This window comes from Wolffia australiana, chromosome 10, assembly GCF_029677425.1.
Source record: "Wolffia australiana isolate 7733 chromosome 10, ASM2967742v1".
NCBI lineage: Eukaryota > Viridiplantae > Streptophyta > Magnoliopsida > Alismatales > Araceae > Wolffia > Wolffia australiana.
In genome coordinates, this window is record NC_135844.1 from 11357693 (window position 1) to 11429781 (window position 72089).

At 36.9% G+C, this 72089-nt stretch overlaps 3 protein-coding genes across 3 annotated transcripts; 1 reads left to right on the forward strand and 2 right to left on the reverse strand.

Annotated features, from left to right (window-relative positions):
* Positions 1–18011: 18011 nt before the first annotated feature.
* Positions 18012–37289, reverse strand: LOC144708437 (regulator of nonsense transcripts UPF2). Its single transcript, XM_078581759.1, has 17 exons — positions 37173–37289; positions 33456–33523; positions 27054–27141; positions 25793–25995; positions 25294–25638; positions 24794–24898; positions 24545–24663; positions 23913–24086; positions 23741–23822; positions 22770–23039; positions 22486–22683; positions 21880–21981; positions 21078–21329; positions 20052–20270; positions 19316–19486; positions 19037–19222; positions 18012–18940 (listed from the first exon to the last, which is right to left on the reverse strand). The coding sequence occupies exons 2-17, from the start codon at positions 33516–33518 to the stop codon at positions 18179–18181; spliced, it is 3339 nt and encodes a 1112-aa protein (XP_078437885.1). The 5' UTR covers positions 33519–33523; positions 37173–37289; the 3' UTR covers positions 18012–18178.
* A 5183-nt stretch (positions 37290–42472) lies between these two features.
* LOC144708283 (uncharacterized) lies at positions 42473–46937 on the forward strand. Its single transcript, XM_078581533.1, has 5 exons — positions 42473–42574; positions 42989–43015; positions 44806–44902; positions 45827–45937; positions 46639–46937. The coding sequence occupies exons 1-5, from the start codon at positions 42473–42475 to the stop codon at positions 46809–46811; spliced, it is 510 nt and encodes a 169-aa protein (XP_078437659.1). The 3' UTR covers positions 46812–46937.
* Positions 46593–51302, reverse strand: LOC144708755 (cytochrome C oxidase assembly factor). Its single transcript, XM_078582196.1, has 4 exons — positions 51108–51302; positions 48813–48882; positions 47100–47204; positions 46593–46997 (listed from the first exon to the last, which is right to left on the reverse strand). The coding sequence occupies exons 2-4, from the start codon at positions 48879–48881 to the stop codon at positions 46956–46958; spliced, it is 216 nt and encodes a 71-aa protein (XP_078438322.1). The 5' UTR covers position 48882; positions 51108–51302; the 3' UTR covers positions 46593–46955.
* Between the last annotated feature and the right edge of the window lie 20787 nt (positions 51303–72089).

A 72089-nucleotide genomic window follows, 5' to 3' on the forward strand; every position in this document is an offset into this window, starting at 1 on the left:
TAATTGATGCGCCAACCGCACCTCACTCTGCCGTGAGCCCTCAGCTTCAGGCCGGCGTTTGTCCTCTTTCTCCGGCGACCATCTTTCTTGCTTGACTTTTCCTGCAGATTGTTCTGAGAATAGGCCCCCTATTCGACGCACATGATGTGCAAGAATAGAGCTGTTTGAATCAAAATCTGCTTAGCTCTGTGCCAGGTGGTGTGAAGAAGATTTTCTTTCTTGAACGTCCTCTGAGTCCAGTAAAGCAGGAAAGTTTTTTGGGAATTTGATATCCGCAGGATCTAGTGAGCCTCTCTGAAGAATCCAAAATGTGGCAGTATAAGACTGAACTTTCTATTTCAAGATTGTGTCATGTTATGAGGTTTTGAGCCCAATGTCTCTACCTCGCAGAACAAATCTAATTAAAGTGCAGTGTGACAAATGGTATGAAATTCTATCTGAACTTGAAGGAAATGAATTCTTCATAGCCCATTATAGCAGGAACTTTTCAGTGGTAGTTGTGGGTAGGATGAAATAATGGGACTCTTTGAGGAAAGCCCAAAATGATCAAACGATCTTGGACTTTCTGTTCGTACTTCCAAGTTACTACCGAGTTAAGATATGAGAGCTTTGTCATCAACATATGAATCTTCTTTTATCTATACAATTAAAACGTATCATATGGAATGTCCATAGACAATATTTCGTCGAGATATATGTCAGCTGATATTGGTTTTAACGAAATGAGAATCGAAGTTGCTTAAAAGTCATTCATTCAAAAATGAAGTAAATGAATATAACTGGATAGTAGTGTTTACCCATCCCAAGCCCGATATTCGACGACAATATCGAGACGGATGTGGAATCAGATTTCGGAAATGGGCTTTCAGATATCCGTCCATACCGATATTCAGATACTGGATGACCATATCGGATTTCGATTGCTTCAGTATTGATATCTGATACTGCTATCCGTCCTGATATCGTCATCCGTCGTCGTCGTAAAGGTTGGATGACGATATCGGTTATCAACGTCAGATATCTGTTTTTTGATATCTGATAAACGAATTTGAAATATATTTTAAATAATTTTTAATATGTAACTAAGCTATTGTGAGTCACATGCTGATTCTTTGAGTATTTTATAATTTTCTTAATCGATTCAATTTATACACTTTTAAAATCTTACTTATTCTGGCCTAGTACAAAATGGGCTTGGATACTCTCACCTCAGAGCACATTAGTAGCCCATCTAACTATTACGCTTGGTATTTGGTAAAGCACATATTTTTTTAACAAACAATTGACCAACAGGTATTTATACTGTCGTATATTTTATATTTTTTCCAAATGGGACACTATTCTTCTATTTCAGACTGATATACGGATATCAGATTTCCTTATCCAGATACCTTTTTGGTACGAATTTTGATATCTGATATCCAGATATCGGATTTCGATATCAGATATTGGATTTGATATCTGGTAGCGGCATCCGCCATGTCCAGAGCCCTGCGATATCCGTCCTTATATCCATTGTCGGATGGATTCGATATCCATCCAATATCCTATATCCTAGATCAGAAACCGTCCTGATTTCAACGGGATATTGAATATCAGACTGATATCGGACGGACACTCACTACTGGATAGGCTAAAAAATGATTTGATCCCAGAATGAAATCTGGAATGGGCATGTTCTCAATAGGTGATTAATTTTGGCAAAAGAGATTGAAGCTGCATTAGTTCAGTCATTGTATTTGTGATGGCATTGTAATTGAATCTCTCAGATAAACTCTCTTGTTTATATTATGTGAGTTCTCATAAACTCATGGTATGTGTTATTAGCACCAGTGGGAATTTGGAGATCTAGAATGGCCTGGACATGACGGTATTCAGTTTATTGTGTTCAAATAATTTCAGCCCCCAAATACAATATCCTTATAAATCCAGTACACACAAATTTCCCTACTACTAAAAAGAATATACAAGTTTTGAGATACATCTAGTCTTACTATTTCTTTTTAATTTTCTTAATTATATAAGAGATAGAATTAGACAAAACTTGGAGAAAAAACACAACGGGCCCAGATCGCTTTGACAGCGAGTTTATTTTGAGTTCGATGTTAAAGAAAATAATTTTAAGCCTCAACTCTGTAGAAATTTGTAATTTTCTAAAATTGTTGTAATATTCTATGCTATATAAGTAAATTGAAATTTAGAAGAAAATTAGGAAGTTAAGTTAAAAAATAAATGTTCAATCAGCCATTTTAAATTTGGGATGGGATACCGTGTATTCGTTGTCAAGTTAAATTCAGTTTCCTTTTTAACGTTACTAGTATGACCTTTCAAGGGGTTCTACTCATTAAAAAGATCCATTCTTGATGCCAAAAGTTTGACACAATTTGAATATGATGATTTCAATTTTTGTATGGAGTTATGTAAAACTATTTACTTATTCATAAAATAATTAAAATTTTCCAAATATTATTTGAAATTTTATGTAGACCTTTTATTCATAGTATTTCGTCATTTTACACAGCTGCAAGGCGTTGACCCTAGACGTTTGGTGTTTATTTCCTGATAGTATCAGGGATTATAAATGGCGAGATGGGACCAGAGAGATATAATTGAAAAAGAGAAGATGTTAAATTCCACCTTACATTTTAGACAAACTATAAAGCATGATAATTATGATTTATAGGAAAATATCACCTAATAAATTTTATGAATATTAGGGCTGACCAAGATTATATTGATTTTATCAAAGGAGATGGTTTGGACTAGGGTTTTGCTTATTTTATTGTGAAGAGGAGGATCTTTTTGGGTATTTTTTATTGAATATGATATGTTGAAATAAGGCATTTCTGATATAGAAATCCTGCCTTGGGTATGTTAATATCCCCTAACCAGGTAGTTTCCATTAGCAAGATGGCATTTTATGAGTCAAGGCAATCTTCTGAAGCAATCATCTCCAGTCCTATTTATAAAAATGCATCCTATATATCTTTATTGTATCTTTATACCTCTTCATTTCATTTTTTTTAGTACTAGAGAGTGAAACCAAGAAATATCAAAATATCAAAGGCCTATCTTAGGTTAATAGTTAAAATTTATCTGGTATATTTTAGTGGTAATAGTGTGATTTTTCCTACAAACCAACATAGTACTATTGTTTTCACATCATTGTAAAAACATACTATTTTTTCTCAAAATATTTATCCCATTTTGGGATTAGGTAATACATTGTAGACAGATTATTTAGGATTAGTTTTAAATGTTAAATTGAATATGTTTAAGTCATAGAAGGAGTGAAATATATTTGAAATATATTTCAGTCAATATGTATTTAATCAAACATTTTAAATGTGTGCATAATTTTGGGTAAGATCTTTCTATTGGGTTTGGTGCCTTGGTTCATCCTTGGAAAACACGATTCTAGGGATGCAAAAGCATGGTAATCAATTCATAATTGATCTTTAAAATCAAACATCGAATGTACCTTGTGGGGAACTTCTTTCACTTTACTTTGCCGATCTGAGATCGTTCGGAAGACGTTCACGCGTCCGGCCTTTAGAAGTATCCACGCAATCACTCAGCGCCTGGATCTTCACATCTTCTTCTTAAAATATTCTTGAAAATATTGAAGATCTTATCACCATGAAGACACTCTCCTTGGTTAAGTGGAGAAAGGGGGGATCTCAAATCTGGCTGGTTTGGGTGCTTGAAATGAGTGCCCCTTCCCAACTTATATTTTACTTACTTTTTCTCAAAAATCCTAGAAAGTAAAATATATCCACCAATGCCCTTATGGCCTTATGTGTGTGACCCTCTAGGCCCATGTATCATTCTAGTTAAGAACTTTAGTGGCCTAATAACAATTATTGGCCAAATTTATTAATTAACTATATCAACATATAGATTAATTAACTAAGGATCGATTTAACCCAAATGATAGGTTAAGTTTCCAGCCTGTGGGGTGTCAACCTACACCTCGTGCTCTAGAAGATACCGAGTAGTATTTAAACTCTCTCATGGAACCTTTATGGTCATCGGTTACCGTATATGTATAATCCATCATCCGCGCGAGACTCTCAAAAAACTTAAGGTATGGTTTATCGTCAAACCCTAATCCATCATTTGATTAATAATGATGTGTAACGGGGATCATTGGAGAATGCCTTCTCCAATATCCTCACTACCCTGGCTAGTGATTTTCTGCATCATCTTCCTTGAGTCAAGCTCCTCTTATACCGAGGGCAAATGATCCTGTCTTGACCACTTAATCATCTCTGTGAGCTTCTTACTACATTTGAGCTATGACTTGTTTGAATCCCATGATTAGAGGCCCGTAAGTCATAGTCAAAATGTAGTCGTCCATTCAGGAGATGTCTTTGGTGTTTCAGGTCAGTGGATCACTTATACAACCATGGCGTGAATCAACCTGATTGATGTTTAGGTATAGTATGATTCAGGGATTTGTATGTATCAATTCAATGAAGTCTTTCTCAAAAGAGCACCCACTATCTGTCCTTAGTGTCTCCACACTAATAGCCAAAGGATCAGCTATAATTATCGTATAAATAGGATCAACTAGTGCTATTCTATCCAAATAATTTCATGTCTATCTTGACTATGCATCGAATATGTATATTTAGAATACATGTTTAAAGACTAGTGGTCAGTGTATTATGATCTCATCATAATTTACTATGTCATTGCACGTACGCATGGACTTCATTATAAACATCACACATGAATAATGATGAATGTAAATATTTTATTTAATGAACTTTAATAAACATGGTGGTGTGATTGGCTTGACGGCTGCATAATATCCATCACTTTCAGTCTTAGAAGTAGTTATTTGGGATAACTTATCCTGTGAAATAAATATAAAAAAATTTACACAATTAATAAACACGAGTTGGATATGAAAAATTGATTTCCCATCAAAGTCCAAAATAATAAGACTCAAAACCACACGAAATAAATTATGAAATAAAGCATCATCATAGTATCAACCATATTTTTTTTAATTGAAAACTCAAAAAGCCTTTAAAATCATAAACATTATCAATATGTTCATTATGTTATCAGCCTCTCTATCGTGAAGTTCATGGTTAAATTGATCAATATATTAGTATATTGAAGGGTTATATCACTTTGATTGAGTATACGAAATCATACTCCATTCCGTGAAATTGGAAATTCAAATCATAATTGAACAAATAAACCCTAGGTATACTTCTCATCTCGTGTGAAGTTGATTACATTCTCAATTTTCTCACTAGAAGAGTCCCTTGATGCTATTCATGTGACTGGCTTCTTCATATATCCATGTGAACAATGTGATACTAGAGCTCCTATTCAACTTCTTCAATCCTCTCAAATCATTGCATAGATCTTCTCACCCTTTATTTACACTTAGGGGATTGATATTTTTGAAGGGAAAAAAATGGGGCCCGCCTAGATCTGGCTTGCTTTTACACTTAATATGGGTGACCCTTCTATTTATGTTATTTTCTAAACTTTCATAAAAAAACTCTTATAGTTTAAGTATATTCTTCAAGGGCGATACATCTTTTGTGTGTCAAATTGAATATAGTCCCATGTGTTAGTCTTGTTCATAACTTTAGTGTCCAAATAACATTTATCTCCACCCTTATTAATTAAGTATATCAATATACACAATCTGGGTGGCCCTTCTATTTATGTTATTTTCTAAAATTTCATAAAAAAGCTCTTATAGTTAAAGTATATCCTTCAAGGGCGATACATCTTTTGTGTGTCAAATTGAGTATAGTCCCATGTGTTAGTCTTGTTCATAAATTTAATGTCCAAATAACAGTTATCGCCACCCCAATTAATTAACTATATCAGTATACATATTATTTAATCAATGATCGATTAAACCCAAATGATAGGTAAATTATCCAGCATATGGGGTGCTAACCTACGCCTCATGATCTAGAAGTTACAGAGTAATGATTGAACTCTCCCATGTAACCTTTAACATCATCAGTTACCATTCATGTAAAATCACTCATCCACATGATAATGACAAATGATTTCGGGTATGGTTAATTGAGAAATCCTAATATATCATTCATCCTTCGATGACTTATTCTCCAATATCTACACCACCCTTGCCAAGGTTTTAGTGTATCTTCTTCCACAATTCAATATCCTCTTATACCAATGCGGAGGATCCTATCTTGATCACTCAATCACCTTTGTGTACTTAATTGATGTGTCCAAGCTAATAATGGTATGCAACCTGTGATAATGAACTCATAAGTCTTAGTCAAAATACAATCCTTTCATCCACAAGATATATTTTGTGTCTCAGGTCTAAGGACCACTTATACAACCATGAAATAAATCAACCTGATTGACATTCAAGTATGATACCATTCACAGATAAATGCTATGAACCCCTTCCCTATAAATCACCCATCCTCTGTCCTTGTCTATCTACACTGGACAAGCCATACTTATCATATAAGTAGGATCTGATACTACTTTTCTTTGGATAGTTTGATGGCTGTCTCTAATATCATTAGAATAAGAATATTTACTATATGTTTAGATGACATTTATCACTGTTTTGATTCACTAATTCATCGCATATATTCATGAACTTCAACATAAACATCAAAGAAGAGTTAAAATGAATATTATTCGAATGAACTTAAGCATGATGTGAATCTGTACTTGGCTTGATGACCACACACTAACCCTCATATGTAGCCATTAAATTACTACATGAAGACATATATTCAATTTATGCAATTATATTAATAATTATTTTTTATGGTTCCATACACCATTCAAATGAGTATGTGATGGTATCGACTTATTTACTTTCTGATTCTATACATGTGGGTGTGAGCACACACGTTTCAGTATTTTTAAGGAGCTATCTTTGAAAAAAATGAATCAAGTAACTATATGTAAATTTTAATTTTTATTTGAATTAGTTTCTAAAATATATTCAGGTGAAATATTGTGTATACTGATATTGCAAAAATTCTCCCAAGACATAATTATTCATAATTTTCCTTATAGTGATCAGTGAGTCATATTTTGTTTTAGGTTTTTTGACTGAATGAATTCATCTAAATTTTACTTCATTTTTGAGATAAATATTTTACCATGATCTAAAATAAAATGCATAGCACACTAAATTTATTGGATAATATACTCCAAGAATACACACCAAACCTTGATGAGCTGAAAAATTAAAAGCTTCCCTTATTACCCAAAACATATGTTGACAGAGAAAGGAAGAGCTCTCAACTAATCACTTAAATAAATAAAATAAATTTGAATTATGATAAAATGGCATAGATTGAGCAGAAAAATATTAAGCCAAATTTATGCCAATACTATCACCTTTATTATCTTTATCACAAATACCATCCCTTCAAACCTGTTAAAAATTTGAATAATTTTGTTCTCTTTACTCACAGTGCATTGTGGTAGAGTTTTCAAGAACACCAATGAAAGTGAGAATTTCCTTTAAGGCCATATTAGGGACTCGTCCAAACCAGAATAAAAGATATTTTTAATGTGTTATCTCTTACATCACTCTTATGCTATTAAAACTTACTGTAGTTATTACTTTAGTACAACATTTTTATTTAAGAATTGATATTACTGCATGATAGCCCGTCCATATGATAATTTGACTAGTAGCTAAAATATCACTATTCAAAGTACAAATGTGATCAGACACTATTTTGGTACAATTATATTTTAATGAAATTTGCTTATTTTAGTCGGAATTTGAGAACATGTGTCAAAATAATAATAGATACACTAAATCAACCAAAAACTGCTGCACTCCACTAGCTCTACACATAGATAATTATTTTAATACGTAATGTCATTATATCTTTAAGGCCAACCCCTATAGTCAACAACTGATCCACCAAACCAGTCTGACAAGCAAACATGGAACGAACATCTATTTCATTTACTAAAAAATCCTCATATGAATTTTACCTTTGCTAACATGATAAAGAAGATAATTTATCTGATTTCAAATATTTTTATCCTTTAAGTTATCAATTATGATGCTATTAATATTCATCATGAATATGTGCAAAATATAGATGTTTATGATTTTTTTATCGAAAATATGTTTTCTTATATTGTGGATACCCCCAACCATGAAGTATCATGCGAAAATTCCATAGGGCATGCAAATATTTTATATCACTTTCATTTGTAACCTCCTAGACTTATTTTTAAATCAATAAATTTTATGAATGATAAAAATATATCAGTATTATGAGCTGTTCATATATTTAGAGTGAATATTACAGCGTCCAATAAATCCCTAAATGGTATTATATCACAACATCAATCAGTTTTATTTGCGTCACATTTTTTTAAGCGGTCCATAGAAATGAGACACCAAATACATATTGTAAATGGAAAATGATGTGTTGACTATGACCTACAAGTTTTTACTCATGGAATTCCAAACTATCTTTTCTCAGGGACAAGAATAAATTCACAAAGATGATTGATTGGGAAAAATGGGATTGTTTGCCCTCAATTTAAGAGGAGGAAAGTCATGGAAAATGGTACAATAAAGTCACAGGATATATGTAATAGAATATTGGGAAACAGTTATCTGATGATTTATGAATGTATCAATACTAACATGGATAACCAATTAGTGTTTGAAAGTTGACCATAGCCTAAGTCATTCATATAACGTATGGTTATACATACACAACAACAGATGATAGAAGTAGCTTAAGGAGTGAGTTAATACACTCTTTTGTATCGTCTAGAGCTTACGGACTAGCTTGGCATCCCACAGGGGGTAAATCTACCTATTGATTGGGTCAAATTAATCCGTGATTAAATAATTGATATGATGATATAGATAATAAATTTGGAAGGCAAAAAAAGGTAATTGGGCCCCTAGAGATTTTAACTATACTGATATATGGGCCTAAAAGGCCACACACAAATGGTATTTATGACATCACAAGACATATTAAATGTTAACGGTTTTTTATGAAAAATTATCACTAAGTATAAATATGGGAAGGCTCTAAATTACATTTACTCATGATAGAGTATTTCAGCGTTAGCTCCTCTCCATTCTTGATGTAGTTGTAATTAGCATAACAATGACAGTAGAGCAGTAAAAAGGATCATTAACATGAAGGGGAAGATTCAGCGTTCCTGAGATCATGTGGATATGTAGAGAAGATGGTCACATGAACAAATCAACACATCTCATATGAGTAATTGAGAAATTGCATATTCAATCTTTGCCAAGGTGATTCAATGATAGGTTTAGAAAGGTGTGTTATCTTCTTCAGCTGCATGAATCATTACAATTTCATCTCAATCAAGGCCCCAGAACCCAACAAGTTGAGCATTGAATGTGTGAAGATTGTTTCTTGACTTTCCAGAGTCTCCTTTATGGTAAAAAAATGTCTTTGTCTGCACATCCTATAGCAACTCAACATTGGGTTCACGAGCCTTAAAATTTCAGAAAACTTTAATGTAAAATATAAATAGGATTTTCCATTACACCCATAAATCATTTTATTTGTTCAAATGCATTTCTCAAACTTTATGTAAGATATCATATAATACTTTATGTTCCTCCGACAATATTTTTCATACTGTTTCTATTATGCTTTCTTATTGAATCTAATAAAACCATTTAACAATATACTCATCTCCATCCTTTCATTCCATTTATTGAATCTCACATCTATTGTATTTTAAAAGATCAACTAATCAATAGCTAATTTCATGTGGTTCAACTCCTTGAAATTTTATGATAAAAAGTAAAGAGATGAAAAGTTTTAATTATTTTACATAGAAAACCATAAGAATGCATAATTTGGGTTTATAATCTCGCAGAAGTCTAATATCCATATTCACAGACTACATCATGATGATCAAATATCATTTTATATTGAATGGATGTAGTTTATTCTATGAATACTATTGACAATATACATCATAGAAGGAATAGACAATGTCCCCTCCAAATTGTATATAATCTTTTGAATGTAGGATGTCTCTCAATGTATATTCGTATATTTAAACATCATAGTTATATTGTTAAATTTACCTATCCCTTGAATTCTAAACTTGAAATATAGCTTTAATTTCTCGGTGAATAATCTTATTATTAAAAATAACTCACCAAAACTAAAAGTTTTTACTTCTAAATGTAATTTACAAATATTCTTCATATCATAATTCTAGGATGGGTATGCTTGATAATTTTTTATCACAATTATTTGAAATTGACTTATTGTAAACAAGAAGTTGTATATAACCATTTAATGATATATATATAAATTAAAAAATTTTACCCAAAATTTGTGAATAAATAAAATGAATTATAAACACAACATTTAACATTTTTTCACTAATATTGTATTTCATGCGGTTACCCAAGGATTCGACAAGAATAATCGATAGATAATTCTCTATATAATTCAGACTAGGTATTAGTATTTCTTTAAACATACTAATTTAAAGAAAACATGGATGATTGCAATGTGAACACACTAATTTCATGATTTTTTATTCGTTATTACTCATTTGATCTCAGTATATGCATCTATCATCAACATCACATTTTGCATATTATATCTCATATTAATTCCTAATTTCATCTATCATGAACTTATTCTACTGTCTCCTCACAACCTTTTGCCCATTGCTAAGAAAATCATTCATACCTTGGGGCCTTTTCATTATGCCACCTACATGATTATCCAGTAGAGGGATTTGAAAATGAATGGTGGCATCCTCCTATGAGCATTGATGGAGCACACAGACAAGGTGGTGTTGAAGGCGACCTATTTGATGATATTTGTAGTAGTGAGAAGGGTGTCACATGAAGATAAAAATTCAATAGTGTGTGTATGTGGTGTCATGCATGTTGGATTATGAGGTTCTATTAAGTCAATGAAAACATTTTTCAATGTAGCAGAATATTGGAGATCAATTCACAATGGATCTATAAAGCAAAGTAAATAATTACATTCTGGGGAACTTGTGCCACCCTTCACTTGTTATGTGGGAGAGTTTCTTCAAGTCATTCACGTGCATGGCTTCTATATGTATCCACACGATCAATGTGTAGTTGGATCTCCTCTTCTTCTTCCTCAACTCTTCTTGAATATCTAGTTGATCTTTCCACCATCAAGATCTTCTAGTGGAGTGAATGCAGTGAAAGAGAAAAAGGAGGGCGCACTGAATGGGATGTCCCTCCTCTATTTACACTTATTCAAGGCCCTTTTCATTAAATCCCTTATAACTTTTCATAAAAGTATATCCACCGACGTCCATTAATCTTATGCATATGATCCTCTTGGCCCATGGATCATTCTATTTTATAGATTTAATGGCCAAATAATAATTATCAACTAGCTTTATTAATTAGCTATATTGACATATATATTAATTAAACAAAGACCAACGTAACCAAATCAATAGGTTAAGTTTTCAACCTGTGTAGTGTCAAGCCACACCTCATGATCTAGAAGATACATGGTGGTAATTGTACTCACTGAAATTTTTCCATCATCAGCTATCGTATAATAATACTTCATATATGTGAGAGTTTTGAATGACTTAAGGTATGGATAGTCATCAACCCCCAGTTCATCATTTAGTAAGTACTGATGCATAACATGAATCATTCGAAACATCTTTTCCAATGTCCACACTAATGTGGATATGGATTAATTACATCTTCTTGCTCAAGGAAATCTTCTCATATACTTAGGGCGAACAATCCCATCTTGACCACTCAATCACTTTTGTGTACTTCTAATGATATCCAAGTAAGATGTGTTTAAATCCCATGATTAGATATTGTGTACGTCTCAGTCAAAACATGTTCATTCATGCAAAACATGTCCTTGCTTTCTCGTGTCAATGAACCAATTATACATGTTGGATTTTGGTCCCTTAGTTGAATGATAGAAAACTATTTTCGATGCAACTGAAGTATTGATCCATTCCAAATCAATCTCTAAACCATAATACATCACATGTACCTAGTGAGGAACTTGTTCCACCCTTGACTTGCTCACTTTGAGATTTGTTTGAAGTCGTTCATGTGCCCTATCTCTAGAAGTATCCACAGAGTCAAGTTTCTCTTGGATGTCCACTTTTTCTTCTCCAACTCTTCTTGAAAACTTTTTTTACAATCTTCTCGCCATGAAGACTCTCTTGTTTGATAGATCTGCTCAATTTGACTTAAGTTTTTCCTCAAAAATCCATCAAGTACAATATATTCACCAATGCCCCTATGGTCTTATGCGTGTGACCTTCTACACCCATATATCATTTTAGTTAATAACTTTAGTGGTCTAATAACAATGGTTACTCAACTTTTTTAATTAACTATATCACATGTAGGTTAATTAACTAAAGAGTGATTTAACCCAATTGATAGGTTAAATTTCCAGCTTGTGGGGTGCCAACATACACCTCGTGCTCTAGAAGGTACTGAGTAGTATTTGATTTCTCTCATAAAAATCTTACCGTAATCGATTACCATATATGTATAATCATTCATCCGCACAAAAATCTTGAATGACTTAGGGTATGTTGATCGTCAAAACCTAATCCAGCATTTGTTTAGTACTGATGCGTAATGCGGATCATTGGAAAATGACTTCTCTAATATACTTTCTACCTTGGCCAGGGATTTTGCTACATCATCTTCTTTGAGTCAATCTCCTCTTATAGCGAGGATGGATGATCTAATCTTGATCACTCTATCATCTCCGTGGACTTGTTCGAATCCCATGGTTAGGGACTTCTAAGTCGTAGTCAAAACAATGATGTCCATCCATGAGATGTCCTTGAAATCTCAGGTCAATGGATCACTTATACAACCGTGACATGAATCAACCTGATCCCCATTTAGGTACAATAACATACTGGGATTTGTCTGATCAATTTAGTGAACTCTTTCTCCGAAGAGCACCATCTATCATTAGTGTTGCCAGACTTACAACGATAGGATCAATCATACCTATCATATAAGTAACAGTGACGGTGACCTTCTGGCCCTTGTCGGAGTGACAATGATGACTATGGCTTCGAACAGAAGACTATCTGTTGGCACTCGCACGTAACGGACGGGCTCAACCCGTACCAAAGAATTCACTCAACTCGTAATTTTCTCAATAAATTCTCTCACCTAAACTAACCCGAGCGCGGTGGAATGCAGTCGAGAATATACTGAAGAAAGTAATATAACGGGAAAGCAAGGGGAAACGGTGTACCTCAACGGTGGTGGCGCTCATTGTCAATATCTTCGTCGGTTCAGCAACTAGCAACTAGCACGTGGTGGAGTGTCGCACACGGCTAGGCGTTGATTGAAATGATGGCATGTTGCAGCGCCAGAGAGGTTGCGGTCTAAGGAGAAAAAAAAGATGTTGTGGTGCGATTGCCCGACGCAGGAAGGCGGCGCGCTTCAATGCAAGTGGCGTGTTCCATCAATAGAAGCGCTGAAGATACGTCCACAACAAGCGTCCTTTCAACCAGTACGGTGGCTGAGGTACGGCACGACATCTCAGCAAATCATGTAGTGGTTGGTTGATGGTGCTCCAGTTGTCTGGTGGAGATGCAGAGTGGTTGGCGACAAAGTCGCAGTCAACCTGAGGATAATTTCAAATGACGCTCTATATTTCAAGCAGAGCAAACAGGTTGGTAAAAGAGAAGCCCAGCGATGCGGTCAATTTGGGGTATCTCAACACTGGTCTTCGATGCAAGCGGAGGAGTAGGGAAGAGGCAATAACATCGGGCAATGCAACCATGCAAATGCCGATCCAACCATTTGCGGCAGGGAGGGTACCAGACGACTCTTCCCGTGACTAAGTAGTGTGGCGGAGGGGCTTGGTCGTCATAGCGTGGCGCACCCGAAGGAATGAGGGCACGAGAATGCAAGCGCCGAGTTGAGGTCGCGATGATGCATCAGTGTACGCTGGCGAATGGACGTAGAACGCGTGGAGGGATGGATTCGTCGCAAGACAGTCACCTCTAGTACAGCACATGTTGACTCGTGGTGGAATGACTGTGTGGTCGAGTCCACAAAGAAAAACTCCTTGGCTGTGCAATGGAACGCGTAGGATCGGACGTGTGCTCGGGATGCACAAAGTGGTGTCACGACCGTATGGGGTGTCATTGGTGTTGTAGGGTAGTGATCGACGGTGGTCAAGCCCACGCAGTCATAGAGAGAACAGGACTGCACCGTGACATCCAACGACAAACTTTTGATCTAAGCCAGCATTGTGAGAGCGTTTTTCCTTTCCTTACTTTTTTCTTCCTCTTCTTCTTCTTCCTCCTCTCTTCTTCTTTGTGAGACCTGGATGAAAATAACAGCCACATACAAATTCCTGATCTGCAACGTGGTGGTGCCCATCATGACCTTATATAGGGCCATGATGGGCCCATTACAAAGAGTTCACATAATCGGCCCAACATGGGACCCCTTTTACAACACTTAAAGTAAAACAAAAGGGGAAATTTTTAAGCGACTCGGAATATAACGACACATAAAACACGACGATAGGGACGCGTCACAACAAGTACGGTCAACTCGCCATGACGAACACGAAACATGAATTTGGATGGGTATTTAAACCCGGGCGTCTTCACGGACGCTTTGGCGTGCCGGTCGGGCTGGACACAGACCGGCAATGATGCTGATGAAACCGAGGGTGGCTCCGACGATGTATCCTCGGTGTCGTCTGGGCGCACTCCATCACAAGTGATCACTGTATTATGATATCATCATAATTCACTAGGTCATTGCATGTATTCATGGACTTCATTATAAACATTATAAACCAATATTTCATTCAATGAACTTAAATAAAAATATGGTGATTTAGTATCATTTTGAATATGATTCAAACCATAACAAAAAAGTTTTTTGCTGCTTTTGCATCTGATTCAAAGTAGAGAATATAATTTTTTTCCAGTTGACTTATATTCAAACAGAATTTTTTTTCCATTACCGACTAAGAATTTAAAATTTAGGGTCTATTATAAATCCTACAAAGAAAAAGAGGAAATTGCTTTGATATGTTCATAATTAGAATCAAAACCAGATGAAAAATTTTAGTTAGTCTGTATTTGATTCAAAATACTCTATTGGTACATTGTGAATAAATTCAATAATTTTTTTTAGTCTGATTTTGAATCAAAATAAAAACAGAAATGTTATCATTCTATATTGAGTCAGATTGACACATATATTTCTCTCTTTATTCTGATAAAAAAATAAACTATTCTTTTACTATGTTTTATTTAGATTCATTAAATAATTTTTTTGGTACATGGTGAACCAGAGTCAAAATAGCCCTGATTCAAAACGGACCTAAAGCATTATTCTGCTTAATTGACGAAGGTGAATGCTATTTTCCATCTAAATTGATGAAGCGCATTATTATACAAAAATATTTCATTTTATTCCTATCAGGTTTTTTTCTGCGTTGAAGCATAATCGAAATTCAAACATAATTTATCTCATCATTCCTGCATATGATTCAAAACATAGAAGATAGTGTCTACTTTTTATTGAACCAGAGTCAAAACACAACGAAAAAACATTTTACTGTTTTGAGTCTGATTCATCATATAACAAACCTTTTGGCTATGTTTTCAACTAGATTTTAAATGAAGAACATATCCAAACAAACATTTAAATGCCCCAATTTCCTTCTTTCACAGCTCAATATTTAACACACGCCCACATTTGAACCAAATGACAGCTATATAAAATCAGTGATACAACTTTCTAGCTATAGGTTTAAATATTTGTGCATTAAACTCAAAGTGGTATCCTAAGTAATTAGGATGCGGAATTCTGATAGGATGATCTAGAAAATATAGATTGAAAGATATTTCGTTAGGTAATAAAAATGTCCTTCATCAATCACAATGAACATCTATAATTATATTTGACTTCTCTCAACCAAACTTTGATGAGTCTATGAAACTTGTTTGGCATAATGAGTCAACCCCAAACTGACAATTTAACACGCTGATAAGCCTAAAAATGATGTGTAAATACGTCATTGATTGGGGCGTTTAGACTTATACAATAAAATTTACAAATACCCTTATTCACTAAATACAAAGTATAGAGCAAGCAAGGGGTAGAACCACAGGGAGGCGGGAAGCAATAATGTTTATCCAATTTTTAATAAATTTATTCAAGAATGAATTAGTTTTGCAATTAATAAACCTTAATTATACTTAATTATGATTTTAATTAATCAAAGTATAAAGACTTAATTTTGATTTTAAATATTTTCGGCCAAAACACTCAAGATAGGATAATTTTAATTATAAGATCATATCAATTCGAATTATTAATTTTTCAATTAGTATAAAAATGTAAGACAATTTTTATGAATTAAAATTGGGAATTACTAATCAAAAAGGGGGTTTTGAAATTGGACTTCAAGATGGACGAATTTTTGGATGAAATTTTATATTTAAGTTTTTTATATATTGAATTAAACTTCCAGAAAATAAATTTTGAAATCTAGAGAGAGAAAATAGACGAATTAACCTAGAGAGACAAAGTGAAGAAATTGGGGGAAAATTGAAATCCGACCCAAATTTAAAAATCTAAAAATGTAGAATTGTTCCAAATCTATTTAAAACTGAAGATTAAAAATCAGATCTCGAATCAGACTCAGATTGCAATGCTAATTTCATTCAAAACAACTTCTAGGGCATGTACATTTCGCCCATGCCATGGCATTTTAGAGTCTCTCAAGAAGAAGTTCAAAATACAAATCAGAAACTTACAACTTTGAATGCAGAATCAAGATCTATCAACTTCCAAAGCAACTCATTTGTCCTGGCCAAATCCTTGGGGTGAGCTTCAAAAAGTGAATTTCACACTTTTCCAGATGTTTGAATATCCAACCGTCTTGATTGTAGAGGGGGAAAAGAAAAACATGCCCTCAAAATTTCAGCTCAATCGGACGACTAGATCTCAAGATATCGTTGTTTTATTGAGGATTAATCCTAGCCGTTGGATTAATTTTCTCTCTCCTCCAAGAAGGTAAAAAATGGCAATTTCTGATTGGCTGGCGCATTATTTTCTCATTTTCCCCCTTCTCGAATCGTGTGCTGACACGTCGTTGTCCGCGTCCGCAGCGCACAATCATTGGAGAATGGATGCTCTCTTTGAATGGTTAAAAAAAAGCCACATCGCCCTCGTCAGCATCCCTTTAAAATAAAAAATAATAGAGAGGTGAGCTTACCGTCGTTTTATTTAATATACGCAGCATTGATTTCCGCGTGCATTTAATGCACGTGATGAATCGACGACGCATTTATTAAATAAATGACTTTCTTTAATAGCTATAAAGGCGCATGTCGTTTGCCGCATGCAATCAATGCACGCGCCGAATCGACGAGCTACAAATCATTTGAGCCAATGATTTGTTCGTGGACGCCATAAATAATAAAAAACATATTTTAAATACTATATAAATAAAATATATTCTTTAAATTCGTAAAAATCATTTCTTGGCTATAGAATGGTCAAAAAATTATATAAAAAAATGGAAAAATTCCATAAAAAATAAGAGAACACTTACCAACCTTTAGCCAAGTATTTTAAGCCCTGTAAAAAGTATTTCTTCAATGAAATGAGGTTAAATACCATGTAAAAAATACTATAAATTTAGAAATGGCAATAAAATCAAAATGTATGTCATTTATCTCCATTTGTATATGATATGTATTTGTATATCAAAATGTATATCATTTGTATTTATATATAACATGCAAATATGGTCATTAAAACAAATAAATATAATGTAATATTCATCAATTAAACATGATAATTTGCAAGTTATCACACGCAGATGAGAATAAGTTGTAACATTTTCTCAAAAATTAGAAATGTACAGAACATGAACTTGTGTACAGTTGTGGACCATCTAGGACAACTTAAAAACACGTGAATTTGCCTATAGAGCAGAGCATGACTATTAACAGTACTCATTAATAGAAAATCCAGAAAAGATGAATACAATACAGAGAAAGAAGGATTTATATTTATATAAATTTATATAGAAAGAGAGAGAAAGATAGATGATACAGTCACGCAAAAAAGAGAAGGACCAGAAGCTGCATGGCAGACCACTGCACTTCATCTCTTCCTCGAGTGCCCATATACGACACCGGCAGGATGGCCTTGCTGTCGCTGCCGCTGCCCAACCCACCCGCCACGGCCGGCAGCAGCCCTCCCGGCGGCACCGCCAGCCATTCCCCATCCCCCCGCCGGACCCCCATTCGCCTCCTCTTCCTCTCTCTCGTTATACTCCAAGATCCTCCGCTTGATGCTCAGCTTCTCTTCCAGCTCCTCGGCCTCCTTCTGCTTCGCACTCTGCAGCAAAGCCCAGTCCCCCGGCACGTACATCTCCCTCGCCTGCTGCTTGTGCCCCTTCTTCACCAGCACCTTCACTCTCACCCTGCCCCCGTCTTCGTCCGCCGTCTCCTCCCCGCTCTCCCCGTCCCTAACGTTGACCGGCATCATCATCATGCTCAGGGCCGGTCTCGCTCTCAGCTCCAGCTTCCTCGCCTCTAAGCTCTCCTGCATAAGCGCCTTCAGTTCCCGGTCAAATTCCGCCTCCTCCGCTGGGTCAACCGGTGGGGCCGCCTTCTGCCGCAGTTGCACCCGCTCCTCTTCCTCCCATTCCTCGTCCCCGTCATCGCTCCCCAGGCTGCTCCCCTCGGAGCTGCCCTCCTCGCCTTCCCGGTCAACGCTCCCGCTTTCCGAGCAGCTCTCACTCTCCTCCCCATCGTCGACGATGGCGGCACTGCTGGGCTCCTCCAACTCGACGAGAGCTGCATTGACCTCCTCCATGGAAGAGTATCTCTTCATCTGGGGCCGGAGATCGGCAAACAGGTCCTGATCAAATAGCCCATCATGAGATGACAATGGCAACTCTGAAGAGCTCAGGAGATGATCATCACCTGAATGTCAATTAATTAAAAAAAAAATCACCTGAATGTCAAACTCTACGTCAAGGGGGATGGAGCCCTTGCTGAGGACGTAACGCTGGAAGTAAGTGAGGAAGCGGTCGAGCTTGCGCCTAGAAGAACCACGGCCGAAGTAGTGTCCGCATGTTTGGAGAAGGGTTATGATCATTCTCGCCCGGAAGCAGTCTTCTGGGGGGTCCAATGCAGCTTGCTTCGGTAGGAACAAAATTATTAAAAAATAAGAAAATAAATTGGTTGTTTATTACGGGAGTTGAAGCCAGGTTTTTCTTTGATGTAGTCGTACCTCCGGGGTGCCATAGCCGAAGGTGAGGATAAGATAGAGAGTCTCGAAGATGACGGATGAATCAACGTGCTCGTAGTTGTAGAGCTCCCCGAGGAAGCGCATGTGGGCAATGCGTTTCTGCTGTTGACCATAGTCGTTTGATTCTAATCCCAGCCTAATCTCCTCCAAGACCTGAAAATTAAATGTTAAAGAAATGTTTTTTTTGTTTTGAAATAATGTTAAAGAAATGTTAACGACCTAAGTTATACTGTCTAGAGAGAGAGAGATGAAGAAAGAGATAATAGAGAGAGGGAGAAAGAGGGAAGAAAGAGAGGGAGAGAGAGAAAGGGCTATAAAAAGAGGGAAGAGTAGAAGAGAAATGGGGACGGACAGAAAGAAAAGGAGAGGAGAGGAGAGAAAGGGAGACAGACCCAACTTGTGTCAAGAGAGGGTATGGGGGAGAGAGAGAGAGAGAGAAAAAAAGAGAAAGAGAGGGAGAGAAAATATAACGACCAAATTTCTTCTGTTGCGAGCAAGAGAGAAAGGGAATATAATGACCAAATTTCATCTGCTGCGAGCGAGAGAGAGATTGAGTGAGAGAGAGAGAGAATATAACAACCAAATTTCTTCTGATGCGAGAGAGAGAGAATATAACGACCGAATTTCTTCTGTTGCGAGTGAGCGAGAGAGAGAGAGAGAGAGAGAGAGAGAGAGAGAGGATGTCAGAAGAAAGAGGTATAAGAACAGATGGACAAACCTCATCCACCACGGCCATGGCAAATTCATCATGATACCGGCTGAGGCCGGCGGTCAGTAATGCTATCAGATGAACCTGGCTGTACTTCCCCTTGTGAACTTTGAGGAAGCACTTGCGGAGATAAGGCTCACACTCATTCCACGGTAATTTCCGGAGCTGCCTCAGCACGCGGTCCGCAGATGATTTATCAAGGTCCGAGAACAGCAATTTCCTAATATACTACATAATAAAAAAACCTAATTAGATGAAGGGCACTAAAACACAGTAATAGGAGATAAATTTGAGTTAAGTATAATTAATTTTTTTTTTGGAAAGAAGAGTTCAGTATAATTAATCTGAAGAGCAATTTCCTAATCTACAACAGCGTTTTATAATAAAACACATAAACGAAGAAAATTAGATGAACGGCACTAAAACACAATAAAAGAGGATAAATTAGAGTCTTAGGTACAATTAATCTGAACAGCAGATACACTCATCTTGGAGATCGTATCTAGAATTCAAGAAATAGGATGGGGAGAGTGAGGGAGAGAAAGGGGAGAGGTGGGAGGGGGAAGAGAGAAAGATAGATGAGTGAACCCTCAAGAATACCGGATCAGTAATTGTTTACTTCAGGATGACGGAATCCAGCTAACATGCCTAATCTTCACTCAATTATTTTTATTTCTTTTCCATAGTATATGTACATTAGGGGCATTTATTTATTCCCAGTTATTACAATAGGCGGTTATTTCCTTCCATAGGTTCAGTCAATAATGGAGCGTTCTTTGACCTCAATGATTTGGTCCTTATCCAGGGCTGTATCAATTGCAATTGCAATGTCCTAAGATACTGCATTTTAAAAAACCACCTAAACGAAGATAAAAATGCCACAAAAACCAGTAACAGATGATGGATAGTTAATCTGAACAACAATTTCCTCAAATGTTACAGTTTTTTAAACGCACATAACGAAGATGATTTGATCAAGGAACTAAAATTAGGGAAATAAAGGATGTATTTGAGTTGAAGTATAGTAAATCTGACCTGGTGCAAAGGCGGCCGGACCTTTGAAACTCGGTGTGACCGTTCGGGGGGTTTGCATGAGTAGTAAGCGTTCTCGACAAGAGTGCTGTGGCGAGGATCCAGATTTTTGACATTTTTCAGGCGCATCAGAATCTCCAACATGTTGGTCGCTCGGACTGTTGTCTCCGGGGATCGATACAAGAACCGTCCACAGGTTTCCAGAAGATTACATGCAACATCTATGTTGTGATGATTAAAATCGTCCAAACATGCCTGCATCATAATAAAGGCATCATCATTATAACAACACTGGCAAGTAAAGTCACAAAAACAAATCTATGCCAAAGTAGGGTCCATTTAAAAAGGGAGAAGGGTCTTTGTAAAATATTTTTAAAAAATAAAAATAACATTATTAATATTTCCAGAAATGGACAGTTGCCTAGGTTCCCAAGAGAGAGAGAAAAGATAGAGAGATGCAGAGGAAGGGAAGAAGACAATTCTTTTAGGGCAAAAATGACTGTAAATCTGTTAACGTGAAATGTGACTTATATAAAGATACATTGTCCAACGGCTAGTTTTAGCTGAAGGAGGTATCACCTGTCAGGCACATGATACGTCATAACAAATATAAACAAAAAATAATTGCATTCCCAAACAATGAAGTTTACTTCCAGTCATTAAGGCAAAAAATGGGGACAGATGATTGAATAAGGAAAACTTGAAAAGAAAATTGATAGAGGCAAATCGAGGACAAATTAAGGCAAAGGTGAAGTAGCTGGTCAAGTTAGTCCTACCTTCTAGTATATTAGACGAGTTTCATTACCTTCAAACAAGTGAAAACAAGACCGGGAGGCGCCACCTTAAATTTGCATAGCTCTCCGATGAATCGTATATTCTTTATCTTTGTCTCGATGTTTGTTTGGTCCTGCATATATGACTTGCATTAAGGGGTTGACGAGAGATGGAGGGTGGGATAGGTGAGAGGAAAACTGAAAATTACAGACAAATTTATGAAGTGAGACTAGGGTAAACAGATGACGATGAAGTCATCATTGTGATCATCATCCATGTGTGGCTTGGACACATGGATGATGACAACGAAGACAACAATACGATTTAATACTTTATCTTAGCTTGGAAACGGATGAATGATGATGGCGATAAAGTCACTGGGAAACCGGAAAGACAATGAAGATATGTCATCAACTGTCGGTAATGACGAAGAAAAATGGCGAAGACTTGACGTATCATAGTCCGGAACTGACGGTAATGACAAGAGGCTCTAAGAAAAATGACTAAGACTTGATGAATCATAGTCATCATCATTGTCCACTGTTCATCATCAACGTCATCACCATCATTGATGCCAAACTCTAAGGGTGACTGATAGTTTCTGAGGTGTATAGATCAGAGACAAACCCAAACCAACCTTCTTGTTGATCAAGAAATTAAACTCTTCCTCTAGCATTGAGAGCAGCGCAGAGGCGACATCCTTCATGCAGGTAGACAACGTCGCAACCATGCGAGAATAGTACGGAAGCAATTCTAACGAAGTTCTAGGGACATTGAAAAGAGCCCTCGTGAGCTTCTTTCTGTTTGCTTTTGAATTTACATAGCAAAATTCAACCTGAAAGATAAGTCACTTCCATGAACATACTAAAAAATAAATATTTTCAGTTACTTAAATAAATTAACTATAGGTTAAAATTTTACGGTTAATTGATCAATAAGGTCGCGGCTGACACAACCAGGAAGCCTCTGCAAAAGACCGTCAAGACTCGTGCCATCAACTCCTTTAAGCTTGTCCTTATCATTTTCCTTTTCTTTAACTTTTTCTCTGTCTGTATCTTTTATCTTCCCTTCATCCTTTTCAACTAAGTCCTTCGCCTTTTCATCCATTTTCTTCTCTGGCAAGGAGTCAGAATCAACAGGCGTCTGAACATTATCTTGGGAATCCACACTTTCCCCTTCTACAACCAGATCCTGAGAAAAAACACATTAATCGCTGAGCAGAAAACATATTTAAATTACTTGCATCATTAACTGAAAAAAATATGAATAGACAAAAAAGAAGATGAGAACTACCGAAACGGAAAAATATAAACTTTTAGATCATTTCTTGCAAGGTAAAAGCAATAATTTCAATGCAGTATATCACATGAAATGGACCACCCAAAGAAAATAAGAACACTTTATTATGAAACAATGAAACTCCCAAAAATGGGTCATGACATTGAAGTTATAATAAATATAATTCTGAACATCTTAGCGACTTTCCTCAAAGATGGAAAGATGAAATTCCTATTATCAGGTATGCCCGTCACCTATGACGATGATCCGAAATTAATAAAATTAGTAAAATTAATTAATAAAATTAGTTTATCAACGGACTACTCAGATAACCCTTAGTAGTTCACGGACATGGACATAACTGCAAAAAATAGGGTCACTGCCTACTGCATCAATGTTCATGTTATCCGAATCCCAGAACTGTTTGAGTTAATTTTACATGCCTTTGTCTATCCTGATGATGTTATCCGTAATCATTATTGGTTTCATTGTCACTATTGTTCTTACTTTTTCAGACGATAGATACTTATATCCATAGGCAATGACAAGAACATATATCCATAGGCAAACCACTGCCCGTCATAACACATTTCACCCAAGTTTCGAAGTCTTACAGTTTGCTCTTCAGAAATTTTTGATGGCTGGTCATTGACCTTGGACTCTGCTTCCCCAAGAAATACTGCTGGAACAAATGCCCTTGAAGAAAACATGAAGTGGAACCTTCATTAATTGCCTAAGACAAGTTACCATTAGACAGGCAGACAGAGGAAAAACAATCTACCGAACCTCAAATCAGGAAGGGACTCATAAAAAGTCCTCGTGTCATCATCATCCCATATAGCCTCTGGAACAACAGGCTCTTTCCCAGGCGTAGTTGTGGCATCTGTCCCACTAGAAACTCTAGTTGTATGGCTGTCATCGGGCATTACTGGTGGTTGCATATCAAGTGCTTCAGCTAATCTGTGAGAAAAATGAAAACAAGATGATAGTTGTAAAATAGTCGGTCACAAAGGAGATGAGAATTCAACCAAAAGATTTTTTTTCCTGGGAGAAATGAAAAGAAAACCTGTAATGATGAAGAACTAGACAAACAACAATACCCCAGCTTCCCGTTTTATAACTTTTTTTGTGAAGAATCAAGGGAAATCTTAGAAGATTTATCAGTGCCGAACACAATAAATGACGACCAAAAATAATAATCCAAGAAAAATAAGATGTGAATACTGAAAGTGATAGTCTTTTAATCCAGTCAACACCCACGAATCATAAAAGAGAAAGGCGTGTGATTCATCAATACGAATTTCAGTCTGTTGAAAATTGCAAGAAAGACAAAATGCTAACGTCAACGGAGATGATTAGCTGAATTAATTGTTCAGCAGTCAAAAGCAGGAAACAATTTAGTTGAATCAGGAACTTACGAAGACACACTACGGAATAAGCTGTCATAGGATTTTCGTAGCTTCTCGTATGATGCTGCATTTTCATCATTGAGCTCTTTAAATTGTTTAGCATTTTCGGTCTCCATTTGGCGAAGCATCTGCAAATTGTGGAAATATAAACCCAAATAAGGTCAGGTCGTCATTAAAAAGATGGTTCGACCATACATTGAACCTAATGGACAACATCTGCAGCATAAGAAACAATCAAATGAAGCGTGATTAACTTACTGAGTGTTCTGATCGTAGTACTTCTGCAATTGAATCATAAAAAGCAAAAATATATTTCCTCAAAATCTTTCTCTGATCAGCGGTGACATTCAGTCCCTTGAAAAACTGCAAAGATGAACCCAGTGAATATTATGAAGAGAGAAAATATTCATTTGGCAATCACTAACCAGCAAAACATAAATCATGACATCAACAAGACACTGTGACAGAAGCTTTCGGTTTTTTCTTATCCCAAAATCAACTAGCACATTGACATTGATGTAGCTTCTTTGGTCCTTTGGAGGCCATATCAACTTTAAAAGAAAGAAAAACATCCTAAAAGTTCGGCAAAAAGAATGAATAAGAAAACTCATTAAAAACCTAACATATTTCAAAATTAAGAAGCAATCTAAAACCAAATGTAATTAGACGTTAACCACCAGGAGCTCAAAAGGAATTAACGACAATTTTTAAAGAAAATTAATGGAAGCTTCCAAGACAAGAATACAGTTAATATATACCTTCTCATTAACTTCTTGTTCAGGTTGCTGAAGCCCTAAGAAATATCTTCCTTGTTTAGCAAAACTGGTGAGAAGAGATAAATTAGTCTGGGTTGCATCTCGATCCTTAAGATGATCTGAACTTGTAAGATCCTTTACGATGCTTGTGAAAATACTTGCATCATCTATGATGCCAACAAAATACAGCTCCAAGAGTAGTCTGAGTGTGCCACGTTTCTTCATAGCCTTCAAATTCTTATCGACATCCGATTCTTCGGCAGCTTTTCCAGGGAAGAACACCTTCAAGAGACCCTGCACGAGACTTGGCGCAAAGTCCTTGTACCTTTGATGCAGTAAAGAGCAGACCTGAAATAAAATAGTAAATGAATAGTTGAATAAGCAAAACGGAATTATATGAACGATCTTACCTGAAAATCAAAAAAATCAGTCGGCCATTGCCAAAACAAACGATTAGAGCTAATCTAACAAGGCTATGATTCGATTTTCAATTAAATTTTACCTGGACGGCAGCTTGAATATCAGACGAACGGAGCTTCGCATCACAAATGGCTGCAGCTGCTTCAGTAACAAACTTACTCAAGTTGACACTCTTCAGCTCATCAATTAATCCGTCTTTCTGATCATCGTTGATCTGCTTCAACTTCTTAATTACAGCTGTATTGCGCTTAATGCTGGAGTCTAGAGTTCTAAGAAACACTGAATCTGTACGGATAAAAGAAACATCAGGTATCCATAGGAATTCCTATTTGAATGGACGACAATGAAACATATTGTAAATATTCAAGGATAAAACCTTTGGGAAAAGCTCAGCTGATAAGATTTTTTTGTTGGGAGAAAAGATTAAAAGTTTAAAAAAGGAAATATCACAATATCGTTCCAGGAGAGGATCAATTAGAGCCCTGACAAGGACAACCAAACCTGGTCAACAAGGCTCAGTCAGTGACTGCGCCTTAGGTGAGAAAATAATCGATCCTTGAAAATCTAAGGTTATAAATACCCCCCGGTAAGGTCATTAGATATATCTTTTGACAAATGATCATTTTGTGGTTTCTTGGCGTACATCCGACTTCTGTGAGGGAAGAACTCAAGATTCTGAAATTCTTGAGGGTTTGTTCACCTAACGCTCTTCTTCTTCTCTCATACCCCTTCCATATCTCCCATTCTCCTCTCTCTCCCTTGTTCCATTTCGTGATTTTTTTAAATCTACATGGGCATCCTACCATGATCTTACTCATTTACGGTTTCATTTTCCTCTTATTAAAAATAAAGTAGGCCCACCTCAACTGTTTCAGTGACTTATTCACTCATGGGTGAATAAGAAACCTAAAACTGCTCCAGGGCCCATACTTGCTCCAAAGGGTATTTAAACCACAGTATCTTAGTAAAAATGAAGTTTAATTTCTCTAAACCCTAACGCATGGAGGTTGGCTGCTGGCGTATTCCGCTCCAGCAGATATGACAATAAAGCTTCTGGAGACTCAGTTACATGAAAATTTAAGATCCAAATCACACGAAAGGAACAAAACACCCCTGGATACGATGGTAAAAATCATCCCATAGTTCAAACGTGTTTTGAGGCATATCTTTGTTCCATTAGTAACCCAACTAATGTCAAGATCTAGAGTTGGCCATCAAACTCAAGAGCTCCATATTTGAAATATAATCAACGGAATATGGACAGATACTCTATAAATATGATTGTTCATATGTCTATGTCAGTTCTGTATTGAAGAAATGACAAGCTATTGACAAAATCTGACCTGGTCTTTCAGGCTCTAAATTAATCTGACGAAGGTTGATTTTTGAATCGATATTTCTTTTTATTTCTTCAAGCCGAGCAATTGTTTCCTGCAACAGAAAGAGAAGATATTAATTCAGAATACTCAAATAAGCCGACAAAATCGCAGGAATGTAGAGTAGGATAGATAAATCCATCAAGCGGAAACCGTAATTTAATTACTGCATTCTTAATTAATCATCTCTTATACAACCTCTATTTCTAAGTCGTACAAAAATTTTGGAAAACAGATCAGCAGAAGCTTCTCGAACTAATTTATAAATGCAACTGGGTAGAAAAAGTTTCTCGTTTGAAGTACATCTAATAAATTATATTCCAATATAACGTATAATGAATAACTAAATACCATTATAAGAGAATATAATTTTACATCATGATGGAAAGCGTAATAAACATTAACAGGGTGCATTAAACAAGAAAACATAAAAGCGCATTCCAAAATCCTGGAAAACTACAGTTTTGGGGAAATTTTTATGAGATTACAAGTTAAGAAATCACAAGAGGAGGATAATTTGGGGGGCTGCCCAAGATTTTAGTGCATTTTAGAAATATTTTGATACAATCCCCACCGGGAATGTATCGAAATGAAAGGGAAAGAGGTGACCCTGACGGGATGAACAATGCCACGGGGGACGAGGGCGGAGGATTAGGGACAGAGAGGATGTCGCCAGAGGGAATGATACCTGACAGGGTGGATGTCTTTGAGTGAGAGAGTAGCTACCAAGGGGAAACACTATCTTGTAACTTCATGCCCTGCCCTCCAATGAGGAGGGTGTTAGATCATAAGGCCCAAATAACCCATGTATTACCGGGCCCATGTCTTATAAATGGGCCCGAGCAGAGAGGAATATGACCGTTGAGTCCAACGGTCATATACCTCCAACGGTCGATTGGCAGTCTCCAAAAAGGGGGGAACATCGTGTAGTATTAGTTGTTGTGAAAAATAATATACATATATTTTCTTCTTTCCACAAAATTTACCCTCTTGATAGTGAAGAAATCTCATGGTATCAGAGCAGCAATCAAAGGTACACCAAAGACGACAAGTTTCTTCTTCGAAATAGTTTCTATTTTTCTTCTCGATTCGGCGGCGAGCTCCTCTAGCATTTGTTGGTGGCATCGTCCTGCAACGACTCCTGATTCGGCGACGATTTCGGCGCCCTTCGGCGACGATCTTGGCGGCATCTGTTTACAAATTCGGCGGAGTCTTCCAGCGACGATTTCTGCGACGACTCTTGCTTCGGCGACGATTTCGGCATTTTTCGGCGACGATCTCAGCGGCATCTGCTTGCAGATTCGGGGACGTCATCTTGCAGTATTCGGCGACGATTTCTGCTTTGGCGACGTTTCTCGACATTCGACCAGAAATTGGCGATTTTTGACAATATCGGTGATTCCAGACATTGGGATTTCGCGATATCTTGATTTCGCGAGCTGTCACAATTTACTTCCGGAGTTTTTTTCTTGATTCGCGATCCACGCGTCTCAGAAAAAACTCTACGCTTGGGGCAAGCTACTACTGGTGCAGAAGAAGAGAGGAGTTGGCCTTTGTTTGGGTTCTTTCCTCTTTGAATCTGCACACGGCGACAGTATCTGATCAAAAGGTGTGTTCACTCTCCGGGGAAGCTCTTCTCCAGTGAAGACTTGCTCCGTCAAATTATCAGCTCCTGGTTAAGGAGTATTCTGTCTCTTGGTGCCCCGTCTACTTATCTTCAGATGGGAAAGTCCAGGATGGCTGAGAGGGATTCCGAGATCACCCCCTCAGCTATTGTCAAAACGGCTGAAACACCTGCTCAGCCAAGGTTATTTCTACCAGACCTGGATATCAAATATAATGGAATCAATGGGCAGAAGTGGATAACATTGGTCCAGAGATCCCTTAAGGCTATCTATCTGGGGAATCACCTAACAGAAGATGCTCCTTCGGAAGACACTCCCAAACTTGAAAAAGTAATTTGGGAATCTGAAGAAGCTTTTATCACCAATTGGATGATCAAAAATATGGAACCAGATCAGGCAGACGACTATCTACTTATTGATTGTGTACGAGACTTATGGCAAGAAATTCAGAAATCATGTGCGGAAACCCACAGCGATTACCGTGTCTATGACCTTCGAGAACAAGAGAAAGCATTGAAACAGGGAAATCTATCAATTTCTTCCTACTCTGCAAAATTAAAGGCCATATGGAGGGAGCTGGACCTTCTCTGGCCTACCAGCGACAAAATATCACCATCTTATCTCAGAGAAACCAAGTTCAGAACCCTCACCTTTTTGATGGGATTGAATTCGGAATATGAGAATCTTAGAAGTCAGTTGCTACACAGAGAGAGGTTCCCCACCTTAGCAGAGGCTATCTCTGAATTGCAAGGGGCAGAGCGGCGGAAGAAGCTTAACTCTAAGGATGGAGAGGTGTCTACTCCTGTCTCAGTGGCCCACTTGGCCAAGAAAGGGGAACCAAGGCACAATATAAATAATGCAGCCACATCTTCTACTCAGCACCAGAAGTCCACTCCGCAGGAAGGTAATTCCTCAGAACTTACTTGTGGCTATTGCAGGAAACCAGGCCACCTAAAAAGGGACTGCAGAAAGTTAGCCTGGAAGGAAGAGCAGATCAGGAAAGGGACGTGGAATCCAGGGCAGCATAAGAAAGCCTATGTAGCAAGTGAAGGAGAGGAATTATCTGCTGCAAAGAAAGGGGAAGACGGAGGTGAAATTCAGAAGTGAACAAGATTCTTCAGAAGTTTGGCTCTACTTCACTCGTACAGTCAGGTAAGAAATTTAGTTTCACTACAGTTACTAATAATACACCTACTACTGTCTCTTGGATATTGGATTCTGGGGCGACAGACCATATGTCACCCCACAAAATGCTATTTAAAAATTATGAACTAGAAACTAATCATCTCAGAGTTTTTACTGCTAATGGTGGAATATTAGAAGTGGGAGGAAGAGGATCAATTGAAATCAAAGGGAAATTACTAAAAGATGTTTTGCATGTACCTGAATTGAAAGCAAATTTATTGTCCTTAATTCAGTTAGTAAATGATACTGGATGGCGATTTATCTTAGACTCAGATTCTTGTTTCCTATGTCTTAAGGAAACCGGACGGAAGATTTCATCTGTTAAGAGGAGGGGAGGTCTTCTCCTGCTAGATGGATTGGAGGAGGAAGAAAAGCAGAAAGCCACTTATACTGCCCAGAGTGAAGAACGGATCAATCTTCTGCATAGGAGACTAGGACACCCCTCATTCCACATTTTGAAACATTCCCATCCCAATTTGTTTAAAGGGATTATTTTTGATAATTTGCATTGTGAAAGTTGTCAATTTGCGAAACACAAACGATCTTCTTTTCCAGTTTCAGATCACAGAACTCAATCGGCATTTGATTGTATCCATAGTGATGTGTGGGGACCTTGCTCCACATTGGGACTATCCCATCACAAATGGTTTATCTTATTTGTAGATGATTTCTCTAGGTATACATGGGTGTATCTACTGAAATCTAAGACTGAAGTTCCATCTGTTATCATCAAATTTTGTGAGATGATTAATACACAATTTGGAAAGAAAGTACGAATATTTAGATCAGATAATGCAACAGAATTTTTTTGTGGAAAAGTAACTGATTACATGGAAGAAGAGGGGATAGTTCACCAATCCTCATGTGTGAATACCCCTCAGCAAAACGGACTGGCTGAAAGAAAAATTGGCCATATAATGTCTTCAGCCAGGGCTCTTTTATTTCAAGGGAATTGTCCCAAGAACTATTGGGCTGAAGCAGTCGCAACAGCTACTCATCTTATAAATAGGACAGCCTCAAAAACATTAAATTATCATGCTCCTATTGATCTTTTATCTGCTGAATTTCCATGTTTATCTTTAAGAACTAACCTCCCAGCCAAGGTGTTTGGCTGTGTTGTATATGTTCAAGTTCATCATGCAGGAAAGTTAGACCCTCGAGCCCTAAGATGTGTGTTTCTGGGATATTCTTCAACACAGAAAGGTTATAAGTGCTATCATCCAAGCTCCAGGAAGATCTTCATTACTGCAGACGTGAAGTTCGACGAAATCCGAATGTTTCATGCTCCTGTAGAACGATCAGAAGAGTATTTAGAATCTTCAGAGCAAGAACAGGATAGTATGCAGCAAAGCCTCTCCTCGGCATCAGAAACCTATGATAAGGACATGGCTATAAGTACTCCTCCAAGTCCTCCTGAGGAGGAGGAGGAGCCTCATAGACCATGCGACGATTCAAGTACAACAATCATGCCGGCAGGAGGAGAAGACTCAGGAAACGATGGTTGGTCCATTGCCATAAGCAAGGGAATTCGTAACTGCACGAAGACTAAACGCTATCCAGTTAACAATTATCTATCTTACTCGGCTCTCCAGAGTATAATCAGGTGGTTCAAGCCCTAATGACAGTATCTATTCAAGAATGTGACAGAAGCAATGTCATCCGCAGAATGGAAGACAGCTATGGAAGAAGAAATGGCAGCACTAAAGAGAAACGGTACTTGGGAGATGGGCCCACTCCCACCCGGAAAGAAACTAGTGGGAAGTCAATGGGTATTCACTGTAAAATATCACTCAGATGGGACAGTGGCCAGGCACAAAGCTCGCTTGGTGGCACGAGGATATACACAGTCCTACGGCATCGACTACAACGAAACATTTGCTCCAGTTGCAAAGCTAAACACAGTTCGGGTTTTAATAGCGCTCGCCGCACTATCTAATTGGAAGCTCTATCAATATGATGTGAAAAATGCCTTCTTACATGGAGAATTGAAAGAAGAAGTGTATATGGCAACTCCCCCTGGATATTGTTTGAGTCAAAATTCAGGGGACGTATGTCACCTCAAGAAGTCCTTATATGGCCTGAAACAATCGCCAAGAGCGTGGTTTGGAAGGTTTTCAACAGTAATGTTAGCAGTGGGGTTCTTCCAAAGTGAGGGAGATCACACATTGTTTATAAAGCATGGCAAGGATGGGAAGATTGCAATTTTAATTGTGTATGTGGACGACATCATCATCACTGGAGATGACCACACTGAAATTCAGAATCTGGAGAAACACCTTTCACTTTCCTTTGACATAAAGGCACTAGGTTTAATGACGTATTTCCTGGGAATTGAAGTGGCCTATTCTCGGGCAGGGATTGTACTTTCTCAGCACAAGTATATCCTTGATTTGTTAAAGGAAACCGGGAAGTTGGATTGTCGACCAGCAGCTACACCAGTGGATAATAATGTTAAGTTAAAAGCTGAACAGAATGAAAAAGACACACCAGTAAACAAGACTTCATTTCAACGTCTGATTGGTAAGCTACTTTATCTCAACCACACACGGCCGGATATTGCTTTCGCAGTCAACTCTCTCAGTCAATTCATGAATGATCCTCGGGAATCATATCAACATGCAGCAGATCGCATCCTAGCTTACCTGAAAGGGTCAATTGGACTTGGTCTACTTTTTAACAGAGGAAGTGAGCCGAGTGTGGTCCTCTACACGGATTCTGACTACGCAGGATCATTTGAAGACAGCCGGTCTACATCTGGTTACTGCAGTTTCATAGGAGGGAATCTTGTCACATGGCGTAGTAAGATGCAGAAGGAGGTCTCTTTATCAAGCGCAGAAGCTGAACTCCGAGCACTGAAGAAGGGAGTATGTGAAGGGATGTGGCTTAAGGGTATCTTGCAGGATTTGAAGGTTTTTTCAGACAAAGGAATGACTCTGTACTCTGATAGCAAATCAGCAATTGCTATGGCAAAAAACCCAGTTCAACACGAAAGGACAAAGCATGCAAGGGTGGCACGACATTATATTAAACAAAGTATTGATGAGGGCTTCATTATACCCCATTACATTCCTTCTCTGGAGCAGGTTGCGGATATCTTCACCAAGGGGATCCCTGGCCCGCATTTCCAAGTCTTATTGTCCAAGTTGGGCATGATCAACATCTATACCCAACTTGAGGGGGGGTGTTAGATCATAAGGCCCAAATAACCCATGTATTACCGGGCCCATGTCTTATAAATGGGCCCGAGCAGAGAGGAATATGACCGTTGAGTCCAACGGTCATATACCTCCAACGGTCGATTGGCAGTCTCCAAAAAGGGGGGAACATCGTGTAGTATTAGTTGTTGTGAAAAATAATATACATATATTTTCTTCTTTCCACAAAATTTACCCTCTTGATAGTGAAGAAATCTCAGAGGGCTACATATTTAAAGGGAAATGCAAAATGTGAATGCAAAGATGAGAGTGCCCCCAGTGGGCTTACTAGGGGAAATAGATCGTATCATATTTCCAACCCAGTTTATCCATGTCTACCATTAAGGTTTACTATAATGTCATACCTCATCGTCAGGTTTACTATGATGTTCCCCAGTAGCACGACCTTCATCCTCCGGATTTTCCATTCTCCCTGCATAAAATGTATGTTATATGTAGCGGCACAGACCATCAGTAGAACCCCACAGAATTAAATAGAAAGTATGCGCTTATCAAAAAGGAAAACCCAGACGGAAACTGTTGCCTTATTTGAAAGATAAATAAACGTGTAACATGCATAATAAATCTTCAAAATCAAATAAAAAATAGTTTTTTAGATACAGGTCTAGGAATGGGGATTCATGAGTTGTTAGGTTGTTTCAATGTAGAGAGGAATGCATGGCCCAGGGATCTTTTTTTTTGAACTATAACAAGGGATGAACACCCGACGAATCAGTGAACTTCCCATTAGGACCTTAGAGGCCCTATATCCTCCTTTCAATCATCTTCAATATCTCCCTTCCCCTTCCGTCGCTTGTAAGGACCATGTTGCCTTAATTCCTTCTGCTTCATGTATTACTCCATCTGTAGAACACCTTCTTCCTCTGAACAACACCTCGTTTCTATATAACCAGAAGGCCCACAACACCGCTAGTGCTCGGCCACCGTGCGCGTTTCTTCTTCCTGCGCAATTCTGTGCCGAGTCCCAAAAAGCCAATTCAGATGTTACCTTCATCCTTGAGAGTGGTTGGCTGTCCCAAACCGTGCGAGCAAAGGAGCATTCAAAGAAACGATGGTTGCAATCTTCCTCCCCATTCAAACATAGCATGCATTGTGACGAAGTATCTGGGTATAGCCTTTTACGAAAGACTCTTGCCATTAATCTTTTCCTTGCTAGCAGCCACCCAAAAAATCTCGCCCTCAATGGGACTTTTTGGCGCCACATAAACCGGCATGCGCTGACTAATGCCCTGTCTTCCTCTTGCCCCTCTCGGACCATCGTATAAGCCTTCCGGACCAAGAAGGGGCCATTTGTCCACGCCCACCTGTCTTTTTCTCCATCCTCTGGTCGTAACTGTAGTAGGGATTGCTGCATATCCATGAACTCAGACACACGCTGGTCGGATAAGGCCCCATGTATGATCGGGTTCCACGCGATCTCCCAGCAGCTTCGCATGTGGGCATTTTGATCCTAGGCAAGTGCATACAGTCAGGGGAATACCTCACTAAATTTGCCCTGTGGCGACCATGAATCTCACCAGTATCGGAAAATTGTCCCATCGCCTAACTTGGCCGAAAAAAAACCTTGCACTCTTGGAAAAACCTGCCTCAGCCCTTGCCAGAACGGGATGCTCCATGATACGGATCTGCTTTTCTGTCCCAATTCAGTCCCCTACCATAGATGCCACGCAATAAATCGATGACCAAAATTACACCATGGCCCAGGGATCATAGAGTACAACATTACAGCTTGTCAGCAGAAACCCTATTTCCTTTCTCTATTTATGTTTTTTTGTTTATTCTTTATCTGTAAATGTGGGCCCTGGACATAGAGGCCCATATTTGCGCTAGCGCATTACATGGGCCAAACCCATTTACTTGTATCTCACTAGTTTTTAAAACAGCGAAAGCCTAGTCAACGTATGAGTGATTTTCTTGAGTTTTCTCGTTCCGATTGGCGGCTAGGTCAACAGCCGACCAGCCAGGGAGCTTGCTAACACAGGTTAAGGGGCGGTGATTGGAGATCTATTGGGGCTTTTCAGCCAGCCTTCATTCCCAACAGGCAGCTAACAGACAGGGCCAAAGTGGCAGGCGAAATATTGGCGACATGGAAGAGAAGGACTTAGGGATTCCCTTGATTGGATGGGATATACCATGGTCCTCTATGAGGAATAGAGGCTTTCTCACTGAATTGGTGGCAAGGCTCCAGCGATGTGTTACATCCCATTCTTCGTTGATTTTGTTGAACGGGCAACCAGAGGGAATGGATCCATTCGCAACAGGGGTATGGCAGGGATGTCCGTTAGCACCATTATTTTCTGTCCTAACAGTGGACCCTTTGGCTACATGTACCCTTAAAGTCTGTGCACATGACCTGTTGAGGGGTTTCCAGATGGCGAGCTACCCGACTGGCATTCCAATACTCCAATACACAGATGACACACATTTTTTTATGGTAGGCTCCATGGAGGAAGATAGGAATCTCTCCACATTATTAGACATGTTTGGGCGTCGTCGGAGGAATGCTTTTCAAAAAAAATTATTAGACATGTTTGCAGACATTGTGGGCCTTCAGAACAATTGAGACAAGTCGCAATTGTGGGGAATGGGATATCACCAGAGGAGAACGGTGCTCTAGAACCCCTCGGAACACCCATTGGATCAGTTTCTCTGTGCTTTCTAGGCTTACCATTGATGGGGATCGGCTCTCAACCACAGATTGGCAACCGGTAGAAAGAGGAAAGGAAATTATAGGGATGGCAGAAGAGAGTATCATCTAAGGGGGGCTGCTTGGTGCAGCTGCGATCAACTCTTTCAGCAATAACAATTTTCTATCTCCGTCTGTAAGATGTTTACAGGGTAGGAGAGCATTTGCAAGGCTTGATGAGGAGGTTTTTTTAAAAAGGATCCAGGAATAAAAATAGGATGTCCTAAGCCTCATGGGCGTGGTGTGCAACACTTGAATTTTGGGTGTGTGTGTGGTGGGGGGGGTTGGGGGGGTACCAGATTTCAAAAGAGAGAATTTTGTGAAATCTGAAAAAGGACATCTATATGAGGGATGGTTTGAATGGGCCTGTTTAGGCTGGTCTAACTGTCTTGAGACAGTTTTTGCATGCTTTGAGGAATTCTAATCGGATGTATTTGGCATCATATACACTGTCAACTTCCTAGTATCATGTTTTACGCAATGATCCAAGGGCCAGACGTTCCTTTACAAAAAACTAACTAAACGACTCATCAATCCCCGTTACTAAACGTGTGACAGCTTGTTTTTTACTGTATTGAGTAGCCTAAAAAACTGATTTGAAGATTGGTTCGATGGTTGGATCTTTGTATATCTTTCTGGTACCGCTCTAGTTCCGTCCAGTTTTCTCCTGGTTTTCGTCAGGTTTTTTTTCCTTCCGAGTTTAGTTTGTTCAAAGTTTACTTGTTAAGAAAAATCAATAAATGCAATTGGGAATTGTTATATACCCAATACAATGCAGCAGAGTATTCAAGGGAATCAAAATTTGGTAAGCATCCAACTTCACTGACTTAAAAATTTTGAGTCGTAAAAAAAATTAAAACGACAGCAATAAAGATATCTTCAGAACCCCTCTAAAATATCGTGGTTGTCAAAGGTCGTGACAAAATGATGCAGGAGCCACGCGACATAATTTAGCATGTCTTAGGAATATATCCCTTCAATTATCTAATGAAAACCATTAATATTCAGCAAAAACCTAGTTCCAATCTTCTAAGGTTGAAGAAACATCTTAAACTAATTCGTTAAGGTTTTCTAAATATTATTACGTAACTTTAATCGTAAACCCTCGAAGGATAAAAACAACTTACAACGAGCGGCTTCGCCTTCGAAAGCTTACACTTGACAGTAACGGTAACCATGATTACTCAGTTCAACCGATGAACAAGACATTACGAGATAATTCAATTTAAATTAAATATAAAACGGAGATGATTCGAGTTGCTGCCAAGCAAAGAAGAAGGTTTCATAGCACGAGTATACAGCGGCAAAAATTAAGGGAAAATGAATATAATTCGTCGACAGAGTTCAAGAGACGATCGAAATCATCATTACATACCTGAGCGTCCACTGCAAATCGATCAAAGCAGTGAATATCTTCAACAATCGTCGACGTTCGACCGGCGCTGTCGAGAGTAGAAGAGCGAGAAAAAGGATTTGAGAATTTTCTAATGGGGCCTCTCGACTGACCTTTAATTTTTTGTTATAAAGAGAGGAACATCAAATGGACGGCTCGGATCACTTGCGTCCTTTGAACGGACACGATGATCTGCAATCTTATAGGCCTTCCGACTAACGTTCACTTTTTTGTTCTAAATAGAGGAACATCAAATGGACGGCTCGGATCACTTAGACTCCTTTGAACGGCCACGATGATCTGGAATCTTGTAGGCCTTTCGACTAGCGTTTAATTTTTGTTCTAAAGAGAGGAATATCGTATGGACGGCTCAGATCACTTGAGCCCTTTGAACGGCCACGATGATCTAGAGTCTTGTAGGCCTGTTGACTAACGTTTAATCTCTTGTTCTAAAGAGGGGAACATCGTATGGACGGCTCAGATCACATGAGTCCTTTGAACGACCATGATGATCAGGAATCTTATAGGCCTCTTGAGTAATGTTTAATCTACTGTTCAAAAGAAAGGAACATCAAATGGATGACTCAGATCACACGAGTCCTTTGAACGGCCATGATGATCAGGAGTCTTATGGGCTTCTAGGCTAGCGTTCATAGTTTGTTCCAACAAAGAGGAACGTCATATGGACGGCTCGGATCACATTATCTGGAACCTTCTATGAGATGGAAATATATGTGGTTGGCAAACCAATCACACATTCCATATTCACTAATAAAACATATTCATTATGGTGCACGGGTGATGCTTATAATGATGTCCATGAATACATGATTGGACTTAGTGAATTATGATGAGATCGTAATACGGATATCACTAGTTTTTAAGCATGTGTTCTAAACATTCCTATTTGAAGGATACGCGAGAAGGACATCGAAGTATCTGGATAGAATAGCACTATCTAGCATCACGCATATGATGAGTATGGTTGTTCCCGTAGCCATAAGTGTCGAGACACTAAGGATATATAGTGGGTGCACTTTAGTGTAAAGAGTTCACGAATCCCTGAATGGTATTATACCAAACTATCAATTAGGTTGATTCACGTCACGATTGTGTAAGTGGTCTTTAGACCTAAGACACCAAAGACGTCTTGTGGACGGATGCTTGTACTTAGACTATGGCCAATGAGTCTCTAATCATGGGATTCTAAATGGTGTTAGTTCGGGTACATCAAGAAGTTCACGATGATGATTGAGTGGTCAAGATGCGATCGTCCACCCTCGGTATAAGAGGTGATAGCTCAAGGAAGATGATGCGATGAAGTCCTTGGCCAAAGTAGTGAAATATCATAGAAGAGTTCTCTGATAATTTCCGAATGCATCAATACTAACTTGGATCACCAATTAGGGTTTGACAGTTGACCATACCCTAAGTCGTCCTAGGAGTGTCCAATGGATGGGGGGATTATATGTACATGGTAACCGATGACGAACATATTCTTCGAGTAAGTCGATACACACGCCTTTGTATCTCCTAGAGCATGATGTATACCTTGGCACCCCACATGTTGGAGACTCGACCTATCGATGGGTTACATCGATCCGACATTATTTAATCTATATTTTGATATAGTTAATTCATTTGGAAGACCAATAAAGGTTATTGGGCTGTTAGAGTCATTAACTAGACTTATCATGGGCCTAGAGGGTGACACATAAATGGTCTTTTGGACGTCGGAAGATATACTTAAGTTTTGGAGTTTTTATGAAAAATACCCACTTAGTATAAATAAGGGAAGGCCCTGAACAAAATTCACCCAGGCCAGAATTGTTTAGGGGCCTTTCCCCTTCTCCCATCTCCTAAGAACCCCTCTCCCTCCCCGATGTGATCGGGACGGCATAACGACACCAACGGAGAAAGAGCGTGGCTTGTCAACGAGAAGGAGGAGATCTAACGTGCCAAGGATCGCATGGATACGTCTAGAGGCTGCACGCGTGAGTAGCTCGACTCGACTCACTCCGAGATGGAAGAAATCGCAGATGCGATCCGTGGAAAGGCACATCGTTTCAATGATTTGATGATGCCGTTCGATTCGTTCAAGTCTTCTACTCTGGATCGTTTTGTTTTATTCATCCAAATCTAGGCCTCTAGAACCAACATTATGGAGCTAGCAAAGCTGGTTGGATAGACAAGGTTGTGCAAGCGGGTTGGTTCGATAATTGTGATAGAATGTAATGGATTTTTAAAAAAATGTGTGGATGTGTGACTCAATGCAAGACATGAGAAACTACCAGTCATCTAGGGTTTGATCGTCTCAGTCCAATCCAAGTTTTAGCAAGGATCTAAAACTTATCTTAAGTTACGTCCAGTTTCAGTATGGTCTAACAGAAACATATGTGGCCGACAAGCCAACCACACATTCCTTATCTCAATCCATGTTCCTTAATTAAATGTGTGATGCTTATAATGAAGTTTATGAATACATTATTGCACTTGGTGAATTATGATGATAATATAGTACGGAGATCACTAGTCTTTCAACAGGTGTTCTAAATATTCATATTCGAATGATACTCAAGGACATCAGAGTATTTGGATAGAATAACAATATTCTCATATGATGAGTATGGCCATTCGTAAAGCCATTAGTGTGGAGATAATAAGGATAGATAGTTGATGTTCTTTAGTGGAAAGATCTCAATGACTTGATCCATATGAATCCCATAATGTGATTATACTAAATTATCATTTAGGTTGATTCACAACACGGTTGTGTAAGCGGTCCTGAGACCTAAGACACCAAACATGTCTTTGATGGATATTATGTGGTCGTCAAAAGCCAATCACACCATCATTTTTATTTAAGTTCATTGAAATAAATATTTATGTTTATTATTATTCCATTGTGATGTTTATAATGAAGTCCATGCATACGTGCAATAACATATTGAATTATGATGAGATCATAATGCAGTGGCCACTAGTCTTTAAACATGTATTCTAAAATTCATATTCAATGCATAGTCAAAACAAACATCAAATTATCCAGATAGAATAGCACTAGCTGATCTTACTTGTATGATAAGTATAGCTGATAATGTGACTATTAGTGTGGTGACACTAAGGACAGATAGTGGGTGAACTTTCGAGATAGAGTTCATTGAATTTAGATGTTTGAATCCCAAAATATTATTATCCCTAAATGTCAATCAGGTTGATTCATGTCACTATTCAATAAGTGATCCATTGACTTAAGACACCAAGGACATCTCGTGAATGGACGACTACATTTTGACAACAACTTACCAACCTCTAATCATGGGATTCAGACAAGTCATAACTCGATGTAGTAAGAAGCTCACGGAGATAATTGAGTAGTCAAAAAAGGATCATCTGTCCTAAGTATAAGAGGAGATTGACTCAAAGAAGACGATGGAGCAAATCCCTTCCTAGGGTAGTGAGGATATTGGAGGAGTTCTCCAATGATCCCTGTTATGCATTAGTACTAATCGAATGACAGATTATAGTTTGTCGATAAACCATAATCTACGTCGTTTGAGAGTCCCGTGCGGATGATGGATTATACATATATGGTAACCAATGATGGTAAAGGTTCCATGAGAGAGTTCAATAGTACTCGGTATCTTCTAGAGCACGAGGTGTAGCTTGGCACCCCATGGCCTGTAAACTGAACCTATCAATTGGGTTAAATCAATCCTTAGTAAATTAATCTACATGTCGATATAGTTAATTAATAAGGTTGGTCAATAACTGTTATTGGGCTACTAAAGTTATTAACTAGAACGATACATGTGCCTAGAGGGTTACACACAAAATTTCATAAGGGCATTGTTGAATATATTTTAATTTGTAGGATTTTTTTGAAAAACTTAAGTAAAATATAAATAGAAAAAGGGCACTCGTTTCAAGCACCCAAGCCAGTCAGATTTGAGAGCTCGTCCAGTTCTCCACTCTCTTCTCTACTCAACCAAGGAGAGTGTCTTCAGGGTGAGAAGATCTTGAAGATTTTTAAGAAGAGTTGAAAAAGAAGACGTGGAGATCTAAGTGTCGAGTGATCGCGTGGATACTTCTAGAGGCTGGACTTGTGAATGGCTTTAAAATGATCTAAGAGCGGCAAAGTCGAGGGTGGAACAAGTTTCCCACAAGGTACTTTTGATGTTTGATTTAAAGATCGATTATGAATAGATTACCAGGGTTCCGTATCTATGGAATTGTGTTTTCGATGGATGAATTAGCCCAACAGTTATGCACCTTTGACTTCAATTCAAATTTCTTCAAGAGTTGTATGGGAACATTTTTGGGTTTTGAGTCTTGATTGAATGTTTGGAAATCCATTTTTCATGTAGTGGAAGGTGGAAGTCAATTCTCTATTGATCTCTAAAACATAGAAAAATCAAAGTACATAGTGAGGAACTTGTTCCACTCTTTAATTTCTCACTGGGAGAGTATTTTCAAGCTGTTCACATGCTTAGCTCTAGACGTAGCCACATGATCAAAAAATAAAAGATGTGAATAATACAACGTGTACTTTTATCTATTCTGGTTTTAGTCCAGTGTAATATTGCTATGAGGATGAAGAATCATCAAAGATTTTAGCTACTTGATGTGGAGTGACAGGTTGGATCAAATAACTGTTCTAGCGTTAATTGGGAAATGTGAACAAATGTTGATGATAATGTGACGAGAAAACTAATGAGAAGTAAAAACCCAGTGTCGACAGACACCGACGGATAGTAAATCACTATAAGAGGGACTTGAAATGCCATTAGGCTCCCAATGACCTGGTCGTTGAGTTGAAGACCAGCGGTGCGAGCACGGCTAGTGCCGTAGTGTGCGTACCATCAAATAGTCCAACCAAGGACATACTGATAGAGACCCTAACTCGCACAATGATAATCATATATATCCCTAACCTAACCTTAGTGATGGAGACATGTTCGAGAGGCATTAAAGGAAATAACGAAAGCATAAATAGGAAGAGGTGCGAACATACCAGAATAGAACGCGACCCCATCATCTGTGGCAGTGACAACTGAAGCCGGGATGTGACCTGTTGGTGACGGCAAATGGAAGGCAGATCGGCAAATGCTGTGTTAGCGGGTTGCCGCAATAGAAGTGGCGATAGCAGATGTGAAAGGGTCCAATGATGGCAGCGCGGTCGATCAGCGAACGACAGTGGAAGGCAGCGAGAGCGCGCGGTGGCGGCGTTCTTCCGGCAGTCGTATAAAGCGTGCACAAGGGCCGGCAATGGTGCATGGGGCATGGCGATTGCAGGTGATGGCACACGGAGCACAGGCAGCGGCGGCAATGGCGCTGAGAGCACGGTGGCGAGATGCGACGATGCACGGAGCGTGGCGCAATTGGCAAGGGCGCACGAAACTTGACATGAGATTGATGTATTTATTAGAAGCAGAATCTTGACACCCCAAATTTTCATGATCTACAAGACTTAAAAGCTCTCTCCTTGTATCTAGCAGATCGCTGGCAAGAGAGGGATCATAAGAATGAGCAATGAGGTAGAGAAACCAAAAGAATGACAAAATGAAACTATCAGAATGACCATGAAAAGAGCATAAAAGGTAGCCTAGGGAAAATGATCAAATCGATTCCTCCATGAATAGATCAAAAATAAAACAATGGTCAACCTACACAGTCCAAGTGGAAAACTCCATACTGATTGTGGGAGAACTCATTGCAAGTGAAGCGTCGGAGTAGTCTAGACTTGCCAGGTGCAGAATGTCCACTCAAAATGATCTTCAACAGGTTTGGATTTGCAGGTCAATGACAGGCTTGTGGACAAGAAGGCAAGTACTTGAATGACTGGGCCTTGATTAGCTTTTTGGAAATTAGGGTATACATCAGTTTGTAAGGTTTTCATGTTTTCCTTTCATATCCAAACTTAAAACTTCCCCGTAATCATCATGAATGGAAAATCCCTTGTATTTCTTGGTCTGGAAGGAATTCTCACCCTAGACTGTGAGATCTTGTGATTCTTATCCTTTGTGGAAACCCACCTTGGAATTGATCAAGGTTTTCGGAGAAAAGGGTGGTTTGAGTCCTACAAAATCTAGAGATAACCTTTACAGAATCATCTTCAATCACAATTTTAATTTGAGTAAAAAAAAAAGGACCATTTCTTTCAAAAAAGAAATACAAGGGACATGTTTGTCTTAGTCAGCATGACAATAAGTCTGCTTCCATATCATCCCCTGCCATTCAAAGGACTCATGAGATCTCAGCCGTCCATTTGATTGTCCTTGTGAGAACGAAAAATAATCACTCTCCAAGATGTCTAGAGATCATCACCAGCCGTTCATTCAGTAGAGCCTTGTGATCTCAGCCGTTGATATGATGGTCTTTCCCGAGTCAAAAAGCAAACTCTCCAAGATGTGTCGACATCATCACCAGTTGTTCATTCAACAGACCCGTGTGATCTCAGCAGTCCATATGATGGTCTTTCTCAAGTAAAAAAACAAACTCTCCCAGCTGTCTGGAGATCATCACCAGCCGTTCATTCTGTAGAGCCTTGTAATCTCAGCCGTTGATATGATGGTCTTTCCCGAGTCAAAAAGCAAACTCTCCAAGATGTGTCGACATCATCACCAGTTGTTCATTCAACAGACCTGTGTGACTTCTCAGCTGTCCATACGATGGTCTTTTTCAAGACAAAAAACAAACTCTTCCATACGTCCGGAAGATCATCTCTGGCTGTTCATTCAGTGGACTCGTGATCTCAGCCGTATATGTCATGTTCTTTCTTAACTCAAAAAACAAACACTCTCCCAGATATAGTTCCAGATCGTCCGGGACGTGGACAATGGATGGGACGGGACGAATTTCATCCCGTCCTGCATCCGAATTTTGTAGATTCGTCTGTACCGTCGCGTCCAAGAATTCGTCCCAGGACAAAATAGTTCATCCACGTCCCGTCTATGCGAGTTTCGCCCTGTCCGGAGGAAAACCGTCCCGTCCTTCGTCCCGGACGAAATATCCAATAAAATAGTGCCAAGGTCCGATTGAATTAATATGGAATTTTCTAAGTTATTTAGGCAAATGTAGGAGAGAGAAAGCAAAGGGACACATGTACAATTACTTTTGGGCAGCGTCAGTTTGGGCGCGAGAAAAAAAGCAGGGACTTTGATGTAAAATGTCAATGAATTGATATAGCAATGCCATGTGGCAAGATCTCAACCGTCGGAAGCGAATCTGATAGATTTTCGTCCATTATTGTCCATTGTCTGAGACCTCCAGACGGGACGAATTTCTGTCCCGGTTTTCGTCCAACCTTGCACTTTACTCCTGAATGTCTGAAAGATCATCACCAGCCGTTCCTTGAGTAGACCGTTGTGATCTCAGCCGTCCATAGTATGGTCCTTCTCAAGTCAAAAACAGTCTCCCAGATGTTTGTAGATCATCTCCAGCCGTTGGTTCAATAGACCCGTGTCATCTCAGCCGTCCATATGATGGTCTCTTAGAATTAAATTAAATGAACGCCGAGACTCTAGAAGTTTCGGAAGTCGTTCAGAGAGAACTCATGTGATCTCAGCCGTTGAAAAACCATATAAATACGTGATCTCAGCCATCCATATAATAGCTTTCTTTCTCCGCTTCTCTTGGCAGAGCCGGTGGAATATTCACGGTTATTGAAGGTCTTCTCTACTTTGATCGAATTCGAATTGTGGACGGCTCAGGTATTGTATGATGATTTTGATCGTCTCTTGAGGTTTCTGTGAGGAACTATCATTTTTTTTCATGAAATTCTACCGTTGCGTACTCATCGTGCGATAAAACCTTCTTCGTTGATTGGATAATGATGTTTTTTGTTGTATCCTGTATTTTCATCAGCGTCGTGTTTTTTTCTTGAACTAGATTTAAGGTGAGTTGAGTAATCACAACGAGTAATCTTTCGACGGCGCGAAGCATCGCATTAATGTCTTGTATGTCGGTCGATTTATGTTGAGTTTACGTGATCAATAATTGTAATACTTTGAAAGCAAAGTCGTTTGTTGGGAATCATGTTGATCTTTCGGCGTGTTCTGATGAATGCGACGCAGTAATATTTATAAAGCCTCAGTGAAATGGTTTAACATGTTTCTTCAACGTCGGAACTTTGCGAATTGTGCTTTACGAAATGTTCTAGATTTTCGTAAACAATTAAAAATATGTGTTGGAAAAATACGATTATATGTTTCTTGAACGAGTCGCATGACATGTGATGGCTGATAATTCGCCTAAGCATTTTCCTGGAGATATCTTAATAGCTTTGATTTTAACATTTTTTTATCACTCTTCCCAGGTTCATCAGTATTATGAAATGAAATTTGAAGAGTCACGTTGGGTAATATCCAAAATTTGATTCTCTAAAATTCTCTGCTTTTCTCGATTGTGTTTATACATTTTTTTACATATTATTTCGAAATTAATTCATTTTTGGGTTAATAACCTGCATGATCGTATTCAAGCGAAATCAACGTTCTGTGAAACTGAATCATGAGGGCGTCTAATTAAACTATTTGTGTCCGGTGAAACTGAGTTATTTGTTCTGTAAGGAAATAATTAGTATGGATCATGTGACACCTAAACTTAGATTTATATTGAATTTTTTTGTGTTTTAGGAGCAGCTGCGGTGCATTTTCATCTTTGTTGGTCTCTGACAATGTTCAAACTGATCAAGCGTCCTGCAACGCAAACCATCGAACGAATCATACCAAGAGGAGGAATATCAAGTATGATAAACGTTATTATCAACAATGTGATTCACCATGGTTGACTTTATTTCTCTTTCTATCTCTCCATCTGTCTTCTTTATTTCTGTCTCTTTTCATCTTTCAATATCTCACTTTTTCACATCTATATACATCTTCCTAACTCTCACTTTTATCTCTCTCTCTCTCTTTATTTCTATCACTATCATCGATCTCTTTCTCCTTCTATCTCTATCTATCTTTCCAGTCTATCTCTTTTTATCCATCTTCCTATCCGTGTTTCTGTCCATCTATCTATCTATCTCTCTCTCTATCCATCTTTCTCCTTCATCTCTATCTCTCCATCAATCCTTCTATCTCTATGTTTCTATCCATCTTTCTCCTTCATCTCTATCTCTCCATCAATCCTTCGATCTCTATATTTCTATCCATCTTTCTCCTTCATTAATATCTATCCATCAATCCTTTTATCTCTATGTTTATATCCATCTTTCTCTTTCATTTCTATCTCTCCATCCATCAATCTATCTTTCTCCACATATGTCTATCCATCTTTATACTTCTCTCTTTGATCCCTTTCTCTATACATATTTCTATCTCTCAATAGGATCCCTCTCTATCCCATCTTTCTATCTATCCATCTATCTCTCTCCGACCATCTTTTCTTCTATCTATCTATCCAATTTAACTATTTATTGATCATATCTACCTATTGATTACAGGGGCAATGACAATATCAGTGAGAAACAAGGAAGGTGGGAGCATGAGAGAGAGGCCAGCACTGGAAGAGAACCCAGAACCAGTAGTGGCCTTCAACCGGCCGCCGTCCATCCCCCCGCTCATCGGCCCGCTCGTCCTCTTCACCCTGCTAGAGATGTCCCCCGACGACGACTGATCCCCGAGGTGATCTCTGCGTTTTTTCTAGAGAGAGAAAGTGAGAGAAAATATACATATTTTTGCCCTCTTTATGATTTTTTTGCCCAATAAATGAAAAATAGTCAGTCTACTGCTTTATTTTTTCCTGAAGAAAATAATCGTCTTAGTATCCTTTGTTTCCCCGAATCCGGGCTCGCATGTCCACCTGTCAATAATATGTTCAGATAATTTTAATTATGGAAACCCATTACCAGACATAGAGAAGTTGATTATCTTTTTTATAGAAAATATGGAAATATATCCTTGCCTGGCCTCTCTTGCAGTTGAAGTATGTCTCTCTCAGACCCACGCATTCACTTGTAATGGTGGGGACCTTCTCTCCAGCACATTCTCTGTAAGATCGCTTCTGTTCCTGATTTTTTAAAAAATTAATTGCAGAATGAGAGCTCAATGGAAAAAAATTCATGTGATTAGATGTCAAAGTTTATAGAATTCAAATCTGATATCTTTTAAGAAAAATGTCAAACAATACTCTGTAAGAACCGGTGCAAACATTCATATTTTAATATCTCAGATTGGAGAAAATTGTTACAAAGTTCTCTGTAGGAAATCCTCTGAGAGTTGTTAAAAATTCATATTATTAGATCTCAACTTTGATGAAATTCAAATTTGATATCTTTGAGAAGATGTGTTACAAAATACTCCGGAGGAACAGGTGCAGAAATTTGTTATTGCATCTCAAGTTTGATAAAATTGAACTTTGATATTCCGGAAGAGAAATGTTAAGAAATACCATGTAAGAACTGGTGCGAATAATCCTACTGCTAGATCTCAAATTCGATAAAATTCATATTTGATATTCTGCAAGAAATACTCTGTAAGAGCGGGGTGCAATATTTCATATTATTAGATCTCAAATTTTATGAAATTCAAAATTGATATTCTGTCAGAAAAATATTAAGTACTCTGTAGAAAACAGGTGCAAACTTCATATTATTAGATCTTAAACTTGATAAATTTCATATTTGAATGTTAATAAATACTCTGTAGGAAATACTTAAAACAGGTACAAAAATTCAAATTAATAGAAGTCGAATTAGATAAACTTGTAGTCTGATATTTTCTATAAGAAAAATGTTTAGAAATATTATGTAGGAAATATTCTGTAAGGACGGGTACAAAAAGTCATATTATTGGATCTCAAATTGGATAAAATTGGAATTTGAAGTTCTATAAAAAAAATATTTACACATAACATGAAGGAAATATTCTGTAAGAACTGGTACACAAATTCATACTATTAATATGAATTGAATACTGTAATTTATTGTAATTTGATATTCTACAAGAGAAATGTTTAGAAATATTATGTAGGAAATACTCTGTAAGGACGGGTACACAAATTCATACTATTATCGGATCTCAAATTGGATAAAATTGGAATTTGATGTTCTATAAGAAAAATATTTACAAATAACATGTAGGAAATATTTTGTAAGAACTAGTATACAAATTCATACTATTAATATGAATTTAATACTGTGATTTATTGTAATTTGATATTCTATAAGAAAAATGTTTAGAAATATTATGTAGGAAATACTCTGTAAGGACGGGTACACAAATTCATACAATTATCGGATCTCAAATAGGATAAAATTGGAATTTGATGTTCTATAAGAAAAATATTTACAAATAACACGTAGGAAATATTCTGAAAGAACCGGTACACAAATTCATACTATTAGATCACAAATTGGATAAAATTGGAATTTGATGTTCTGTAAGAAAAATGTTTAGAAATACTATGTAGGAAATGCTCCGTAAGAACGGGTACAAAAATTATTATTATTAGGTCTCAAATTGGATCAAGTTGGAATTTGATATTCTGTAAGAAAATGTTAAGAAATACTCTGAAGGAAATACTTTGTAAAAACGGGTACAAAAAATTACAATATTAGATCTCAAATTGGATAAAAATAAAGTTTGATATAAAAATAAAGAAAAGATAATTCAATACCTTGACACAAGGGGTCTCACTAAGGCATTTGACGAGCTCCATGGCTAGGCCCTTGCATGACTTTGCCATCCTGGGAATGGGAATAGAAATAAAATCAAATTTTCATTCTATAAAAACCATAAAGTTGATCGAGTTTGTTCAACGATCGGCTCAGGATTTCAAATTATGGAATTCAGAGTGGAAAAAAATATCTAAAGATATATCATTGAATTTCACAATTTGAGCCGCTCTCTTCTGTATGTAAAGAGAACTAAATATTTATATATATATAGAGCTAAATATATATAACATACAGACAGAGTTAAACATATATATCTGGAAAGAGATAGGGATAGATTGCAGATAATTTAAATCTGCTCTGCGATGCCGATTTTAAATTTGAAAAAACACAAGAAAAAAATGGTAATTTCTTTTCAGGTATCAAATTTCTACTTCATAGAATGGGCTAGAGAAGGTGATAGCTCATGCTTTTTCAATCCCTAAAGAAAAGTTCCGACAGCACGGAATTACGAGCAGTTCGACTTCAGGAGTTTGTGTTTTTATTTCCCGATTGCACAGTCTCGAAGTTTTATTAAAGATTGGAGAAAGAAAAACTGAAGAAAGGGATGGATTTGGAATATTTGTGCAAGCCGTATGCGGTGAGAGTCGCATACTGTTATGATCCACTCCGTCTAGTGAGCCCACTAGGGGCATTCTCGTCTTTCGCATCTCCTTAAAATATGTAGCCCTCCTCATCTCCTCAGGACATAAGTTGTTAGTGTTATTTCCTTCCAGTATTTTCTCCTTCTCTCTCAACGACGTCTACTCCCTCCTGGCCCGTTACTTCGGTGACGTCTACTCTGCCACTCTCTGCTGCTCTCCCCTCGACGTCGTCTACCCCGCCAGGGGTAACCACATTCTCGGTACGATCCCGGACGGGATCCTATCATTTTACCACGTTCTTGATACGATCGCGATCGGGATCCTATCACATACCCTTGCCTGAGATTTGCACCTAAAAGTTTGTACATTTTATCCGTGAAACACAATTCTCTTGCCTCGAAAGTGGGCGAATGGAAATCACTGAATGATCACCTTTCATTTGAAATTATTTTCTTTCCACGCACAAATAAAAGAACTCAATGCGCAGAAATATCATGGACAACATAGATATTCCATTCACAACTCATCATGAGAATTGAACGCATGAATTTAAAAAGACATGCTAAGTTTTTGTAGAGAGAGATCGAGACAGAGAGAGATAGAGAGTAAGAAACAGAAAGAGAGCAATAGAGAGAAATAGAGAGATAGATGGATATAAAGAGAGAGATAGAAAGATATATATATATATATATAAATAGAGAGAGAGAGAGATGACTCTTCTTAGCTAAAGCTACATCAACAACAGATTGGGATCAGGAACGGTTAAAAATGTGGGCATGCAAGAGTTGAACATTCCAGTGAGGAAGAGAAATAAAGAGAGATAGAGACAGAGATAGAGATAGAGATAGAGATAGAGATAGAGAGTGATAGAGATAGAGACAGAGACAGAGATAGAGATAGAGATAGAGATAGAGAGTGATTGAGATAGAGACAGAGACTGAGATAGAGATAGAGATAGAGAGTGATAGTGATAGAGACAGAGACAGAGATAGAGATAGAGATAGAGAGTGATAGAGATAGAGATAGAGATAGAGATAGAGATAGAGATAGATAGATATAGATGGAGAGAGAGATAGAGATAGAGATAATGTGTAAATAAAGATAGATAGAGAGTGAGAAATCTTTCCCTCATCTGTGACACTCTAAACCTACTGAGCTCGATCTCCTGAAACCTTAAGATTTATGCACGTAACAAGAATTTAACTTTGAAATTTGAATCGTATCACAAAAATAATTTTTTTTACAGTCCCAAAATGGATGATAGTAACTTATTTCAATCTTTGCGTTTTCCACTGGAAATACTTTCATTACACAAGTCTGTATGCGAAAAATTAAATTCCCAAAGCACAAATCTCCAGAGAAGCCGTGAGAAGCGAGATAATTCAGAAATATGTAGCCAGAAAAAAATGCATAAATTTCAATAAAATTTCCCAACATTAATCTTCTGGTAACAACGAAACAGTAGTTCTGCAACATATAGGTTGCTTTAGCAAGTATAGAGAGTGTATCGATCGAACAGTACAAATATATGGAACAGAAAAACCGAATAATCAAAAACCCATTAGAAATATTACATCGCGGAAGATAAATGAATGTCAAGTCTCAAATTCACCCTCTAAAATTGATAGAAAAAATGGAGATTAAGATCGCAACCTGGGATAGTTTATCAGCGTCGGCGAAGTTCAGGATACTGTAGAAGGGGATGGTCGCCGCATTCAATCGAAGAATGAACAGATAATCCGAAGGACGCTCATACAATGAAGAGCAGAAAATCGCAGGGCACTCCGTCTCCGAATTCGAACCCACCCCTGATCGAGAATTTGACGGCGTTTGTGGGTTTACAAAAGAATTCATTAGTTTAAATATTTTTAATATTATCGGTTCATTCTAGAACAAGAACTGGGCCTTGTAGTTAAAATATTTTTCATAATATGCTTATAATAATTCATTAGACAGATTTTTCTGCATTAAACGAATAACATGATTATGAGTATGCCTTTCAAGTAGATAGTTGATTTTAGTGTTAAGTTATTATTTTTCTATTGGGTTACTAGCTTAGAAGGAGATACTATGAAAATAATAATAATAATTATCTATTGAAGTCCTAAGATTTCAAATAATTGGTCCAGTTTTAGCAAAAACCTAAAGTTAGACTTGAAGTTTCCTCTATGTCTATTCGGCCGCAACCGGTTTAGCATCACCGGCATTCATGTCAGATCGATACCGACAAAAGCGAGACTTGTTATAGATAAGGTGTGCGAGTTTATGAGCGTTTAGGAGCAGGGGAGAAAAAAAAATGATCAGTCTGGGTCTCATTTTCCCAATCATTGGTCTCAGTCTAGGTAATATCTTTGTTTGACCCAGTCTCATATGGTCAGGTTAACTAATCAATGTCAAACTCAAAATTAAAAGTCAAAATTAATCTTAGAAAGTATTTTAAGTGAACTTTAGAAAGTATTTTAAGTGAACCTTAGAAAGTATTTTAATACGATGTTCCAATTTAAAGGAGTTCCACTTAACGTGGTCTCTCTTTCTCAGACTTGGCTTGTCTATGCTCCACTTGCTCGTCAAACCACATCTAACTAGAGGAAGAGATTGGGAGGGAGAGAGCGAGAAATGTATGGAAAGTGAGAAAAATGAGGGAGTTAGCGAGGGAGAGAGTGAGAAATGTGTGGAGAGAGAGAAAGTGAGATTGAGAGTGTGACACAGAGAGAGAATGGGAGAGTGAGAGAATGAAAGAGGGAGATAGTGTGAGAGTGAGAAGGAATGAGAGAGTGAAATAGTGAGATGAGAGAGAGCGAGAGAGTGTGAGAGTGAACGGGAAAGAGTGCAAGACTGGGAGGGAGAGAGTCCGAGAGTGAGAGAGTGAAAAAGTGCTGAAGCACCACCTTCATGTTCATCACTTCTTCCATCTCTCTCTCCATCATCCATAATATATATAGCACTGGGAGACAGTGAGATGAAGAGCGTGAGATTGAGAGAGTTACAAAGGGGGAGACAGCAAGAGGGAAATAATGAGAGTGCAAGGTAGACTGAGAGATTGAGAGAGACAGAGAGGGAGAGAGACGAGAAAATGATGATTGATTGAGAAAGAGAGAGAGAGAGGGGGTAGTTAGAGAGCTAGAGAGGCCATAATGAGGTTGGGAGCGGCAGTAGCACAAGTAGTTGTGGTGACAGTGGCGGCAATGCTTGTGATTCTCTTGGGATCACAGAATGGAGAGCCAGATAGAGATCAAGAGGGATTGGGAAGAGTGGGACAATGATGGATCTCTCTCTTTCTTTCTCTCTCTCTCTCTATGCAATAATTATAGAACCATAATGATTCTTATATCATCTGGTCTCTGGTCCAGTTCAACATGAAAACCAAAATTGGTTTGGACGTTTGGTCAACCCTAAAAATGCCGACCTCTGGTCTGGTCTGGCCGTACTTTGGTCAGATTGTGATATTCCCTAGTCATAATAAAGAGGATATATAATTAAGGTTCCATAAGGTTATCTTGTCATTGGTTCCAAGGATAAACCCTAGAGAGAAAATGACATAAAAGCCTTCAGTATATTGGCAAGCCATCTGCTAATATACTAGAATATTTGATCTAGAGACTTTCCCCGATAGTGTTGAGCATTCACATCATAATCTCCCAAGATTTTTAAATTGAAATTGGACTTCCAAGAAACTTTATTATTTCTTAATAGACACTCAACTTGAAATTTTGTGGTAAAGTGACATTCAAACTTGACTTAATTTTTAGAGTTACACATGTGCTGAACAAATAAAATTCATAAATCATAGCCTTATTGATACATCCAATTCACTACATACTTGAAACATTTGGAACTGCCTCTTCCTCTTGATTCATTATCTCTGAGAAAACATGGGGGTTTTACAATTGAAAACATATGCACCATTTATATCAAGTTGATTAATATAGAAAGAAAATTTAGAGAGGGTACGGAAAACACAAGCTTAAGTAGTTTTAGCAAAAGGAAGCAGATAATAAAGATTTCACCATACAACTGAACAAAAAATTTTACTTATGAGATCATTTGATAGAATTTATTTCCCTAACTTTACTGGTGAAGACAAATTAAACTACCAAATTTGTGAGACATGGAGGGAAGATGGACCAAACTACGTATGCCACTAATATTTATGGCCTTCCCCCAAAATTTTTTACACATAATTAATAATCTAGAACCCCAGCTGAACCAGTCATCATCCTTGAGACACAAAGGTCTCTATGAGCCACATAAGTACTCCCAACATCATATTTCACCTCCTTGTTGTGTACGCTGATGCATAGGTAGGGTTGACCACAGATCTTCCATTATTTGTTTGGATTCTCACCTTCTATTGATGACTCCAAAATCATCATGTTTTCTGTGCTTTTATATGGACTTGATTATGATGACTTCCCCTAAAATGTTTTCAAGAAATATTGAATGATGAGAAACTTCCTTGTTTGTGTATTGAATAAATGTCACACTCAACACCTAAGTTTCTTTCAAATCGTATTTGGATCTGGATTTGATATCCTCCTTGTCAATTGCTCTATGTTTACCTCATGTATACTGATGTTAAGGGCTGAATCATCTTAGAGCTTATATTGATGTTAAATATATTTAGACGCTTTCTTCCCCTTATACGGTTAGATTTAGGCTCCAGCTTCACGGTTTAATTTACCTTGATCTAGATGTAGTCATACTTGAAGATTAAGGCTTATTCCATTTTAGTAAAATGCAAAAGTATGTATTTTGATGAATTTTCAAATGTGGATTATTTCAAGTCCACCCTCAGTCAATGGGCTTACATTGGTTCATACATATTTATTATTGTGAGGAATTATGCATATGAAGATGACTGACTTCATATGGTTCAGACTTTGAAACACACGTATGCATTGGATGACTACCTTCATGTACATAAATATGTGATGTTTGACCATTTGGTCACTTAGATGATTCATTGAGTCAGGCCTCTAGATTTTTATGACTTTTTAATAAGAAGATTTTATGTTGCAAGTCAAATATCTATGTTAATCAGACACCACTTCGCCTCTGAATCATTGTGGTAAACATGGACTTATAAAACTACCTCATATATTTGTAAATGAATTTTTGGATTTTTTAAGAAGAGCTTAAATATAGATGAATAAAATTAAATATTTCTCAGAAAATTATTTCATACATCTAAGATAATTTTAAGGAATTTTTCGCATTTAGGTTCATGGACAAAATGCTGTCATTGGTTTTATATTTTATGCCTTATGAAGTGAATGACAAAATACTACATACTTAACTTTGCATGGCTACAAGAGAGGTATTGGCCCAAATAGACACTACTCTCTTTATTAAGCGAGAGGGAAAGGACTTGATATTGGCCCAAATCTGTGTTGATGATATTATATTTGGATCTATGAATCCAAACTTATGCAAAGCATTTTCACAGCTCATGCAAAATGAATTTGAGATGAGTCTAATGGGGGAACTAAGCTATTTGCTCGGACTTCAAATTCTATAGAAGCAAAATGGCATCTTTATATACCAAGAGAAGTACACAAAGGACCTTTTGAAAAAAGTTTCAAGTAGAGGATTGTCAAGCAAAAGGCACTCCCATGAGTCCAAGCACTAAGCTGGACGTAGACATCATTGGTCAACATAGTGAAAAACAGATGTATGGAAGAATGATTGGATCCCTACTATACTTGATAGCTAGCTGACCAGACAAATTTTTTATTGTATGTCTTTGTGCTAGGTTTCAAAGTGATCCCAAAGAATCCCATCTAACAGTAGTGAAGAGAATACTGTAGTATCTCAAAGGGACGACTGATTTAGGGATCTGGTACCCTAAGAATCGAGATTTGACATTGGTCAACTTCTGTGATTCAGACTTTGCAGGATGCAAAAATGAGGAATAGCACGAGTGGCACTTGTGAATTTCTTGTGGGATGCCTCATATCATGGACATCTAAAAAGCCAAACTCAATTGCTTTATCCACAATTGAGGTTGAATATATAGCAGGTGGACTATGTTGCGCTCAAACTCTATGGCTTAAACCGCACCTAGAAGACTATGGGGTCACACTGAAAAAAATACCTATAATGTGCGACAATACAAGTGCCATTAATTTAGCCAAAAACCCCATCATGCATTCACAAACGAAGCACATTAAAATGAAGCATCAGTTCATTAAAGATAATATCAATAGAGGTGAAATTGATCTTCACTTCATAGCTACTGATCAATAAGTTGCAGACATCTTCACTAAACCTTTATGTGAAGATCGGTTTAGCACTCTACGGAGAGGGCTAGGCATGGCTCATGCTAGGGATTTATGATGAGTGGCCATCCACAATTTTTTTATCGACATTTTTTTAGATCCATCAAGGATAAGGCATCAAATATGATGGTCCTAATCCTATTAAGGATCATATTAAGCTGAGACTCTAGGGGAATCTACTCGTGATGTACAAATTTTTTTAGTTTTTAATATATTCATATAAAAGTTTGGATTTCTTTCGCTTATATAAATGTATTCGTCTATATCAATTATTATTGCAGTCACTCATACACCACACGAAGATTTGTTTTTCTGTTTTTTGTGGATTATCCCAGATCTATGTCTCAAAAATTCCCATTATTGTCTTGAATCTTTCCCTATTTGTTGATCTCCAATTTGACTAACCCTTGCTGATGGAAATCTCTGGAGTATGCAAGTATGTGTAGAGGGAGATAGAATATAGGGGGAGCTAGAGCTTAGGGGGATCCATCCTGATATTTTTGATCATTTTCAAAAAGGGGGAGAAAAATATGAGTATTGTGGCATGTTTAGAAATTCATCAAAAAGGGGGAGATTGAAGATTAAGCTTTAAGGGTATTTTTAGCACAATCCTTTAATATGTGTTGTGATAAATTTTCAAAGTGATGCATGCCTCAATATTGGTTGTGATCAAAGCACAATAGGCCCTCAGTCAAATAGTTGACTTATTGTATGTGAAGATAGAATAAGAGCCTTAGATATATCAAAAGGTTACTTAGTTTGACCATACACTGAAAAGTCAAATCAGGTATTTAGGACTTGTAATTTTATGACATGAAGATAAACATAGTTTTTACCACTGTTCAGGTATTTTTATATATTTTTCTTCATTTGATTTGTTGAATAATTTGTCTAAAATCTTAATTACTACCTTCGAGTATTTAAGGCTGAATTTATTAATGATTTAATGAAAATTAATTACATGAAGATATTATTATCCAATGGTGACATCTTTATTTAAATGATGTTGTAAACATATATAAAAGTTTAATATTATTTTAAATCTCAAGTCCTTGGCATAACGGCTAGTTTTTGCTCTTAACTCTTGAAAGGTATTTTGAATTGATGGTAAAATTGTAAATATAAAAAATCAAAATTAAAATGATTATTATTTTATATTTCTTAATCATAATCAATAAATATGACTTTTGGAATGAGAGATTAATAACATGCCCTTTCGGATTTTCAAGTTCATATGTACAGTTTTGAGCCCTAACTTCAAATCCCCCTTCTCCTTGCCTTTTGAAAATCGCAGTCCAAAAGTTAGAGAGATCTCTCAATTCCTGGAGCAATTTTCAAACAATTTTTGACCATTCTTTAAAGATATAGTTTGTTTCTAACATCAATAAAAGTCCATATAACTTGAAATCGTGGTTTTTGGTGCTGAGTATTTCAAGATTCAAACAAAAGAAGGGTGGGATCTGAACTTCGCACATCCTTGACCCAGTGATAAGTTTATAATTTTTAGTAGATTTTTTATACCAATTTTGAGCTTTTGTTCAAAATACGAGTTGTTGCTAACATCCGTACAAAACCAAAGGAATTTTAATTTCATCATTTAGTTGAGTTTGGAAAGCATTAAAGGGGTTTAAAGTTGGACACGGAGGAATTGAGTGTGAAACAAAGGACATTGAAAGATTGATCTCTGGAGATTTCTCTAATTTATTTTTGAATACTTTTTGAGATATAAGTTATGAAAAATTATGTTACAAAATCGTTCCAGGTGGAAATATTGCATTTGGTGTAGGATTGAAAAAGATATTGGAATTTTAAGCATCAAAGGTCAAACACGAATCGAGAACGTTATCCAAAGAAAGGAGAAGAGGATTGAAGAAAGAACGATGATAAGCTAAAAAATGCACGTTTATATGTCGTTATTTAGGGGTTCTTCGAACTGAATCACTAAAATTTGTTTGTCCCTTAATGTTGAGTAAGGGGTCGAACCCCAGGGAGGCGATAGGGAAATTCAGTTTTCCTCAAATTAGGGATTAGCACTCTAAGTTTTAATAGTTATGATATTTTAACTTTAAATAGATTTTATCATTAGTTAGCAATCCTTGATAAGAATTACTAACTAATCTTCTACTAAATTGTTTAAGTATCCATGGCGTAGCAAAAATCTAAATCAACAGTTCTCTTGATGAGTGCTTTACTTGTTTATTTTACCTGAATACTTAATTCAGCTTGAATTGTTTTTTTTATATTTCCTTTTTTATTTTGTATTCACTCAGAAATTATTTAGAGAGAAAAGTTTATCCCAGTCGTTATCACCAATATTTTTACAAGGGTTGATCCAATTTTCCTATGCACTAGAGACCCTAAGGTAATGTTTTCTAACGTTTTGGATTTTCTTTTATTTTTTTTTTTACGTATTTTAGACTGTTAAGAGTATTTTTTATATTTTTATTTTATCCAAATTCGTTTGAAATTGTAAATATGTCCTAAATTAGCAAATCGTGAATATGATTCACGATCCGCTAACTTAAGAAATACTAGATCGTGAATACGATTCACAATTTTTATGCGATTCAAGGGACATATATGATTCAAAATAGGAAGTTTATAATCAATTAACACTAAATGATTCTAAAACGAACTAAAATCTACAAATTAAAATGACTAAAATCGGAAATTAAGGAAAAAAGGTGAATGGAACTGAACTATGGTTTTTTGAAGATTTGAACGCAAAATTAACTGCAGATTGAATTCAAATTGTGCCTAGGAGGTACCAAGAGGAGATTATGGCTCTGTTTGAGGGAATTTGCGCAATGAACAATACCAAATGTCTGCAAAATTTGAAGATTGAGTCTTGGGAAGAGCGCCGGCCGGATCGTCGATTTCCTCTTCAAATTGAGCTCCAAATCCTCCCAGGTTGTTTCTTGAGTCTTCGACAAGAATAGGCGATCACTCTTTGAGCTTGAAAAATCAAGAACAACCGAATAATCTTCATTCTCCCTTTTTATCATTGCGGAATCAAAAGAATTTGTTCTTCTGATTCTGTTACGTTTTTTTTCTTTTTCGCGCTGTACGCAGAGCGTACAACGCGATTTGATTGGATTTTTGTATCCTTGTGTGGCTCCACTCCATGCGCGACATGCACAAAATAGTGTATGTGCGTGTCACGTACCGACAGCCCGAATGACCCGTCTGATGCGTCTGTGTGGCGCTACGTGCAGAGCGCAACTTTCTTGTGCCCTGCGCCACTTGCCCACTTGTGAGTGCCAAAACTGGCCCAATAAGAGCCAGTTTAATTAAAAAAATATTTTTAATTGAAACAACGAAAGGAATAAGTCGTAAAAATTGTTTATTAATGCAATTTTTTTTTATAAATTTCTAAAATCAATTTTTATTGTTTAATTTCTTTTTATTTATAGAAATGGTCAATTAAAAAATTATATTATTTTTTTTAAAAATCATTTTAAAATGTTTAAAATGTATATGTTGACCTAAATATTCATCAAATGTATTATTTATCTTGAAAATTAAGGAAATTCTTCTTTTAACCTAAAATCATGATAACATGCATTAACAATTAATGTTTTTAAGCATTAAAAGCCCACAAATATGATGAAATAAACAATTTATCAGCTCTTATTTTCATGTAATCAAACGACCACAAACAAGGAGGTATTACTAAAGGGAAGTCATAATTATATTTATGAATATTAATCTCTGAATTATAAATTTTACATAAGAGTTTTCTTGTTGAAATACTTAAAATTAGTGCTTATCTTGAATACTATTTTGAGTAGTCATCAATACTATGTGTTGGTGAGGAGAATACATAATTCAGAAATATACTGTTACTGCTAGATCTTTGTGATCACTCAGGTTAAGGCTTTGGGGGCCATAATAAGAAGGCTTTGGGGCTAAATTGAACTAGATTAAGCAACATCATTGCGTGGAAGTCTTTGAGGGTTGAGGACGACAAAGCTTCATTGACTTTTTATTTTTTCTTCGTATCCTTGTTCAGCCCTATTTCCAAGTGATTGGCTTGGGGGGCATTCACTCAAACTTGGTTAGATCACATCATCACCTCGGGACAAATACCCTTGAACAACATTAAGGATTAGCCTAAGCTGTCTAAAAATAATAATTGTGTCTCCCATTTCCCCTACCTCATTTCTTAAGTAAAAAAATCCTAGGCTAATTAAAATAAAAATGTAATACAAAATGGAGAACCTAATTCAGTCCCCCTCTTAGGTTATTCCTTGGCCACCTAGACTAACAAATAACATAAATTACACTAGAGTAGATTATGATAAGACATTTTACCTAATAGTAATGATGTTGTATGAATTACTAGAATTGGAAATAAATCAATGATCAAGCCATATATTTTTTACTTTATGTTTTTGAGCAAACTGGTCTTGAGATTTTTTCATTACCATGAACTTCACTCTACGTCCTTGAAACATAGATTTATCTATTGAATGTTAACATTAGAATCCTATTCTTGATCCAATATTAAAAACTGTGATATTATGAATTGTTTACCTTCATAAATTTGATAAAGGCCCCTTATTGCAAAAAACATGACATTTTCTCTTCATTTATAAATTACAGCCTTATTGTTACTCCAAACCGAACACCAGTGATATTTTGAGTAATTAACATTTTCTCCATTTGCTGAAAACCACAAATTATTGAAAGAGGACTGATATCTAAAACAATAAAATTTGAAAGAAAAAATTTAAATGTTCTTTCTCATTAGGTTCAAGTAAACCACTGGATGAATAATTCCACTACTTCAGTTTTGTATATACCATAGCTGTTCATATTTGATAAACCTGAAACCATTGACCATGGATGGATATAAATGATCTGCACCATGATAGTTTTCATTAGATATCCCCCCTAATTATTAGTTCAATAGTGTCCAGAATATCAAGTGATTTAAAAATACGAGACCAGTATGTAAAATGCACAAGAGATTGGTACAAGATATCCAATTTGAAAAAAATAATGGTACTGGAGATAGACACTAGTACCTTTGCATAATTACAAATATTATCCATGGAAAAATATATTGGTCTATATAATATATATCAATATCAGATATCTTTATGTATATCCTTTTTGATGTGAATAAAGGATAACTTTTATAAATATTTGGTACCATTACAGATATAGCCACTACTATCAATAGCAGAAACATATAATGATGTAGTTTCTTATTTTAAATATTCATTATACCTCAGTTTCCACAAAGGTATATGTTGAGAAAAGCCCTAGATACATACTTTGACATTAAAATTGTTATTTTTGCAAAAAGTATGTAATTGAAAATATTCAATAAAGTTTCAAAATATTCACTACACGTGAGTTGGGAATAAATATTAAAATATTTTACCATTTTTAAAAAATCATTAAATGGAAACATGTGATGAATCCGTTAAAAAATATACTTCAAATGTGAGTTGACAAATCATAACTCCATTGGTGAATATGTTAATCTACTAATTAAATGTTCAGAATAACATTTATAACATTTCAGTAAAACATTTTCACCCCATTATAGTATCCCCCTTTCATTCAAATTCAGTTAACTACGATCTAAAAAATATTGAAAATTTCCCTTGATTAATAAAGATTAACGTAAGACTATGTCAAGATATCATCACTACCTTGATACCATTCAAAAAATGTAAACATAGATAAACTAAGTGAGGTTGAATATCCTAAGGTTATTCATTATGTCAATCCAATAAAACCATTTGAGTTGAAATGATATAAATTATAAAAAAAATTAAATAAAATTATTTTCTAAAAAAATATTGAAAAAATCTCAGTTTAATATGCAATTAAAAATTACACCAGTAATATCAAACTACAACTTTTAAAGATGAGAAAGTTATATTGTATTAATGAATAGAAACCTCTGAAAATTTCGGTTTTCATTCATAATCTGAATTCACTCATGTGCTCGATGATTTATTTAAATATCAATAATACTGAAGTCTCTTTGATGAATTTTCAAAAGTGCCTAGTTTTAGGGAAAAAATAATTTTTTAAAAGTGTTGAAATGATTTAATGTTGAAAGATAACAATATCGTATTAATATATGTATATTTATAAAAAATAAAAATGAAGTTGTAAATTGAAATGTTTCAAGACAAAACATCATCATCCATATTATTTTCATTTCCTCCATCCAATATTTTTAATTTGAACCTAATGTATTTTTATAATACCAAATTACGTATTTTTGTAAAAATCTAAAATATATTCCGTCATGTTAAATAATTTATTTAAATTAAGTATTTTTCAATAAAAAAAGACACGATATAAACAAGAATTAGTGTTCCATTGGCTGAAAGGGGATCTCATTTTATCCTCCTGCAAATGCGTATGTACACCGACCCACTGCCAAGGTGACCATTTACATGTCTTCTGCATCATCAAAAATAGAACAATATATAACATGCTAAAATAATTAAATTCATCAAAGATTAAATCATCAGCAATATTATTTAAGATGTGACAGTGCTCTATACATCAACCTTTTTGTCATGGATATTATCATATCAACTAATGCTCTCCCCATAGAGCCTACTTTTCATAGTCATGAGTGTTGTAATATTCTTTGACATAAGCTATGCACAGTTGTATGGCACAATGTCTGGGATGCCAGATAATGTTCATTTTTCATGTGCACTTGTTGCACACATCTCCATAGGCTCTCCTCTGAACAGCAGAAGACTAAGGCACAAAGTGATACCTATAAGCATCCACCAAAAATACTTGTGATCCCCTCTCATCTTTTATAGTTAACTTTAGCTAATTGTTAAATAATTATGTATGCATGTTACAATATATATACAAAAATGATGAAATATATTTTTAGAATGATATTGTAACTTTATGGATTTTGGAGTATTTTGATTGAAAATTTTGGCATCCTACTGAGAAGGAAAATAAGTTTTAAGTTGGATATACTTTTAAAGAATTTTATGAAATTAATTTTGCAAGAGAAATTCATGTTGGAATATAATTGTAAAATATTTGATGAGTTGAAATTTATTTCATGAGCTTAATATTTCATGAAATTATTAAGCTCTATGTTTACTCATATTGTTGCCATGTATCACAATCCTACTAATTTGGATTGGAACTAATCATTAGGTGCAGCAATAATGGCTGTGACCAATGATTTGCCTTCACATAATTATTACAAGGTGACCTTATGGTATCCCCAATCACAATAGTGTCCAATCATTTTCTGAAATTTCCTTAATTTTTTTTTTTGTGCAAAATAATGCGCACCTATTAAAAAACCCAACTTAAATTACGTTTGATGTGCATTTGAAGTTGGAGAGAACACACACATGTATGAATAAAAAGTCATGATTTAAACTACAATTGTGCGTGATTTTATAAGGTCATAAAGATATAAACATGAAAGTTTTTATTCATGGAAAAAGATTAAACATGGCATATTTAAGATATACATTAATTACTCATGGATCAATGCAACCCAATTGTTTGGTCGAGTCACTACATGTTCATTTGGGTATAAAGGACTTCACAATTACTTTCATAGAATGTGTCTGTCATCATTAACTTGTATGTAAAATCTATAATTTATCCAACACTCCTCTAATGATTTAAGGCATGGTCAATTGTCAAACCCCTATCTGTCATCCTAGTTAGGTCTGATGCATTTATATAATATCGGCAAACTCTACCTTAGTGATGAACTCAAATTTTGGGTGTTAATTTGTCAGTGATATTTGATTTAATAAATAATAATTTATAAACATTAATTGATTAAATAATTTGACTAGTTATTGATAAGCAAGGGCCATCTCCGCATGGAACATATATTAGGGTTTAAATACTGTTTAAATAATGATTCAAGAGGGATGTCAAGAGATTTGTATAAGATAAGAGGTTGTGATGTGATGAATATGAGGTGGTGAGAGGGTGATAATACTTAAATTATAAGGATGATATGGATAATACTTTGGGGAATAGGTAGGAGGATGTGGATATATCAAATGGAAATGAGAGAGTGCGATTGATGAAGATGTGAAGTGATGATATATGTAGAAGATGAATAAGAAGATAAGATGCTGAAAGGGGTGAATGTATGAGTGGATATGGTTGGATGATGGTAAAATATAATGGTGGAAGAATAAATGATAATGATCAAACTAATGGATGTGATGGAAGAACTGATAGGTGTTTTTGAGATAAAGAAGAAGATTATGGACTAGATGATTTGGGTTTTTTATAAGAGACAAGGGTGATGAGATTGAAATCAAGATCATAGATGGCTGTGGTAGGTTGTGATGATAGAAGATGGTGATGATAATGAGATGATGAAAATAAGGATGTAGATCTAACCAAAGGGATGTGAAGGAGAGAAACCAATGCAAGGCAAATGATTAACCTTAGATCACTATGTTTAACCTAGAACATGTCATTTTTTTTATGCGGATCAGCCTCTCCACTTCTATGTTAACATTCTCCAAGCACTGAAGACTCCAACAATACTCTTTATTGGCCTTCAAGACTTACGTTTGTTTCAATCTCTCTCTAGGAGGCAGTGAGCTCAAAGTTAGTTTTCACTAAAATCAGAGGCTCTATTTGTAGATCCAACCATATGAATGGAGAGAGGCAGAAAAAATAAAGCTACGCTCAATATTCTAGCTCAAAATATTTTTCTCCTTCTAGATCATCAAATATCATAATTTGAAGTGGGATCATTCTTAGCTGATTTTAGAAGACCAAAAAAGTCAATGAGCCATTAAAATAATTCCAAAAAGATAGTAATTCATAATTGTGCTAGAAATAGTTATTTTAAATTAAAAAGTAATATATCTAAAAATATAATGCTAAAAAAATCACGAAAATATTATACTCCAAGTCAAACAATTATGTTCTTTCATAAAATGATGTCATAAAAACAATTAAAAATACTTTAAAAAATTATAAAATTCACAATATCATCCTAAAATTTAATTTAATGATTTTAGGTTTTATAACACACATATATAATCAATTTAATGGAAACAAACATGTAAATATGTCCATATTTACATACTAAAAATGTGTATTATTGATAACACCCTAAATTTGGTATTTAATTCAAGAAATTATCACAATTTTATGCATTTATAGAGTTTAAAATAGGGTTGTTATCATATATTACATGTTAATTAAAATTTCCAAGTGAATTCTTATTTTTCCCTAATTTATGTTAATCTATGAATTTTATGGAATTTATTTAAGCTTGGAATTTCATTAGCCAATCAGAAGTCGACACATCATTGCATGTAAGAAAAAAAAGTAATTAAATAAATGAATATGATCCAACAGCTATGGTTGGTCAAAATTCATTTATTTATAACTTTTGATCCTGAAGTCCAATTGAGGTGATTTTTTTTAGATTTGCGCGTCTTGACCTCCTCTTTCTATATGTACAGTTTGATCATTCAGAACAAACCTACATTGATGGTTAAAAATTAATTACTGATTGGAAGTATAATGGTAATTTTTACCATTTAACCTAAGTATAAAACCTGAATTTTGAGAGGAGGTCATTCAGGAGGTGGTTCTTTCACATCTACAAGAAAGAGAGGAGCTACCTCTTGTATCACTTGTTTTTTGGTACTTTTTCTATGCATTGTATTTGATTTTTAGTGTGATTTGGATTATGTTTTAGTGAAGTTTGTGATTTTTCCTCTTGGTCTTGGTCTGCATTTATAAATCATTTGGCTTGAGTGGCATGTACAAGCCCGTACTAGGATTGAGAAGGGAGATCATGAAATTGTTCTAACTATTACAATTGCAAATTAAGACTAAAAACTTATAAAAGTTTGAATTCTAGGAAGGTTAAGGTGTGTTTATGAAATATTAGTTAGTGAGTCTGTTTTCCAAATCTCCCCCAAAATAAATTTAAGACCAAATCTCCTTCTTATCCCTCTAATTGACTCCTTTGATCCTTTTTATTGGATCAAAGAAGTCAATCTAGAGCTTGTCACTTCTTCTATTCTTCCCATCTCTTCTACCCCCTTTCTAAACTCTTCATCTAATTAGGGTGATTTTATCTACATTGAAGAACAAATAAACTCTAATTAGGGTCAAATTATTCACGCAGATCACAATTGAATTACCTTACTAGGTTCCCTTGGACGATGCCTCTACTTATCATTATACATCTTAAGTTAAGGTTTTATAATTCTATGAGCTAAAATTAACAACAACAGGGATTAGAAAATTGCATAATTTACCCTTTTTTTGGATTATCAATAATCACTGGGCAAAGAACTTCATCACATCATTTTCCTATAGCTGCCTCATGTTATACCATGGTGGATGATCCCACCTTCTCCAAACTATAACCTTTGTAGACCTGAAACTGCCATCTACAATATGCCCTTGGTGCGTCGAGTGTAATGAGCACTTAACTGTGACATGAATCAACTTGGTTTAAAATTAGGTATAAAACCATCTAGATATTCAAAAGGACAAAATATTTGAACTCTTTCTCTAAGGAGAACCAACTGTTTCTAATAAGTGTTTCCACACAAGCAGTTATGGGATCTACCATTCTCGCCTCATGAAAAAGAGGAAATATCCTATGAATAGGAATTTTCAGGATAGGTATGTAAAGATAAAAAATTACTGGATAGTGATATTTCCATAATTCACTTATCACTGAACTTATGATTTATACTTCATTATAAGCATCACATGTGCATAATAATTCATATGATTTACACCAATGACCTTCAATGAGACATAAAAGTGCAATTGACTTGCAGGCAATACAATTCCATCACATTGGTGATCCTGATATAATTAAATGCTTCTGAATTGTTAAAAATAACTTGGATTTATAATGAGGCAGAAAAGATTCAAGAAATTTAAGAAACAGAAAAAAATTCAAGGCTAAATTTAAAATAAAATAAATATTATTTTATCACTTATTAATCTCATTATTCCTTGACCTCTAATTTCAATATATAACCCTTTTTAAAGGTAGAAGACATATTAGGAAACTCAAAAACTAGTAAGATGAGAGAAACTCATAGAATTAATTTGAGTGTAGTTTGTTTTTTATTGAAGAATAATAAAATATTAATTTCATTATAGTTTGGTTAATTGAAATGATAAGGAAAATAATAAATATACATGGATAGCAATTCTGGGTTATTCTGACTAATAGTATTATAGTTAGTCTACTGAACATATTAGTAGGATATAGTAATAGTTATAGTTGGATGAGATTAATTTGAAAACATAATTAAATGTCAAATATGATTGACTTGAGTTGAGGTAAATTGAAACTAAAAATTGAAATAAGTATATGATAGTGAGGCTATTGAAATTTCATTTATTTAAATCAAATAAAAAATAATCGTAAATAATAAGAAGATTAAATATTGACTAAAACTGAGAGTAATTTAAGTCATGTTAAAAGGGAGTGAGTAAAAAATAGTGAGTTCATTTTTAAAAATCAATAAAAATTTTAAATAAATAATTGGTTTTGCTACAAATTTAAAATAATTTAAGTTGGAAGTGAATTAGGATTTGATAAAGAGACATTTTAAAAAGTTAAACTTACCTGAATTTAGGTAAAGTTAAAGACCAGAGAATGAAAATTACAGAAAATGAGGAAACATGCTAGTAGCGAATGAGGTCTGTGTTTGGATCACTAATATCTTATTTGATGCCATTTTTCCGATACATAAAATTCACTCTTGTTCCTATTTATTTTTTGGCCTGAAATAATTTCATATCATGATAGAAGAAGCATCCAATTTTCCACTGAATTTTTCTTGCCATTCAGAAAAATTATTGAATCATCCTCAAATAGACAACAGGATGTAAGCGGTGCACGAGTTTTATGTGATAGTGTCTTATTATGCGTGTCAGAATGCTTTGTGTTATGTTCCTGCTCAATACCTCTTCTGCCATGATGAATAAACTAGGTGAAATGGGATTTCCCTGCCGGAGCCCTCTTGTCACTTGGAAAAATGATGTAAAATTACCGTCTACTAAAACTGAAACGTTATTATGCAAAACACATCCATTCATCATTTCTATCCATTCATCTGTAAATCCGAATCTTTGGATGACTACAATTAGGAAATACCATTCCATTCGATCATATGCTTTTCCATGTCCAGTTTGAGAATCACAATGTGACCCAATATTTTATGATTAATGGATTGGGTAATTTCTTGTACTATGCCAATACTTTCATTAATGGATCTACCTCTTATGAATCCATATTGTTATTCAGATTTATTTTTTGGTAGTATCTTCCTCATCCGCTGATTTAGTATTTTTCTGATGATTTTATAGTTCACGTCACACAAACTAATTGGTCTCATTTCAGAAAATGATGTGGGTGCTTGGTGCTTTGGTATGAGGGAAATGAAAGTGGCTTTCCATTCTCTAGGTAATTTTTCTGGATAAAAATGTATAGCGTTACATACATCGTGATGTATAATGTCCCAACAGCACGTAAAAAACCTTGGTGTAAATCCATCGGGCCCAGGAGCACTATCCGGTCTCATCTTTTGTAGTGCACTCTCTATTTCTTTGAAATCTGGGATACTACATAATATTACATTATCCTCATGTGTTAGTGAGAGAGGAAGAGAGGAAGAACGAGATGAATATAACTAAAGAGTGAAAGAGTGCTCGAATGAGCGAGGAAGGGTGAGAGAGGAAGGGCGAGGAAGGGTAAGAGGGGGAGTGAATGAAAGAGTAGGATGGAGAAAATCAGAGAGGGAGGGAGGTAGAGAGTGACAGAGTGAGAAAGTAAAATAGGATGAGAATGAGATTAAGAAAAGGAGAGAGTGGGAGAAAGAGAGAGAATGTGAGAGAGACTGAGATAGTGCAAGACAGAGATAATACAAGAGGGAGAGAGAGGCAGAGGGAGAAAGGGAGAGGGTAAGAGGGAGAGTACGAGAGAAAGAGAGGAATAGAATGTGTGTGAAAGAGGGAGAGAGGGGTAAAATCAGACGGAGAGAGTATGAGAGGGAGAAAATCAGACGGAGATAGTATGAGAGGGAGATATTAAGAGAGGAAGAGGGGGAGAGTGAGAGAGAGAAAGAGTGAAAAAGGGAGGGACTAGGGGAGGGAGAGAGGGTGAGGGAACAGGTGAGAGGGAGAGATTTCAATAGGAGAGAGTTTGAGAGGAAGAGAGAAAGACAATCAGGGAGGGAGTGATAGAATGAGAATGGGAGAGAGAGTGATCAAAAGAGAGAGAGAAGAGAGAACAATAGAGAGCGTGAGCAAGGGAGATATAACAAGAGGGAGAGAAGGGGAGAGTGAGAGTGGGAGAGACAGCGAGAGGGGAGAGTGAGATCGGGGGAGAGGGTGAGAGAGAGAGACGGAGAGAAAATGAGAGGGGTTGAGATAGAGGACGAGAGAGCAGGCAAGAGGGAGAGAGTTTGAGAGGCAGAGATAGTTTTAGTGAGGGAAAGAGTGATAGAATGAGAGTAGGAGAGAGGGAGAGAAAAAGAGTGAGAGAGAGAGAGTGAGGGAGAGGGAGAGAGAGATAGTGCAAGAGAGAGTGAGGGAAAGAGAGAGAGAGAGAGTGAGAGAGAGAGAGAACAAAAGAGAGGACGAGCAAGGGAGATATAGTAAGAGGGAAAGAGTGAGAGCGGGAGAGAGGGCGAAAGGGGGAGAGGGGGAGAGTGAGAGCGGGAGAGAGGATGTGAGAGAAAGAAAGAGAAAAGGAGAGAAAATGAGAGAGGTCGAGAGAGAAAGAGTGAGAGAAGAGAGTGAAAGCGGGAGAGAGGGCTAGAGAGAGGGTATGGGAGAGGGAAAGAGAGAGAGTGAGGGAGGGACAGCGGAAAGAGAGAGAGGGAGAGAACGGGATGGAGAGGAGAAAGGACGAGAGAGATAGAGGGAGAGAATACAAGAGGGAGACAATGAGAGTGTGAGAGAGTGTGAGAGAGATAGAGTGAGATAAAATGAGGGGGCGGGAGTTGTTGGGTAGGTAATATTGAGGCATTTATTTTAGGGAAGTAGTATGAATCGGTCAAAGAATGACCAAGTTAGCATGGATCACTGGTTTTTAGGGAGATGTGGAAGCAAGAGCTGAGTTTTAGGAGAAATGGACTGGGTGTCTTGGAAGATCAAGTCCTTGGACAAGTGCGTGGCCCTGCATAGTTTAAGTCCATAAGCAATTATGGGGAAATGCCTATAAATATGCTAGCTTTCTTTTGTTGAAGCATGATGCGTGCATCCCTTGGTTCCTTCCTCTCTCAAAGTGTGATGTGTTGATCTGTCTTCTTATTTTCTCTGTGTGAAACCAAGAGAATGAGAGCTCTTCCATATCTGTGTGAGTTACTAGGAGAGTAAGTGCCTGTTCATCGCTTCTCTATGTGAGTTGTTGAGGGAGAGAGAGAAAGGGTCTGACACGAATGAAAGTATGAGAGAGGTTGAGAGGGAGGGAGGAAGAGATAATGTGAGTGAGAGCAGAACAAATGGAGAGAGAGAACAACAGTGAGAGGGCGAGAGAGGGCAAGAGAGAGGGAGGAAGAAAAGAGGGCGAGAGAGGGCGAGAGAGGGTGAGAGAGGGTGAGAGAGGGCGAGAGTGGGCGAGAGAGGGTGAGAGAGGGCGAGAGAGGGCGAGAGAGGGCGAGAGAGGGCGAGAGAGGGCGAGAGAGGGAGAGAGAGGGCGAGAGAGGGCGAGAGAGGGCGAGAGAGGGCGAGAGAGGGCGAGAGAGGATGAGAGAGGGGGAGAGAGGTGAGAGAGGGTAAGAGAGGGTGAGAGAGGGTGAGAGAGGGTGAGAGAGGGTGAGAGAGGGCGAGAGAGGGCAAGAGAGGGCAAGAGAGGGCAAGGGAGGGAGAGAGAGCAGAAAAGAGAATGAAAGGGGAAGAGGAAGAGATAACGAAAGGGAAAGAGGAAGAGGGTGAGAGAGGGAAAGAGAGAACGACAAAGAGAGATGGGAGACTAATATAGAGAGAGGGAGAGAGAATGAGAGGAACAGAGGAAGAGAGTGAGAGTGGGAGAGAAGGGGAAAGATAGAGGTTGTTAGTCTGATTTGACGTGCGAACTGGACTCCGACTGAAATGATCGATCAGCACTAAAAAGTCTAATCAACAGTTTGGTTCAGTCTAGTCTGACCAAACTTCGGCCTCAAGAAGTGTCCACACGATCACTCGGCGCTTGGATCTTCATGTCTTCTTCTTAACTCTTCTTGAAAATCTAAAAGATCTTCTCATCGTGAAGACACTCTCCTAGGATGAGTGGAGAAGAGAATGGAGAAAGGGAGGGGCTCTCAAATCTAACTTGTATGGGTGCTTGAAATGAGAGCCCTTTCCCTTTTTATATTTCACTAAAGGTTTTTATCAAAAATCCTAAAAGAAAAATATATCCACCAATGCTCTTATGACCTTACGCGTGTGACCCTCTAGGCCCACGTATCATTCTAATTAATAACTTTAGTTGCCCAACAACAATTATTGACCAACCTTATTAATTAACTATATCAACATATAGATTAATTAAATAAGGATCGATTTAACCCAATCGGTAGGTTAAGTTTCCAGCCCGTGGGGTGCCAAGCTACACCTCGTGCTCTAGAAGATACCGAGTAGTCTCGAACTCTCTGATGGAACCTTTACCGTCATCGGTTACCATACATGTATAATCCATCATCCGCGGGAGACTCTTGAACGACTAAGGGTATGGAATATCGTCAAACCCTAATCCGTCATTCGATTAGTACTAATGCATAACGAGGATCATTGGAGGACTCCTTCTCTAGTATCCTCACTACCCTAGCCAAGGATTTTCTACATCGTCTTCCTTGAGTCAATCTCCTCTTATACCGAGGGCGAATGATCCTGTCTTGACCACTCAATCATCTCCGTAAGCTTCTTACTACATCAGAGCTATGACTTGTTTGAATCCCATGATCAGAGGCTCGTAACTTGTAGTCAAAATGTAGTTGTCCATTCATGAGATGTCCTTGGTGTCTCAGGTTAGTGGATCACTTATACAACCATGATATGAATCAACCTGATTGGCGTTTAGGTATAATATCATTCAGGGATTCGTACGGATCAATTCAGTGAACTCTTTCTCCAAACAGCACCTACTATCTATCCTTAATTTCACCGCATTAATAACCACATGATCAGTTATACTTATCATATAAGTCGGATCAACTAGTGTTATTCTATCCCGATAATTCCATGTGCTTCTCAACTATCCATCGTGTAGGAATATTTGAAATAAATGTTTATAGACTAGTGATCACTGCATTATAATCTATACATAATTCACTAAGTCATTGTATGTATGCTTGTACTTCATTATAAACATCACACAGAATAATCA

Coding starts and splice junctions, on each gene's coding strand:
- LOC144708755 (XM_078582196.1), bottom strand. CDS start 48,881: ATGGCAAAGTCATGCAAGGGCCTAGCCATGGAGCTCGTCAAATGCCTT. Junction 47,205..48,812: donor GTGAGACCCCTTGTGTCAAG/GTATTGAATTAT, acceptor TTAAAAAATCAG/GAACAGAAGCGATCTTACAG. Junction 46,998..47,099: donor TCAACTGCAAGAGAGGCCAG/GCAAGGATATAT, acceptor TATTATTGACAG/GTGGACATGCGAGCCCGGAT.
- LOC144708283 (XM_078581533.1), top strand. CDS start 42,473: ATGGCGATTGCAGGTGATGGCACACGGAGCACAGGCAGCGGCGGCAAT. Junction 43,016..44,805: donor ACAGGCTTGTGGACAAGAAG/GCAAGTACTTGA, acceptor TCCATATAATAG/CTTTCTTTCTCCGCTTCTCT. Junction 45,938..46,638: donor ACCAAGAGGAGGAATATCAA/GTATGATAAACG, acceptor TATTGATTACAG/GGGCAATGACAATATCAGTG.
- LOC144708437 (XM_078581759.1), bottom strand. CDS start 33,518: ATGGAAAATCCGGAGGATGAAGGTCGTGCTACTGGGGAACATCATAGT. Junction 27,142..33,455: donor ATAGTAAACCTGACGATGAG/GTATGACATTAT, acceptor TTTCTGTTGCAG/GAAACAATTGCTCGGCTTGA. Junction 19,223..19,315: donor TCGGCTATGGCACCCCGGAG/GTACGACTACAT, acceptor TTCCTACCGAAG/CAAGCTGCATTGGACCCCCC.